Below are 72,089 nucleotides of genomic sequence, written 5' to 3'. Positions count from 1 at the left end.
AGTAATGCCCATTAATGATTAGCCTCAACATAAAATAATTGTATTTATCTCCGTTAGGTCCCGGAGATCTGTTGAGATGCGTCCAGGCCCTATTTGCATGCATACTGGAATTTTCTTATCGCCGATATACCTGCTAGAATGGCTCTTCCAATACAGAGTTTTTCTGAGAATCCAGTCCGTAGCTATGTGGAAGAGCGTGTTGGGCGACGCGATACAACCTTGCTTGACGGCAGATGAGATTGTGACCGGTTGGGACACTTGGCCGCATATTTAACTTTTTTGGATCCCCTGTTGTAGAGAGCTTGAAGCACCTCGGTCGGTCATGTGGGGTATTCTACACCTTGAGGGCACACCAAGCAGATTCTTGGTTTACACTGTCAAAGGCACGTTTAGTTAGCAAAAAAGTTATTTCTCTGGTTGTAGATGTGATTCATGTATTCGCCTGATGGCGAAAGTCTGGTGACTGCATCCTCTACTGGGCTTGTTTCTGCAGTTACTCTCGTGTGGTTTAATAGCCGTGTGTGTGTGTGGTTGATGTTTATAATTTGCTGGTATACTTTTGCCTCTGTGGTTATTCCATTTTGTAGGGTCATCTGCTTTTTGGTGGGGAATGATCGTGTCTCTGAAGTCTTCTGTCACACAGGATTTATTACAGACCATTGCATGTGTCTCGAATACCCCTTTCACATTGCAAACATAACCCTGGTCCTCGGGCCTCTGAGCAGTGTGAAAGGGACTTTTTGAGCTTCTCTGGTCCAGCAACCCAACATTCTGAATGGGTTAAAAGAAGTCAATCTTGGGTCGGACCCGGGTTGCTGTGCAGTGTAATGGATACTGCATTCGAGAGACCCGGGTCCCGTTCATACTATGTAGTAGTACAGCATTAGCTCCAAGCACTGCCTTCTCCCCCCGATAACCCGAAGCCCCATCCACGTCTGAAGTCAGTGACCGGGCTTATTGCCGGATCGCTGCTGGGAGCAAAACCTTGCAAATGCCAGGTTGCTCCTGGGATGGACATGTGTCCCAATCCTGGTGTAACCCATCATTTGCAATCTAAAACGGGTAGAAGTTGGTTTTATATTACCTCTCCTCCTGCTTTTAAAGCTCTGGATATCACACTAGTGGTTAGAGGCCTTAAGCAAAGACCATGATCATTTAGTTAACCACATCCATATAGGCCTAGTGTTTCCCACCTCAGCCTGTTGTGGCCTGTTTGTGTAATCAGATGGCTACATATGTACTATGGTTATGATTTCCATATTGGTACCGGTTACATCGTACAAAATGTCTAGGTCCTTGCTTTGGTTCTGTTGGTGCATAGACTCCAATTAAGGTCATGGTCTCAGTTGCAGAGAGTTCCAAAACAGGTGACAAACCTCTCATTAGTTTGGAATGTAGCATACAATTATTTCCACCTGAACAGTACATGTCAAAGCTTGTTGTGCATTTGGAATTGTGAACAGCTCATTCACCTTGACAAAGAACGCTAGCTTATGTTACTGTGGCCACATCTGTTGTATTTCTCAAGTACATTGGCTCAAAGGTTCATTTGTCTGTAAAGCCCTCTACATACTACTCGATCCCTGCCGACATTGATATTGGCGGTGGCGGGGGAAGGCAACGGCATCAAGGAGTGCGTACATACTTGCCGGGGATGTAAGGGAGTTGCAGCATGAGCGCCATTAATGAGGACTCCCTCCACTGAACATGTTTGGATGAGGTGGGGTTCGTCAACGGCGTGGGAGTGTGCATCCTTAACTATATGTTGTATACACACTAGGCGATATTGTAAACCATTTTCGCTCGGTGTGTATGGGGCTTAACACATTGATTTTGCCAAATGCAATAGTTTTTGCTGCACTTTTTAAGAGTTGTCCTGCCATTGGTAACGTAGCTGGGTGTTGCTATTCCTTCAGCACTGGAACCACCCCTCCTCATTTATTCGGGCTTGGAATTGGCTGAGATTCACATGGGTACATAAAAAGTAAGCCCACAAAATTATTTGTTTGTCTGGTACAAATTTGTAGCCCGTTTTATTTTGAGTAATTGACACACATCTGTATGTGATGATTCTTTTCCAGTACTTCCCCAAACCCTGGAGTTTTGGTGACCAGTGAGCTTATAGAAGAGGTGTAACCCAGACTGCAGTGAGTGTCTGAGAGATTCCCTACTATAATTGATCATTAATATGAGCTTTGATATAGGACATCTAAGTTTGGGCAGAACGGGGTTGGAGCTGACGTCACACTCCTTCCCCTCAAACGCCTGGGCACGCCTGGGGGGGGGGGGGGGGGTAGGATTTTATCACAGGATGGCCTCATGCATACTTAAGGCCGCACCCAGGCACAGATTACTGATAGAATGCGATCAGGTCTATATTAGGGCCAATGTTGCTGACTCTGTGCGCTACCGTGTATCATCAATGATATACTCCTCCGCTATCTGAGGCTTTTGCAGCATGGCCCCCGTTCTCCCATCACTCACTGACACTGGGCCTGTCTCTCCTGATGACGTGCTGGGTACGCATTGTTCAGGTTTTAAAAGATATCCAGGCTTGTGCACAGTTGGTAAAATCAAACATACTTATCTAGTTATCTGTGCTTAAGCATGGATGTTCTAAGATCCTGGAGTGTTAAGGTGCCCATACACGCACCGATTTTGTGGGCTGTGCTTTTTGTACTTCAAGCTGCCATGCGATTTTGGCACTTGAAATGGCTGCGATGCGATGTACTGTACTTTGTGATGTGATTTTAGCCACTTTTCTTTCTTTTAAAATTAATAGAATGGACATCGCATGTACTCCTGTACTGATGCGATGCAATAAAGCACAAAAAGTACTGCCTGCAGATACTTTTTGGGCTTTACAATATTGTACCTGCGGGGGAATTAAAAGTACAAAACATGCGATATTCGCAGCGTGTATGGGTACCTTTATTAAGCTGCATCTTCTTGGCTAAATGCTGGGCCTAATAGCACTTAGCAGTAGGGATAGCCATCGTCCATTGATTATCACAAACCAATGGTTCTCCAGTAATCAAATCATATTTTTTGTTTTTTTATTGTCTCTACAACATTAAAAGAAATGCATAAGTGAAATTGAAATTCCATATTCATTCTAGCACCCTGCAAACTTTAAAACCTATGCAGTTCCTTTCTTCTGCCTAATACACCTTTCACAAGAGAAAAGGCAGGGACTTGCCTGGGAATACGGTCCCCGGATCATGCAGGGCCCATTTCACACCAGCCTAGTCCCTGCATTCTCTGGTGTGAGGGGGGGGGGGGGGGGCTCCGTGTCCCCACAGTGATGGGCGGGGGCACCCAGCAGCTCCATGTCCCCATAGCGGTGTGTGGGTGGCACCTGGCAGCTCCGTGTCCCTGAGGCGGGGGGCGACACCTGGGAGCTCTGTGGCCCCGGGTGGAGGCACGGCAGCAGCAGGTGCCCGTCCAGGACTGGGAAGCCGGGCAAGTACATTTTCACACCGGCCTGTATCCCAGGGTTGAAATCCCGGGACATTGGTTCGGGAACCTTTCACACCTGCGCTAGTCAAGGGTTGTTCCCGAACCCAACCCGGGAATTCAGGCTGGTGTGAAAGTGTTACAACTCTGCTCCCTGAAGCTAGACAAGCCCCACCCCCAGGCTCTCATTGGCTGGCAACTTAGTAATTCATATAGCCGGGATGACCATTGGTGGGTGATGAAAACATCAATGGTTTCCTGTGAATTGTTTTATACAACTGATCGTACAAGGTGACTGGACCCAGGTGGGGCCATTTCCCCTGACCAAGAAATCCCATGTGGTTTGTGCATTTATGTGCAATAACCCAGATTTTCCAGTCAGTGGAAAAGGGGTCTAAAGGTGCGTACACACGGGGGCGATTTTGTCCAAAATCGCGGGAAATATGGTCGCTGAGCGACCATATTGCCCGCAATGGGAGTGTGCACCGGCGATATATCGCCGGGTGCGCGCTCCCGTTTTTGCCCCTGTGGTGATCGCTGGTCGCAGGAACATGCTCCTGCGACCAGCTGATTACCACTGCTGGGCTCCCCCGAGCAGTTTCATTTTCATCAGCGACCATCTCTGGTCGCTGATGAACAGGAGAAACTGAGCCATATATTGCTCAGCAATATATGGCTGAGCAATATATCTCCCCCGTGTGTACACAGCATTAGTTACCGTTTTTGATTTTCTTACATGCTAGAAATAGCTAATGTTCTGTGCTGCCCATTGTATTTTGTTTTATAAATACACCTCCAAGTCACTTGTAAATATTTTACCTTTTTAACATGATCATTTAAATTTGTAACTTTTATAGAAACCATGATCAAACATATTGATTTTCCTGTGGTTTATGTAAAGTACACATTTAAAGTGACCGGTTTATTTTGAAAATAAACTTCCCTTTTAAAAAAACAGACAGGATATTCCCACACGTGTGTCTGGAGATAAACATTACACCCCCTCCTTTACGGCTAAGGTAATTGCAGCAGCTGGGGAAGTGAGTAAGGGCATAATTGGTGTGACTGTAGATAGCACTGACTATACAAATATCAATTACAGAAACACCAAAGGACCGTTGAGGTTGCTGTGTACTCTATTTATTTTCTCTTTCCCAGTTGTAAAGAAATGAGTGTGAGTGTACGTGGGGTATTGGTCTGACGTCTATGTATGTACCAAGGTGGCAGACTTATCACCTGTTGCTTTGGCACCTTGCTGTGTTTCGTGATTTGCTAATCATAGCTACAGTGTTTGTTTAAATATCCGTTGGATATATAATTACAGATGCTTCATTGATTAGACTTCTTAATGAGCAGCCCTTTGCAATACTAAAGGGCTGTATACCGCGGCCCCTGAAGTGTTATTGGCTGCCTACAACTGATGTACGAAATGCTATGACGAAAATGTTTATGAAGCTAAATAAATCCAAGAAATGTTATTGAAATCTTAGATATAGCATGAGGCTGTGTTGTGTACAAAGCCGCTGTTTTCTTGGTTACCAATTCGTATATGCACATTGGAATGCAAATGATTATACACAAGCCGTGTTATCATTCCTGGCGTTTTGTAACTGTGCCACCGGATATTTTTATTTTTTTAGGTTTCCTGATGACTAATGAGACATTGGAGGTGAACGGGTTAGCATTACTGCCTCACAGTGCTGAGGTCATGGGTGCCATTCCCATCATCAAACTGCAGAGTTTGTGTAGGTTGATTGGCTCCCACAAAATTGATGAGAGAGAGAGAGAGTGTGTGTGTTTTATACTCTTCTTGGAAACTTGCATCCTATTTAGGAGTGTGGTTTATGTTACATTTTGATAAATACCGAATGCGCTTGCAGACATTTTCCAGCACCTGTAGCTGTCCGTCTGAGTAATGATGACTATTTATAGATGAACGGAAAGTATTCACGTACCGTGCTAAACCAAATTCTATAGATCCCAGCATTTGATTCAGATGAGCGCATGAAATGAGCACATGTTGAATTATTTTATCTGTAAACAAGAAGCCATTTGTAGGAGGCTGATTTGTGTATAGGAATTGCTGAAGGATGTTCACATCTCGGCATGTTGCCCTCAGGCAGGAGGCAGGATGTGATTTGTACAGGCATGTATATATCCACTTGCTGAGCCTCATTCCATTCTGTCTGTGTCCTACCTTCCTAGAAACACACATATACACACACACACAATGCGTGTTGAGAAGTGGTGAGATCAGGAAGGAGTTAATGTAAACATTTACCCACCTGTGACAGCACCCTGCGAATTCGCACCCTTTCGAGTCATGCAAGGTGTGCGCATCAATGTTTTACATAGACATCCATGCACATGCCAGTGGGAACCTCCCCCATCTTTCGATGTCACCGACCGTCAAATGATGCTGTAGGCGCATGCATATGTAATACATGTGTGTAGAATCCTTCCCCCCCCCCCCCCGGCATGCAGCAGACCATTAGGATGTGTTCGCCCATCGTTTTCTTGGGAATACCCATCAAATGCTGGGCGTTCACATATGCTAATGGTCCACCTGCCCGGCACCCCACGCTCCACCGCCCGCTCGAAGGCAGGGAGTGTGCACTCGGCAAACAGAGTTTGCATGCTCCCAGTGTATGCACATGAGCAGAAATGCTGGTGTGCGTATGCAAAACATTGGTTCCGGTGCAAATTCGCACCCGACTGAGTCAATTAGAATTAGGGCCATAGTGTACGAGGTACTTAGGGTTAGTGTTTTGGTGCTAAACTGGGCTGCATGGCGTGATTTGAGAATACAAACGCTATTCAGTTAAATAGCCTTTTTCATGCGCATAAAAATTGGGATTACGCATTCCACATAAACTAGGTTTTCCCTGCACAAGAGCCCAGGATTTTTTCAGTTTTCTCTCGGATTTGAACTCCCAGCTCATGAAACTGTGAGGTTTAGGTAAACATCGATGATTGATTGAATGGCTGTGTTGTGGCATTCCCATACTGGTGAGCAAAAATGTGTTAAACGACGTGACCCATTGTCTACCTATACGGTGCTTTTTGTATCCTGCCCAGCACTTTGGTAAGGTTTAGCCGTTTATGCGGCTAAACCCAACACTCATTTGCGCAGATATGTTAGACAGTATATCCGGTGCACACAAACAATTGAATTGCTCCCTTTTTATGTCTGGTAAATTGCTAAATGTTTTCTTATTTGTGACTGTTCAAAGTAGTGGCAGTATAATAATCTATTTATTCAGTCAGTTGAGGGATTTTCTTTGTTTCTCTGAGTGATCTTGGTGGTAGGACTAAAAATTTCCTTTAAAATGACGCCTTCACATTCTAATGTGTCCTCATACGGCATGAGACCCTTTGCGCAACTGAGCCGCTCCAAGCGGCGTAGCTTAGCAACTTTCTTTGAATTTTGCATCTTATCTGCACCACAGATGCAGAAATACACCACACAGTCTGTACCAGCGACACATAACTGCTTTAGACATTTGTTTCAAATGTGTAGAAAGTTCACCATTGAACTTGGCGCGAGCCATGACTGCAGCAACACTGCGGATATAGTCAGATGTACTAATGTTGCACATTGGGGATTTATGTGCAATCTAGTAAGGTGGTTTTGTCACTTCTAGTTGTGGTTATGTATAAATTAGTTGCACTTTTTGAACTAGTAAGTCGCTCTATGTGGCCAACTCACACGGGACCTGGTGTGCCAAGAGGGACTATTTGGTGCAATTCTAGCGTTAGTATATGTGGGCGCTGTAGGTGATTGTTCAGTAAAGCATTATTTGCTTACTAAAGAATTGACCTGAATTGATTCTCTTCCTTCTTTTTTTCCCCAGGTTTGCAGACAAGAGGGAGAGATTAAATCGCCTCAGGGAAACACAGCTAGATTTTCAAAAACAGTAAGTGCCACTTCACATAAAACCTTGTTCTTCAAATAATGGCAGAACATTTTGACACCGGAATTATTGCTGGGGGGAGGGTTGAGCACACAATGGGCTGATCAGTCATGATAAATTCTTGGGAATAAGATGTCAAGAACACCGTATAAGTGCACTGCATCCCCTCACATGGCCCGACATGCTTCGGGCACGATATTCTCACTGCCATAGACTATGAAGAAGATTCAACACGGGTCTTCCGCCAGGAAATCTTTGTTTTTGTTCTCGCCCCATAATCGTGTTGGTGAAAATGCGATTGCTTGTCCTACTGCAATACCTGGACAGTGTTGTACTTCTGTTTGCCCAAATGGAATTGAAAATCAATGGGGGTGGGGAACTCAATGCAATGTAGACTGTGGTCATGTGAGTGAGAAGTAGGGAGAATAGATGCGATGGGCGACCTACACAGAAAGGTGGAAGTGGAGTAGCAAAAATTTTAAAATTGAAACTGAGGATCACACAAGAGGCGACCAACAGAGGGGAGAGCTTGTGTTTCACATAGGGTATGTAAGACATGCCAAGAACGCTAAGTTCTATCACCTCGGAAATCAATATTTAAAGAGCATGTTTTGGCAGGAAATCATTGGTGCACATTAACCTGTTGTCGCTTTGTCACTCACTAGAGGAGAAGGGGGCAGGACAGCACAGCCACAAAGTAGTGCAGCCTGTATGAATGGCTGTATTCTGTAAGGCGAACAGGCAGTGTATTGCTCAGTCTGCACCTCTGAGAGAGTACAGAGGTTAACCATTTTGGGAACTACGGCTTTAAGGGCTTCAAGCTATGTATGTGCAATGTACACCCTGCTATTCACTATACATTTTGTTGTTTATAACTGCTTACAGTAATCTCTCTCTTTTTAGGGTTGCAAATGTAATTGAGGGCAAGCTTGCTGCAGATAAGCTGGTGAGTTTTATTTGGGATCTTACGGCCTTATTTCCATTAAACTATGGTCGATAATACTAACTTAAATGTGCACTGTAGAATATAGATGCATTTAGACTAGGGTGTACCTATGTTCTTGTAGGGCTGCCTGGGGTGGCGCGCTCTGCCGTGGTTTGTAGCACAGGCTGGTCTGTTTCTCAGCACTGATATACAGACCACACTGTGCTAGAGAACCACAGCAGAGCGCCAAAACCCAGGCAGGAAAAAACTGCACCGGTTTTGAAAGGTGCAGAGTGCTAGAATGAACACTAAAATGGTCTTTTTAGTGGGTGTGACCAGTATCGGCAGACCGCACGCTCGCTTTTGTTAATCAAGTAACAAAAAGAAAACAAAATTGTACATCAACAATATAAAATGGGTCTTATTTTTTAGCTCTGCATTGACCCTTCTAATGAGTCATGTCTAAATATGCCTACAGGCACCTATGGATGAATAGAAACTGGTTAATTAAAAACTGTACTTTTAACGTAAAACCTTGCTATAGGTGGGATAGACCTCTTTTTACCTGTTCTTTGACTTTTTTAAAACCTCTTCTAGAAATGGAAAATCATGTCCTGCAAGATGAGGATTGAACAACTGAAGCAGAGCATATTTAATGGAAATGAGGAGATCGCCAAGAGTAAGTAAAGGTTTAACTGTGCTGGGAAACAATATGATTCTAGTTACCATATCATTTGGAAAATGGGTGCATTTTTCCAATACAAGGAGCAATAACCTTGTTGGGGTTTTCTTCCTACTTGAATTGTGTGTACACACTGTAGGATTTACCATTCAATTTTGACTATATAGTCAAGATCGAATCGGTATCGCATAAACATCGAATGGAGATCAAACATGGTTTTAAGATTTCGATGCCTATGCCCTTTCAGCTGAAATAGAGAAGCCAAATAGACACTGCAGCAATAACTATATAGTGCAAATTGAAGGTAGATCGTATGAATTGAGTGTAAATAGCACATGAGTTAGCAAACATTGCATAGCAATCGAATCTTTGCCGACTAGCAAAGGAATCTCAGTGTGTACACACCAGAAGTTCAAGCTATCTAGCACCAGTGACATCGGCAGTAGCTTAACAGACTGCAGTCTCTGGCTTCTGAGCTGGATCATGTATCCATAGGACACTGTATCTACAGCTGTCTCTAATGGCGTGGGATTGTAACTCTTTACTTTATAACAGAGCTGTAGAAGAATATTCAATATAAAAACTTCAGTATGGCCATGATCCTCTAAGGGGCACAGGTTGCCTGTCACTGTTTGCTGATCTCTTTGTGTTATTTGTAGATTCCGATCTCATCTCCAAGTCTAAAAAATACAACCAGGAACTATATGTCCGCAGTCAAAGGCACCAGGAGAAGAAAGAGAAGATCCAGAGGCGGAATCATAAGCTCTTCGTGGTGCTGGAGAAGAGGAACAAGGACTTGAAGAGTCGGCATGCAGAGTTGGCCAGTCTGCGGCGGTCCCATATCCTCGAGCTAACTTCCGTTATATTTCCCATAGGCGAAGTGAGAAACGTAACCAGGTATTCTTCCTTCTGCACATGTTAGGCTGCTGTACAATATCAAAGTAATTACATAGAGAATGCATGACTAAATTGTTCGTTTATAATTTGTTTGACCCTGTTTGTTCGCCTGTCTTAGGGATCCGGCGGATGTCTCATTTGAGAGCGACAACGTGATGACCTCCAGCACTGTGAGCAAGCTGGCCGAAGCTAGGAGGACCACTTACCTTTCTGGAAGATGGGTGTGTGATGATCACAACGGAGATACCAGCATTAGTATTGCTGGACCCTGGATTACACTTCCAAACAATGGCGATTACTCTGCCTATTACAACTGGGTAGAGGAGAAGAAGACCACACAGGGACCAGGTAATGACCGTCGCTGCTTTTGGGTACAGCATAAGAAGTGTTATGACTGGTCCATGTTTTTATTAAGTGTGAGGGATATATCTTTAAAGCTTGGAAGGGCCAGACCTTACTAATTTCTTATTTGGAAAATCTGTGTTTTACATTGGTGTGTTTTTTTTGGAGGCAGGATTGACTGCTCCGCAGTTCTACAGTCTGCCTCTCCCTTATTGGTAAGCCCTGTGTTGGGTTCCTGTTAATCACCAGGCCTGCTACAATCTAGAAACAAGTTACTAAAATGCTGACGGACTGACTTCTTGACCGCTACACCTCTCTGGGGGTTCACTATATTGCAGGAGCTTGAGTCTATGCCTGGTGGAAATACCTGGGGAGGGGCTGTAGGGTCTGTCTCCTCTCTATGGGAGTGGTGTGTTTTTGGGGTTTTTTTTTGTTGTCTAAAATGCAAACTTCTATAAATATCTGATCAGACGTACTACGCTTACTGGATTTCTAGATATCTTGCCTACAGGATTCCTCTTGTCTATCACTTGTGTCTACATTTCCAACATATATATCTTGAAATATTGCATAAAACTTCCCGTACCCCTGACCACATTTGTAAAATTGGGGGAAGAGCATTAATATAGTAGCACCTTGTGGTCCTGTACTACGGTAGGTGATTTCTGGGCCAGGGTCATAAGGGCACATATCTTCCACCAGTGTGTCTACTCCCAGATTTATTTATTTTATAAAAAATATCCACCATGATAACCTAAATCTATAAGTCCACACAAGGATTTCAGTCAATAAAATATAGTAAAAATGTTAACTTCAAATTAGATTTATAGCATTGATAAAACACTGCCTTCTATAAAAGCATACAGCTTTGAAACGGTATACTTTATTTAAATAAAATTCCTTTTAATTTGAAATAACGATGTGTATGAACAGGCTGATTGTATTCTTCTATAGACGCCTGCTATGTTTTGTGAGTCTGAGATAATATTGTGTCATTTTTGCAGAAATGGAACACAACAACCCTGCGTACACAATCGGCGCTGCGTTGTGCTACGCCACTCAGCTGGTGAACACCTTGTCCCACATTCTAAATGTCAACCTTCCTAGAAAGCTCTATAATAGGTAAGTCTACGCATTGCATGTTGGCTGCGTTTTATTGTACATGTAACTTTGTTCCGCCCAGCTGCGACGTGTGCATTCCTTTCTGCTCCATCACTACAAATGTTTCATTTTTTTTAATTGGTTTGTTTTTAGAATTACTCACCCAGCAGATAGATCAATAGATATTAGTATTATCTGTGATGTGTGGTAAGATCATTAGCTCGGGAGATGACAAGAGGATGGGAAGTCAGAAGATTATTCCTCTATGTAACCATCTATATCCAGATCTCTAATTTTTAATAGCAGCTGAAAAAGTCCTTGTTCAGTCTGACATTAAGCAGCAGCCTATGTGGCCAATGTATATATGTCCATGTACCGCTTGTGCTTTTGCATTTTAAATGCAGGGAGAAACCACTGTAAAACGCATTGTGTTTGATGCAAAATGAATACAACAGGTTGTAATCTTCATGGCAAGAATGGATAGAACTTCTAAAAGTCCTTGAAACTCCAATGGGGTTTTAAGTGGAAGTAATTTAATTCACAGGGAACCTATATTCTAATTAAGGATATGTGTGATGGTCTGCAAGCTGCAGGCACCTAATGTAACGTGCGCGGGTGTAAGCAAGCAGTGGTGGTGGGCAGAGCCCTCAGCCGGGACCGCTGTTTAGAACGGCCACGGCAAAACCCTACTCTCACTCTATTGGCCGTCCTGGGCTGGTGACTGTAGGCTGCGAGGTGCTAGGCTTCTTTAGTCGCCGCGTTCGAAGGAGCGAGTTAAGCCCGCTCCGACCCCGATGCAACCAGGTTTTAGGATGGGACAAACCTACGGCGACAGTCAGGGACAGGACCAAGAGGACGATCTAACTAACAGGGCCTATCTGGACTGAACACCCTGGCTAACGGCACCGGGCCAAGGACTGGGAGTGTGTCCGAGTCACAGGCACAGGAACCAGAAATACCGGGGTGCCACCAAATAAACAACACGCCAACACAAAATGGTACACTAATAATACCGGTACCCCAAAACAGGCGTGAACCCACAGTCGTGGGCCTCTCCGAAACACTGAGAGCTGGACCTGGACAATAATAATACAAACTTACGATAAAGGGCAGCTTGCCCGCAGAAATAAAGAGATAAGGGGCCATGCTCTACTGGAGCACTTACGTGACCGGACCGAACCCACCGGCAGCACTGGATGGGAGCATGCACACCGGGAGCGACTTGGCAGTGCAGGGTGGAAATAGCACTGACCAAGATGGAGCCAGATGCGAACTGGACCATGACTGGAACGTGACTGGACAAAAACAGGACTGAGACCGGGGCAGGGCAGGACACAGACAGTAACAAGATGACAGCTGATACTGACTGGACAACGACTGCAGACGGACTGGACTTCCACTGGACAGGACACAAGGAGACCGGGAAAGCAGAGTGTAGAATACACTCTGTATGAAACAATATCACCAGCGGGGCTGAGCTGGGCTAGATCCCTTAAAAGGGATGTGCTGGCCAATCAGCCGCCGCCAGACCAGCCCCTGCAATTCACTTATTACAAACAGCTGTCCGGGCGTGCGCCGCCCGGCGTCCGCTGGTTGCTAGGCCGCGTCCCCCGGCCGGACGGACCTGTCAATCAAACCATCCTTCTAAGGGCGCCGGGACGCTGCTGCGGTGATGCCGCAGCAGCAACATTGTCAACGCTGCTGACACCTAATATCCCTTTCACACCAGAAAATTTAGGGACTTACCTGGGAAAATTGTCTCTGGATCAAACAGCAGGGACATTCCTGGGTTGGCCCCTTTCACATCACCCTAGTCCCTGCATTTTCTGGTGTGAGGGGGGTGGGGGTCTGGGAAGTGCTGCTGGATTTGAAAACATATTGAAAAGACTGGCCGGACGTTGATTGACTGAAAGCGCCTGGCCAATCTTTTCGATATGTTTTCAAATCCAGCAGCGCTTCATACCCAGCAAATAGCGCTACAAGCACCCAGCCGCCGCTGCCCGGATCCCTGCAGTCCGGGGGAGTTCCTTTCACACTAGCCAGTAACCCGGGATGGTCGCGGAAGCAACCCTGCTAGCTAGCAGGGTTAAAATCACACAAATTTTCCCAGAATTTAGCCTGGAACCTTGCACACCAGCGCTAGTCGTGGGTTGTTTCTGGGACTAACCCAGGAATTTTGGCTGGTGTGAAAGAGGTATAAGAGTTCTTTGCAATTGGACACACAATTTTTAAAAGTGTGCTTTGTTCAGTTTTGTGTTTGATTTTAAATTCATAAATGGACTATCATATAATTGCCAACTTGTTGGTACAATGTCTTTCCTGAGCCTAGAGTTGTTGTTGTATTTTTATTTATAAGGTGCCACAAGTGGTACGCAACACCGTACATTAGAACAGTACAGGGTACACAGAACTAGACTTAACAGTGACAGAAGATCAAAAACCGAGCACAATTAACAGCACAAATCTTAGTACACAATACAGCTGAGCTATAAGGAAGTGAATGAGAATAGATGCGGGTATAGATGGTAGGTAAGAGAGCTGTAATTGAAATGCTAGAAGGATGCTGTGAGAACGGGAGGGAGGAGGGCCCTGCTCTAAGGCGCTTACAATCTAGAAGGAGTGGGGAGACAGACAGGGGACATGAGGTGCAGGTAAGGAGACCTGAGGCAAGAAGTGAGCATGGCAGGGCGGGTCAGGACATGAGGCAGCAGGTAGAGCGAATGGACCAAAGTCCTCTCCACCTGCACCCTTGACCCTCAAGAGCCCTGCACTGTGGCCCATGCCACAACACACCCTGCTAGGGGGCAGAAAGCATGCAGAGTGAATAGGTATAGCACAGGATTGAGGAACCATGGCTCTGGTACAACAGTGTAGTTCAGAAAGATTGTGTCAAAATAGAGAAAATAAAATAAGTACAGAGTTAGGGAAGGTAGTGTGAGAAGCAGGTGTGGTGGGACATATACAATGCACAGAGAACTGATATGGAATCTGGCACACAGAAATGTACTTGCTGTATTGTGACTGAGCGAGCAATTACATATATTTTACTATAATTATTCTGGATTCTTGCAGTGAATTTTGCGGAGAGAATTTGAGCCGCTATAAGTTTAACCGTGCGGTGAACAAGCTGAACTCCAACATCCTGTATCTGTGCTTCTCTCAGGTGTGTATCCGTGTCATTCACTTGTACAATGCTAACCGAGATCAGGACAGTAATGCACAACAGACGCCAGGCTTTTCCCACAGATGGCAGTATCAACTCAGGCCTGAGTACATTTGTTAGTACCCTCTAGGAAAAAAAATTGGATTTAAGTGATAGTTACAACAGTTCCCCATTCTCTAACTGGTGTATCTTTCCTTTCTGCCAGCATGTGGATTTGGACCTATTGCACCAGTTACATACACTCAGGAATCTCATGTACTTGGTTAGTGCAGACACTGAAAACCTGGGCAGGTGAGATATATATTCTGCTTTGTTTTTGTCGGTTAGCATGGGAACAGTTTCCGTTGTATTGCACGTTGTACTTCCTGTCCCTATGGTGTTCATCTTTCTGATATGGTGACATGGAAACTATAGCGATCAGTCGTTAGAATGTGTACTTTTAACCTTATTAACCTATTTTTTAAAAGTTGTAATTCCATGTGTATCGTGTTGACTTTCTGGAGCAAGTAAAAACTTTGACAGTTGTTATTTCTGTTCCTTAGGTCTGGGCCTTTTGAAATAAGTGCTGATCTTGAAGACTCCATGGAGTTTGTAGATCCCAGTGGGGCTGGCGAGAGCGACGAGAGTGGAGACGAACACATAAGCGACGAAGAGACTGATCTGGGCACGGACTGGGAGAATCTGCCAAGTCCCAAGTTCTGCGACATCCCGTCTCAACCACTGGAAATGTTGGAGAGCCAGAGTACAATGATGTCCCAGCCTATAGCGAGCAGCAGCGCTGGGGGCATGATTTCCTCTGCAGCCGCTTCCGTCACCTCTTGGTTCAAAGCGTACACTGGTCATCGTTAACGGGACTGGAAGAGACTCACATTACCCTCTCCCCTAAGTAACTTTTTACACAATTTAAAGAAGGTAGCTTGACTTGCAGACAGCAAAACTTTTATATAGGCGACTGGGTTTATTTTTATTTTTTCTCTTTTCGGTTGGCACGGAAAATCTGTAACTTTCTAATAGTTTTAAGATTTGTTTTAAAAATCCGTGGTAAAGGCTCCGTTCTGGGCTATGGGTTCCAAATTGTGCTAAATGTGTCAAGATTGCTTTCCTTAAGACGTGACTTTCAGTTTTGCACTAATATAATGTACAGTAGTGTTGCAATTTTTCCTTCTTCTAAAGTGTGTCTTTTTCCTGTTTTGATCACTTTATCCCTATCCCTATTTTATTTTTTTCCTTCTCACCCAATGGAGTCCCATATTTTGGTACTGGCAATTCTTAACCCAAACTACATGGGTTTAATAGGAAACATGGCGTTTTCTGGGTGTGTTTGTGAAAACGCAGGCGGGCCAAGGAGTTTTTGGGTCTCTAACATCAGCGATGATCACTTACTGTCTTGAACAGATTAGTTCTCGTCCGAGATTGGTGCAGATGGTCGAAAAAAAAACCTGTTCGATACCGTGTTTGCAAATGGATCTGCAAATACGTCGCTATTTGTGATGCAGTCACAAACTTGCAATCGGCGGCTTTCTGCTCACAATGCCACTGCGTATTCCTACATTAGTGACCCATGCTGAATTAGGCCCAGTGTTTGGCAGTGGTTACCTGCATCTGGCAGGTAAATGTAGCACATGACTACTGATATAAGCTTCTGTGACCTATGGCCTGGAGTGTAATTAGTCACTGACTAAACCCACATAGTACCGTTTTGGAACCTGAATTTTTTTTTTTTGTGTGTGTACAGGTCCGCATTCTGATAATTGGGGAACATGATCCTCTACATTTTAATAAGTAAAATTCTACACAAACCAGTTACCAGCCCGTCAAAATAACAGTATTGTCAGCTCCGGTAGCTGTGTGCGCACTTGAATTGTTCCAACGAGCCCCATCTAGTGGCTTCTGGTGTGCACCACACCTGAATCCACTCCATAGAAGTGAGGAGAAACGTCTCTTAAATAAAAATAAAATCTATATCCTTTTTTTTTTTTTTTTTTTTATTATAACCCCACGGCAGAGAACCTACTTCAGTCTGAATTTAAACTTTAAAAAAGGGATATGTGGGCTTAATTCCGGTTTCCAAGAAGTAAATAAATGGGCAAAACCGTGTTTCACTGCAGGTGCGTCAGATGTAACGCGCAAAGATATTTGATATTTTTAGTGTGTTTTTATGGTTTCTGTGCAGGGTAAATATCGGCTGCTTTTACGTGTAGTCAACAAATGTTGGACTACTTTTATTCTTACACTACTGTTTAAATTCCACTTTCTCTGACATGCAGCAGGGACCACTGGAATCACATCGGGTATTAGAGCTGGGAATGCTGGGAGCTAGGCACTTCTTAATATTAATTAGGGGATACTGGCTCCTCCCCTCTAAGACCCACAATCCCCCAGTGAGAAAATTGTGCCAGGGAGTTAGGTCACAGTTTTTCTGCTCCTGCAATTTTTTCAAGCTTTGCTATATATATATATATTTTTTCTTTTTTTTTTTTTTTTTTTAACAAGTACTTTTTACTTGGTACTAGTGTGAATCCCTTCCCCACCTATTGAAAGGTGTGGGTCCGGGTATTCAGCGCCCCTGGAATCCAGGTCGTCAGTCAGGACCTCGCTAAAGGTGCCTGCCTGCACGAGTTCCGTGCTCCTGCCGCCCCTCCAGTAAAGGGGACGCCAGTCACGACGTGGAAGCCTCCGGTGGTGAGTAGGCGCTGAGCGCTCTTTCCACACGCCGTCCCCTGCTCCCCGTCTGCCGCGCTGTACGCGGTTCCCTACAGCGCTGTGAGGCGCCGCCATCTTGGAAGGGCGCGTCCTCGTGTACAGCTTCACGCGGCAGATCTAAGTGCCGGTACCGTTACACGGAGGAGCGCTATCAAGCGGGTGGCTCTGGGCGCTGTCAGACTGCACACGCTGGCTAGGTAAGGGGGAGAGGGGACACGCTTGAGGCGGGCATGGCGCGGCCATTACGCAGATACACAGTAAGCTGACTCTTTCCTGTTCTCAGGTGACTGCAGCTTAGAAGGCTCTGAAAGATTATCACTGACACAGCGTTTTGCGCTGTATTGGTATTGGTGTAACAGGGCTCATTCTCCTCGGAACCCTGAGGTTTTTGGCTTGTGAGAGGTGTATCTGTACTCAGTGTGTGTGTGTGTGTAAGATTCTGTATCGCACGCTGTATTGGACCGGGCGAGCAGGGATCATGACGGGCAGGTCCAAAGCCTCTCAGAAGGTTTTCGCTTGTACTGTTTGCACTGCAAAGTTTTCTCAATACACAGCTGAGGGTAATGCCACTGTTTGTCAGTCTTGTTCAGGTGCTGAATCTGCATCACTGGCGGGGTCTCAGGCGCCCCAGTGGGCCTCAACCTTAGTGGGAACTATGTCAAAACTCACTTCTGAGTTGGCGCTGGCTCGCAGAGCTGAGCCTTCATGGGCTACAGCCCTTGCAAGGTCTGTGGAGGGGTTAGCTAGCTCCATGAACAGACCAGAGAGGCCTTCCACATCCAGCAATAAGCGACCTTATCAGGCTATTATTGTGGAGGATGATTTAGAGGAGGAACAGGATCCATTTCACGAAATGGAGGATGGTGAATGGGAAGAGGTTCAGGATGCCATTCCTGAGGGAGAACCTACTCCTTTAGGGATAGAGGCTCTTATTATGGCGGTAAAGGAGGTTCTTCGTTTACCGGAAGATCCCAGACCAGAGCCACAGGAATTTGATCTGTTTGGTGGGGTTCAGAAGGCATCAGTAGTCTTTCCATGCCCAAGTCAGGATCAGCTTGTGGCAGCATGGAAGAACCCGGACAAAAGGTTCCAGATTCCCAGACGTTTTATTTCTCTGTATCCCTTTGAGCCAGCCGCCCTAGGCAAATGGGAGACTCCGCCTCCGGTGGACACCTCAGTTTCTCGGCTGTCCAAAAAGACGACTCTGCCAGTCCCAGGGGCTTCGGCCTTGAAGGATCCCTCTGATAGAAAGATGGAGGCCACTCTCAAGGCCATTTATGTAGCAGCAGGGACTCAGCTCAGACCGGCAATAGTTTCAGCCTGGGTCAATAGGGCAAATGTCAAATGGGCGGAGTTAATCATCGAGGGATTGGAGGCAGGTATGCCTGTGGATGAGATACGCTGCTTAGCAGAACACATCAGGGAGTCTGCTATGTTTTTAGGAGAGGCGGCTAAGGATGTATCCTTGATCTCTTCTAGAATCTCAGCTAGCGCCATTTCTGCGCGGCGAGCCCTCTGGCTTCGCTCTTGGCAGGCGGACGCGGAATCTAAGAGGGCTGTGGAGGGTCTTCCCTTCTCTGGGGACATCCTCTTCGGTCCTGAATTAGATAAATGGATCTCACAAGCGACGGGGGGGAAGTCGGCTTTCCTACCGTCTGCAGCTCCTCCCCCTCCTAGACGACAGTTCGCAGGTCCGTCTTTTCAGTCCTTTCGGACTCAGCGCCCCTTCCGGGGCAGAGGAAGAGGCTTCCAATCATCCAGAGGTTCCAGAGCCAGAGCCCGTCCTCAGGCTGCTCCAAGAGTCCAGGAACCTAAGCCCCAGCAGAAGCCGGTGGCATGACGGTTTACCAGCTTCCGTCAGCAGTTTACCGGTAGGTGCCCGTCTGTTGGCCTTCGGAACCCAATGGTTCTCCCTTTCGGAGGATCCTTGGGTTCGCAGGGTAGTTTCAGAGGGGTACCGTATTCAGTTCGAGGCCACTCCTCCGGTACGGCTCTTCACAACGGCTCTACCATCATCTCAGGAAAGGAGAACGAGTCTGCTACAGGCCATTCGGATCTTGCTGGAGGCTCAGGTCATCATGCCAGTCCCAGCAGCTCAGAGGAACACAGGGTACTACTCAACCCTCTTTGTAGTTCCCAAGCCGGATGGGTCAGTCAGGCCCATTCTCAATCTAAAGCCTTTGAACCTGTTAGTCTCATATCAACCATTCAAAATGGAATCAATCCACTCAGTGATTGCGTCTTTGGAACCAGGGGAGTACATGATATCTTTGGATATCAAGGATGCTTACCTACACATCCCGATTTGGATCTCTCACCAGGCTTTTCTCCGTTTTGCCATAGGTCGGGATCATTTTCAGTTCAGGGCTCTGCCCTTCGGATTATCGTCAGCTCCCAGAGTATTCACAAAGACTCTATCAGTAGCCATTGCATACCTCAGATGTCAGGGGGTGACAATCATTCCCTATTTGGACGATCTCCTAATCAAGGCTCCAACGAGGGAGCTACTGGAGAGTCATGCAAGGTTAACTACTCAGACGCTCACCAGCCTGGGGTGGATAATGAATTTCAAGAAATCTTCTCTAGTCCCATCCAGGAGGATCTTGTTTCTAGGTCTCTGGCTAGACACAGAGGCTCTGAGGGTCTTCCTGCCGGAAGACAAGGTCCAGGCGATCTTGCTCCTAGTTCAGAGGATCCTACTTCCACAGAAGATCAGCCTCCATCTGTGCACGCAACTTCTGGGGAAGATGGTGGCAGCCTTCCCAGCTCTGACGTGGGGACGGTTCCACTCAAGACCGTTTCAGTGGGATCTTCTCAGAAACAGTGCGGGCTCGCACCTGAATCTTCACAGAAGGATCCACTTGTCGGCCGAAGCGAGACATTCTCTACTGTGGTGGCGACAGAGAAGGAACTTGATAGAGGGTCGTCGGTTTGCAGTCCAGGACTGGATTGTCTTGACGACGGACGCAAGCCTCCGCGGCTGGGGTGCCGTAGTGCTTCACCTCTGTCTCCAGGGCAGGTGGGACCTGCAGGAGAGTCGCTTGCCCATCAATGTGTTGGAGATCAGAGCCATATACAATGCTCTGCTGGAGGCTCAGGAGTTTCTTCAGGGTCAACACATAAAAATAAGGTCGGACAATGCCACGGCAGTCGCCTATGTGAACAGGCAGGGCGGCACGAGAAGCAGCATGGCCATGAAGGAAGTAAGGAAGATTCTTCAGTGGGCGGAACGGTCAGGTGTAATTCTGCTGGCGGTATTCCTGCCAGGCCGGGAAAATCTAGAGGCCGATTTCCTCAGCAGGGAGGACCTGCACCCAGGCGAATGGTCTCTCAACCCCGAGGTGTTTCGGGAGCTCACCGACAGGTGGGGAGTTCCCGAGGTGGACCTGATGGCGTCTCAAAAGAACCACCAGCTACCAGTATACGTGGCACGTACAAGAGACCCTCAGGCCATTGCGGCAGACGCCCTGTCAACTCCGTGGGAGTTCAGTTTCGTCTACCTGTTCCCTCCTCTTCCACTTCTGGGCCAGGTACTGAAGAGGCTCAAGAGGGAACCAGTGCAGGCTATTCTCATAGCGCCCTGGTGGCCTCGCAGAACGTGGTTCTCAGACATCCAGAGGTTACTGGCAGACGAGCCAGTTCGATTGCCCCTCAGACCGGATCTGCTCCTTCAAGGACCCTTCTTTCATCAGAATCTGCCACAGCTACATTTGACGGCGTGGCTGTTGAGACCGAGGTCTTGCGGGAGAGGGGAATTCCAAGAGCAGTAATCCCAACGATGTTAAGGGCCCGAAAACCGGCCTCAGCAGCGCATTATCACAGAATATGGCGCTCATATGCGGGCTGGTGCGAGTCTAAGGGCTGGCCATTCCGAGTCTTCAAATTGTCCCGCCTTCTATTGTTCTTACAGAGAGGGTTGGACGGGGGTCTGAGACTGGGTTCTCTTAAGGTCCAGGTCTCAGCCTTATCTGTCCTTTTTCAGAAGAGATTAGCCCTCATGCCTGAGCTACAGACATTCTTTCAGGGGGTTCTTCGAATCCAGCCACCCTTCGTACCTCCCACATCTCCTTGGGATCTGGATCTGGTACTAGCCTTCTTGAGGTCTGAGACCTTTGAGCCACTGAACAGAGTGGAACTGAAGTTCTTGTGCTGGAAAACAGTAGTTTTGCTAGCCCTTGCCTCAGCTCGCCGGGTTTCGGAGCTGAGTGCTCTGTCCTGTAAGCCTCCTTATTTAATTTTCCACGAGGACAGAGCAGAACTGCGTACTCAGGCCGGGTTCCTTCCAAAGGTGGTATCCTCATACCACATTAACCAGCCTATTGTGGTTCCGGCCTTCCAGGGAGATTCTCCGGAAGAATCCTCTTTGGATGTGGTCAGGGCTCTTCGGATTTACGTCAAAAGAACCAGGTCTATACGCAAATCGGATTCCTTATTTGTACTTTATGACGCCTTCCGCAGGGGGTGGCCTGCGTCAAAACAGACGATTGCACGATGGATCAAGTGGACGATCCGTAGTGCTTATCTTCATGCGGGACAGGTGCCTCCTGTCTCCGTGACGGCGCACTCTACCAGATCAGTGAGTACGTCGTGGGCCGCTGAGAGAGGGGCCTCTATCTCTCAGCTTTGCAGAGCGGCCACTTGGTCGTCTCAGAACACATTTGTAAGATTTTACCAGTTCGATACCTTTGCAGCTTCGGCTTCAACTTTTGGTCGTCTGGTTCTACAGAATCCTCAGCACTCTCCCTCCCGGGGCTTGGTCTTTGGAACCTCCCCGATGTGATTCCAGTGGTCCCTGCTGCATGTCAGAGAAAAGAGGATTTTGGTACTTACCGGTAAATCCATTTCTCTGAGATCAGCAGGGACCACTGGACACCCGCCCGGCTGTTGGATTCTGCCTGTTGTGGTTGCTGTTGCGGCTCGGTCCGGTACCCGCGTGTTGTATGTATGGTTATGTTGTTTATGGTTTTCTGTAACCCTTTCCTCTGGTGGGCCAATTTCCTCACTGGGGGATTGTGGGTCTTAGAGGGGAGGAGCCAGTATCCCCTAATTAATATTAAGAAGTGCCTAGCTCCCAGCATTCCCAGCTCTAATACCCGATGTGATTCCAGTGGTCCCTGCTGATCTCAGAGAAATGGATTTACCGGTAAGTACCAAAATCCTCTTTTTGAACCACCGTCACTCAAATAATACTCTGCGTCATGCCCCACTTGCAATGCAATCTGATTTTGCAGTTGTGATTTGTTTTTTGTTTATTTGCTATGCTTGCAACACGGCATATCCATCCCCATAGCCAAAAAGCTCCCCCCCCCCCCCCCCCTTTTTTTTATATTTGTAAAGCTTGCTTGTTCTATATTTGTTTTATTTCCAGTTCACTTTACAAATGTACTGTATTAAAGTATTCTAAATTTGCAACAGTCAATAAACCATGTCGATTCAGCCAGTAATGGCATGAACGCAGTGCAGAGGTTTCAAATCCTTAAGTAATATCAATTTCATTTGAGGAGTGTGCCTCCTTACGTTTCCTATCGGTGCTGACAATTGTAAAAATGTATTTTAATTTAACTTCAGAATCCAATAGCAGTTGTGAATAATAACATTTGTTTTCAGTTTCATGTCCGCTGTTACTTTTAATATGTAGCATTCAATTCATAGGGCAGATGTACTAGGCCTTTGTAGAGTGAGTGGCGAGTTAAGGTACCCATACACTAGTAAGATTTATCTTCAGATGTGGTTGGTTGGAACAAAACATGGTTATGGATGAGTGACAGTTCCAGCATTTCCAAGCAAATGGTCAACTGTCATTTGCGCTCATCCATAACCATGTTTTTGTTCCAACCAGCCAGATCTGAAGATAAATCTGCATGTGTATGACCACCTTTAGAAGGTACCAACCAATCAATCAGCTTTTTTTTTTCAAACCCAGCCTGTAACATGACAGTTAGGAGCTGATTGGCTGGTACTTTCTCTCTCCACTCCAGCACATCTCTCTCATAATAAGTCATGAGCTTTCAATGGTCATACTGTAGATATTAGAATGCCCTTTACTTTGAATTCATCTATGAGGGCAGAGTGCTAGACTGCACTTTGTCCAGTCTTCTGCATATGGTACTGGCACTCAGGTGTGTAGGAGTAACTAAATAACCTCCAGGTGTCCCTCAGCTGCTGGGGTGGGAAACATGATGCTCTGGAACAGGGTCTTGATGATCCCGCAGTTTGTTTGCATAGCATTATGGGAAGCGGTGCTACATTACAGCTGAAGTGATGAGGTATGATTATTCCTACATTAATCAGGCTTCTAGGTGCTATATAAAGGCTAGTACAGTATGTGATGGTCACATTGGCTGTTGTGATGACACTGTGTGATAATGGGCACGTTATTGATAATGCCTTTGCTTGTTCAACTTAAAAATAAAGTATTTATTTCTGTGATAAACTGACTGTCATGAGTGTGCACATCAGTTATATGCTTTGTGTATGGGCTCTTACAGTTAGTCTGAATTCTGTAGTGTTATTATACTGAACTATACACGATGGGAGCAGTTGGTTTGTGAGCGGAGTCTGTAACCTTGGGACTGAAGCTATCCTGTCACCAAGGACGAATGCTGGGCATAGGACGTAAGGCTTACAAGGATCCCTCCTGCATTCGGTGTGTTCTGCCATAAGCTCCTATGTTGTGAGCGGTTATCTTACGGACCCAATCAGCTTCTACGCTGACATCTGCAACTGCTTGTTCCAGCAAGCTCTTTGACGGTATCTAAAATCACCTTGCCGAAACTCCTACCATCTGGAACTGCTTACGCTTGTGTATGTGTCCCTTCTGCTGCAACACCTAGTCGTCCGGGGGAAGAAAAAACAAACAAAAAAACTTAAATAGGAAGTTACACACTGCATATAGACCTTCTTTAGAAGATGAATCCACACCACGGCAGTGAAGATGAGGATCCTTGCAGGGTTGCATCAGACGTTATATGGCAATATTGGACTAACATCCAAGCCTCTTCACATGGTCAACAAATCGGATAACCAAAATGAAATGTAACTTAAATTTCACAGAAGCATGTCAACTCTTCAGTCTTTCATAGACCTACCACTTAACTCATGCTAGAGAGACTGAAATCTCTCTATTTATTAGCGCATCTTGGGTTGTGTACAAAATACCAACAGTAATGATGCTGATGATCAGGATCATGACATCCCAACAGTCAAAATCCAGTTCTTGAAGTATTTTAACCTTACCCCTAACTACAGCCTAACCCTATCCCTGCCCCTGGTGCCTAACCCCTCTACTTACCTTCTGAATTCTGTTGAGCTTCTGAAGGCATCTTCCTATACCACCGCGATGATCTCTTCTGTTATGACTCCGGCTGAATATGAACTGACTTTCAACACCCGGAACTTTAATACAAGTATCATATTTACACCATATTGGAGTAAATAGTTTGGGGTGTACAGTTATACTATTGATTTATGTATTAGTGTCCTGTGTTTATGAAAATGTGGCTTACATTTTACATTTAAACTGCTATATAGAAAAGGTACTCTTTACTTAGTTGGGCGCCCGTCGCGGTCATCGCGGGTACATTTATGTCTGGCCGCGACGCGATGCCCGCGATTTCCCATTGAAACCCATGTTAAACATGGAAATCGTGTCGGTCGCGTCGCGGCCGGCCATAAATGTACCCGCGATGCCCGCGACGCGATGCTCCCGATTTACCATAGGAATCAATGTTAAAAGGCACGATGGACCCGATTTTACTGTTAAATGGCTCAATGGACCCGATTTGGCCATAGGAATCAATGTTAAATGGGCCACAGAGCCCATTAACCCTTAAATGTCCCCCCAAATTTTTAACGCCACCCCACGATCCACGCCAACCCGAAGCGTGGCGAGCGCAGCGGTACGCGTCCTCCGACCTTTTCATGCCCTACTATCCACTAGGGCGTGGAGTGAGAATAGAATAGTGTGGCGAGCCCCGCGAGGGGACACGGATACCTTCACAGTTATACGCGTCCCCTCGCGGGCTTCACAGGTGTCCGTGGCGACGCGGACACCTGTGAAGCCCGCGAGGGGACGCGTCTACCTGTGAAGGTATCCGCGTCCCCTCGCGGGGCTCGCTGCGCTCGCCACGCTTCGGGCTCGGTGGCTCGCTGCGCTCGCCACACTATTCTATTCTCACTCCACGCCCTAGTGGATAGTAGGGCATGAAAAGGTCGGAGGACATGTACCGCCGCCCCTCGCGGGCTCGCTGCGCTCGCCACGCTTCGGGTTGGCGTGGATCGTGGGGTGGCGTTAAAAATTGGGGGGGACATTTAAGGGGTAATTGGCCCTATTTGGGCTCTGTGGCCCATTTAACATTGATTCCTATGGCCAAATCGGGTCCATTGAGGCATTTAACAGTAAAATCGCGGTCAATCAGCCTTTTTAACATTGTTCCCTATGGGAAAATCGCGGTCATCCCGATTTACCCGCGATGACCGTGATTTTTACCCCCGACGCCCGCGATTTCAATCGCTGGCGCCCTTCTAGGTAAAGAGTACCATAGAAAATCTCCTTCATCTTCCACCATTGAAAGTTGCAAAACCTAGTGCCAGCTCAGTGAAGTTTTACAGAACATTACATATACACACACACTCTTGTTTAACATTAGGGGGGGGGTTATTCAATTCGCAATGATTTTTCTGACATTCGAAAAACCCACACTTTTCCTTGATTGTGATTCAAATTTACATTCAATCCATGTGCTGATTTGTCAACTGTCGGAAAAATTGGCACAGTTAGAAAACACATGGATCGGCAAATTATTTGCTGCCCAGTTGAAAATGCGGCCTTTTTTGACTCTCTTCCACTGATTTGTAGATTCAACTTTCTAACCAAGTAGAATCTGTGTTGGTAGAAATACCGTGTGAAACTGGCCATATTGATCCAGGTTTTTCAGCTAGCCAAAATAAAAAAATCTGACTGTTGAATACCCCCAATGTTGTATATTTGTTACTCTTAGCTTCGTCATGAAACATATCTTCGGTTCCTCTTTCTATTTCAGTTGACCTGAAGTATATATTTATCTTCTCTTCTCCATTCTTGTAAATTATTTTCTAATTTGTATACTTAACATTGCTTGGAACTAAATGTCTTCTTAATAAATTATACTTTTTATACATATAATTAGTAAGCCATTCGAAGCAAAAGCTTCGAAAGCTAGTCTACTACCTTCTGTGTTTGGCCATGTTTGAGAGAGAGATGTAGTTTCACTCTCTACCAGCAGATGGCAATGTTTTGGAGACTCTCAGATAGAGAGAGATAGATATATATATATATAATTTTTTTTTTTTATTATTTAAATACATTTTAAAAAAGTATTGAGGATGAATCTGGGTAAGTATGAATTTAATGGATTGATTTTATGGACAGGGCACGACGGTGGCTAAAATGCTGTATGTAGAAGGCTTTGCATTAGGGTTGTGCCATGACATAGTAGGGAAGGGATTTAATGTTTCCATGTATAAATGATAGTTATCAAATTCTATTCATTTCTGTGTGTCTGTGCAGAAGTTAGTCATTTATTATGTTGTGTTTTAGCTAGTCATACTAGTCCCCCAGATCTACCAACATGTTTTCCAGGCCACCTGTGGTTCTGTAGAACGTAACTGTTAGTAATTTATGCAAAATGTTTAAAAATGTGACAGTTCGTAATGACTACACCAGCTAGGTGGTCTGGAAAATATGACTAATGACTGCACCACCTAGGTCAGGGGTGGCCAAACCTGTCCTCAGGATCTACCAACAGTGCATGTTTTCCAGGCAACCTGTGGATCTATAGTAGGAATGAATGCAGCAGGTTTTAAAATGTGACAGTTAGGAATGACTGCAGCTGTGCACCTCTCATTATTGCTGGGATTGCCAGAATCTGTCTGCTGGCGATCGCCGGCGGAGAGGTGCCCCATCTGACCGAGACTCGTGTGTGTCTCAGTTTCCCGTCGACGGGGGGACGGTAACCCTGTCCGTCTCCGCTTCAGGGAGACGGACAGGGTTAGGGGGGGATGCGGCGGGGACCCGGGGGGAGCCCCGTTGTAAAGGGACGCGCGCGCATCCCCTGGCGGGGGATGGCGACTCTTCCCTGCAAAGCGGGGACCCGCTCTATCTGTAGGTGATCTGGAAAACGTGGACCGTTGGTAGATCTCGAGGACCGGTTTGGCCACCCCTGACCTAGGTGGTCTGGAATATGTGACAGTTGGTAATGACTGCACTGGTGCACGAGCTAGGTGGTCAGGTGTAAATGGAAGATAATAGATAAAAAGCAATATTATATCCAACAGATTAACAGATAAAATCAGGCCAAATCAGAGGTATTTGATATTGGATCGGATTTTGTAGATCATACATATGATCGATCGGGATCGGATTATCAGAGGCACATTGTGGGTTCTTTATAGCAGCTCTCTACAGAACCTGTGTAAATCATAGCTTGCCTGAATTAAAAGGATATTTGGGCATGCCTACCTGTATGTTCCTTGGCACATGCAGTCAATACATGGATTTTCGCAGGAGGAGCATAGACCATTGTTACACACGATGGTCCCTGAGCTGCGGTGTTAATGGAGTGGGAAACCTCCTTTGTGTTATTCCAGAATAGCCAATAGACTCTTACTTTGCTTCAGAACTGGTGGGAAAGATGTGCCTTGTCATCAACCAGACTGCTAGCTGGGGTTCTAGCTAACATGAAATATGACACAGGGGGAGATTCTCTAAGAATCTCCGCCCCCCTTCGCATATTTAATTATCGCATATGCTGTAACATATGCGTTAATTAAGGCAAAGGACAGCTCTTGCGTTAAGAGCTGTCCTTTGCGGTGAGAGTCGCCGGGTCCCAGCAGGTCCCGGCGGCTCTCCCCTCCCTCCCACACCCGGCGCTGCTGCTGCTGCTGTGCCGGGCTCTCCTCCTCCCTGCACCCGGAAGAGGATCAGTGCAGGGAGGAGGTCACAGGTCCGGACAGCACTGCGCTGTGCTGCCCGGACACAGGTGAGGGGGCGGGGCGGCAGGGGGTTGCGATAGAAGCCCATTGGCTTCTATGGGGCATCGCCAGATTTTATGGCGATGCCCCCCGCCGCGATAACCCGGCAGGGGATGCTTACAGCATCCCAAAATGCGGTAAAAACCCCGATAACGGGGGTTTTACCGCCTTTTTAGCTTAGAGAATCTCCCCCATAGCCTGAAATGCAGGTAACATAAGGGGTGATTCAGGTCTGTTTGCAAAAGCATACTTCTTTGAAGGATAAAACCATGGTGTACTGCAGGTGGGGCAGAGAGTTACATTTGGGTGGGGTGGGGGGGGTGATCAAACTGATATCTATATTGCAGTGTAAAAACAAAGCAGCCAGTGTTTCAGGGTTGCCTACCTGACCCTCTCCACAATGCTCTGTTCCTGGACTTCCCTGGTCATGTATGATTGCCATCACCTGTGGTGAAACACCGGTACTTGTTTAGTTTCACGGCGTCGATATATCGGATGTGATATCAGCCTATATATCGTCTGATCCGATGCGATTATTTACCTGTTCATAACCCCACTATCCACTACGCATGGATTTGATTTTATATAGTGTGGAGAGCGCAGTAATCCGCGTCCCCTCACGGGGCTCGCTGCGCTTGCCACACTATATAAAATCAACTTCATGCCCCTAGTGGATAGTGGGGTTATGAACAGGTAAAAAATTGCATCGGATCCTCCGATATATAGGCCGCCGTGAAACTAAACAAGTACAGTAACACCTTTCTTATCAATTACCTAGCTCCCCACAGGTGATGGCAATCCTACATGACCAGGCAAGTGCAGGAACAGAGCATTTTCTCCCTGAAGGAGAGGGTCAGGTAGGCTCTGCACAGAAACAAAATAACTCACCCAACTGTAACTCTGTGCACTTTACATCTGCCCCACCTGCAGTGCAGCATGGGTTTGTCCGTTAAAGAAGTTTAGGGGTGATTTAGGTTGGTTTGCAAAAGCCTAGTTTGATGGAAATGTGTTGTACATAATTCCATCTGTTCTTTTGGCTCAGTAACATATAGTAATGACAGTCTCTATTTTACCATTATTCTTAGAGTATTGAAACATGAATGCTTCTCTTTTCACGGAACATTCACATGAATCAAATAACTACATCTCAATAAAACCCTCATTTCTATTAAATACAAAACAAAATTAAGCTGTGATGCCATCAATCAATAGCAGTAAGACATTGGAAGAGAGGATTTGTGTCCAGAGACTGGATTGGCAGGAGCTATATCTTGGAATCTGTTAGTTGCTTGAGTAACTCAAGCCTGGAGCTGAAACATTTATAGGCTTTCACCAGCGTGATTATCCATGCTCTTGTCTGGAAGGCTGAGTGCTCTGTTCTGCCCTGAATGGAGACTGCAAGAAGATGTACGCTGAACAAGTGACTAGTAACACACCTGGTGAATTATAGATGGAAATACTAGAGTTCGGAGTTCTTCTGCTAAATAATTAACCAGTTAATATTTGGAACACAAAGGGGGAGGGGGATTTAACCGTGCGTTTGAATGTGTGTAATGATAAAATATAAGCTGTGTTGTTCCTACCAAAGAATAGACATGGTTTTGTGGATGAGCTGAGACATAGGGGATGATGGTTGCCAAATTACAAACCATTAATCAGGTGCATAATATGCCTGCATGAAAATACGCAAACCCGCAGGACGTGGGCAACTGTGCGGCTTTAGGCAAAATAAGGGAAAACATTTTTTTATTGCTGGGAAATATATATATATATATATATACAGTATATATATATATATATATTTCACACACATACATACAACACAAATGTATTCAAGTTTTATGTTGTTGAAGCAAAAGAAAGCCTTGTTAACTGTGCCCAGAAGGAATAACTTCAATACAAACAGACAGCACAACCAGTGAATCCAAAATGTGTGCCTAAACACCCTGGAGTGCTGCGAGGCTCTTGCAGGGGTGCCTCAAGTCTTCGATCGAGGACCAAATCAAAATATTTATGGCCAAGTGATTGGCAGCCACTCCCACTGGTTTTGCTTATCATAACACATGTGGGCAATCAGACGCACTACCACATAACAGATCAAGGAAGACAGGAGCACAACTGTACACCACCACGTAGATGAACCCAATGTGGTGTACGCGGTTCGATTTGGTCTATTTTTCTAGTCTATTTTGCTTATACAGGTATAAGGAAAATCAAATTGAAATCGAACAGTTTTCAACCGCATTGGTTCCTTATGCGCAGCACCAAATTCGAATAGAAAAATAGACTGTGCCGGCAAGACTATGTACTACAGATCTGTACTATATAGTCTAAAGTGAATGTGTACACTGCGCCATTCGATCTCGATCGATACGCTCGATACGCAAGGCAAAATTCTGTAAGTAAATATGTAGCTGTATGAACATTAGCAGGTCATGAACAAAATTTGGGGAATAGCGTCATTAGGTTCACCCTATTTAAGTCGACATGCATTGGGTCTACCACTGATGGTCGACACCTGAAATAGGTTGACATGGTCGACGAGTTTTTTTTCATGTTTTTTTGAGCTGACACATGCCGACACGCGCTATTTCATGCTCTACCATCCACTACAGCGTGGTGGAAGAATAAAATAGTGTGCCCAGCTCAGCGAGGCTCCGTGCGCAAAGCATGGCAAGTGGACATGGTACTCTTAGACAATGGCCACTTTGTCGACATGGGGGACAAAAACCTTGTGTCGACCTTTTGACTGTCAACCTTCCCATTGTCGACCTGTTTGTGTTGCTTTTCCAACCCTGTCAACCCAATGACCCATACCTAAATTTGGAGGGTGGGATGGACATGCTGAATGTGCTACATAGCCTGATACTGAGGCCATGTCACAGCTGTCTGCTGCAGCAAACCTGGGATATAGTTACAGCAATAGCAGGGCAGGGTACCGGCTGTGCTATCGGATATCAATATAAGCAGGGACTGTATTATGCGCACAGACCTGTAACCCAGTGTTGTTCCCTAGCTATTGTGCTAGTATAACACCCAGCAGTGGGAACAAGCAGGCACTTCTCTAGCTGGTCATTCCCTGTACAGAGCCAGATTAAGGTATAAATGGGCCTGGAGCTGAAAATTATCAAGGGCCTATTATGCGCAATAATAGGGGTTGTGGCCAGCACCTAATAATGTGGGTGGTGTGACCAGTGTTTTGGTTGGGTGGTCTGCTCATGGGTGTGTCTGTATTTGTGTAAATACTAATTATATATGCCTGGAAAAGGCAGGGGGCTGGCATAAGAAAAGTGCAGGGAGATATATTGCAAGGTGCACCCACAGAACGCCAATGTCCTAAGATACTTGCGGGGTGAGGCGGCACTCCAGTCATAAAAAAATACTGAAAGCGACAACCTTTCAGCACCTTTTATGTGGTCACCTAAGTTTACCACAACATATACCCCTTATACAAATCATGCAACACAATCGTAACCCCCTTATACTGTACTTGCCTCTTACACATTATGCCACATGGAATGAGACAAAATTCACACCGATTAAGCAAAAATTCACACTATGGCACACGGATTAAGGCAAAATTCACATTTTGACACATGGATTGAGCCAAAATACACACCATACCAGGCATGTCCAAACAGTGGCCCCCCAGCTGTTGTGAAACTACACGTCCCTGCATGCCTTGACATAGTTTTATCATTCCCTAATTGCAAAACTGTGGCAATGCATGATGGGACTTGTAGTTTCACAGCTGGAGGGCCATCGTTTGGACATGCCTGCACTATACCAAACAGATTGAGCAATAATGCACAATATGCTTCATAAATAGGGGCATTGCGCGCCAAAGGCGCACATTAAAAATTTACACCATAATGCCCATTACATGTTAAGCCTCACACCATAATCTCCATTACGTATTATGCCAAACACCATAATGCCTATTAAAAAGTATGCTACATAAGTGTTGCTTACCTACATGTTCATTGCCAGGGGTTCCATGCTCATTGCCAGGGGTTCTATGTTCGTTGCCATGTGGGATTACATGCTCATTGCCAAGGGGGAATACATGCTCGCGGTAACTGGGGGACAGTCGTCGCCGGGCAGAAATGACAGCCATTAACAGCCGGGCGGAGAGCAGGGGGCTGCCCGGCTGTATTCAGAGCACTGCATGTCCCGGCTATTTGAAATAATACCCCTTTCATACCAGAAAATGCAGGGAATATGGTCCCAGGATCATGCAGGGACATTCTCAGACTGGCCCCTTTTACACCAGCCTAGTCCCTGCATTTTCTGGTGTGAGGGGGATACCTGCAATATCTCTAGAACCAATGAACCCATATGGACCAGGTATCAGATTGAAGGCCCAGCGATTTGGGTTCGACTGAGATCAACCTCGAGTTTCTGTGATGCTGTAGGGGGAACTGGCAGCCGTTGGAACTGGGTGGAGGTCGGAATTAGCGGGTCCCATGTTATCCTATGGGAAAACGTTCCAGGTTTGCTTGGCGGTATCTCCGGTTCCCGGGGGGGCTAGCAACGCGGAGCTGGTCTCGTTGGAAAGCCCTGGCCCTATTTGGAGAGTGGGCCTGGAGCTATATCTCCATCAGGCCCATTGTTAATCCGGCCCTATCCCTGTATACTTTGATAATGAAGCAGAATATTTGCCGCAATACCACAAATGTAACCACATTTCTGTGCCCATAATGTTGTGTTTTCTGTAATCTGGAGATAACGTATGACATTACTAAAGCCGTTGTTAAAATGGAAGGGATATTGTTCCCACAAGTAATGCAATCCGGCGTGAGGAATAATTAGTGACCGGGCCGAAGGGTCAAATTTAAAGACTTAAATTTGTGTTTAGCATCTTCCTAAAGTGCACCCACAGCAGATGGTTGTTACATCACCCAATATTCCTGGGAATGCAGCCTGTCTGTTCAGTAATGCTGTGGGAACAGTCTTGAAACTTCAGGCGTATAGAGTAAAGGTCCATACACACGCTGGGGGGGGGGGGTAGATTTATTATAGCATCGCTGATCACATACTCCTATACAGCCACCTCCCCATAGTACTATGGTTTCCATGGCATGCTCATGTGACCGATGGCGAAGGAGTCCAATATTTCCCAAATTTTTCCCATACTGACCCACTCCAATTTAGCCGGAATGAGACTCCCTCTATCTAACTGCTGAGTTTATTAAATACCCATGCGAGTCTCATACTGTACTTGTTGTTCTTGTTTTGTTTTACATTTCAATGTTACTGCAACTTTTTCCATAGGATTACTGTTTGTCACTTGTTGCCCACATGTACTTTATCATATGTGATTTAATAGTATTTTGTTCACGTGACTTGCCCTATGTTATTGTGTCTTATGCCAAAATCTGGATACCATGACTATTTGGTTAAAATTGTATAAGCACCCTAATGGGGGCTTACAATGTTAAATGCATCCCCCCCCCCACTATGAACGTGAACCCGAAGCGTGGCGAGCCCGCAAGGGGCGGCAGTACATATACTACAACCTTTTCATACCCCCACTATCCACGTTGGCGTGGAGTTTATCTTATATAGTGTGGCAAGCGGATACGGAATACATGTAAAGTAATACGCGTCCGCTCGCCACACTATATAAAATCAACTCCACGCCGACGTGGATAGTGTGGGTATGAAAAGGTCGTAGGACGCGTACCACTGCCGCTGCTCGCCATGCTTCGGGTTCATGTTCATAGTGGGGGTGCATTTAACATTATAAGCCCCCATTAGGGTGCTTATACAATTAAACATCGTAAAGGGGGCTTATACAATTTAGCATCGCAGTGCATCGGGTGTATGCCATGCAATGCGATTATATGTCATGCGACCAAATATCGTGGGCGATGTGCTAGTACCAAAAAAAATCATTGATGCTTAGTATGCAGTGGTAAATAACTAAAGGTGGATCAGGGAATGGCAATTAGTGAACCAGTCAGAGAATCATTGGCGTCCAAGGCTTATTGAGGCTTCTGGGGAGCGATGGCTAGCAAGTCTGGTCCCACTGAGAGAAGTGAATGCTGCCCATGATCTAGAAGTATCAGATCATCCATAGATGCAGACCAGTCAGTGGCCTTGCTGACTTCTGTCCACTGCTGAAGGTAATTACAATGGGCATGTGAGCTTCAGAACTGGTCCATAGAGCGATGGAAGTAGGAGGCCTGGTACAATGAACTACATCTTATACAGTATGTGGACAACCAGGTGCATCTTATACCTGGGGAAGAGATAGCACCGGGGAAGAGGACAATCAGACAGACGCAGCATGATGCTCTAACCCAGGGCTGGGCAATTGCAGCCCTCCAGATGTTGAGGAACTACACATCCCAGGATGCTTTGCATTAGTTTTGCTCTGTGGCCATGCTGAAACTGATGCAAGGCATGCTGGGATGTGTAGTTCCTCAACATCTGGAGGGCCGCAATTGCCCAGCCCTGCTCTAACCAATGTTCTGCTGGGGAAAACTTGTATTCTAGCATTCATGTGGATGTTACTATGGGTATACGGGCTTATGATAGATTGACTCTAGTTAGAGGTCTAGTTATAAGGTCAACCACTATTGGTCGTCAGTCAAAAGGTTGACATGGTCAAAAGGTAAATATGGAAAGAGGTCAACATGCGTTTTTTTAACAAAATTATGAGCCGACTAGCGGTATTTCATTCCCTACCGTCCACTACGGTGTGGAGGGAAAATATAAGTGTGCAGAGCGCAGCAAGCCGGAAGCATGGCGAGCGTAGCCATGGCAGTGTCCATGTCGAACTATACATGAAAAACGCATGTCAACCTTTGGACCCTGTTGACCTTTTGACTGTCGACCATATGACTGTAGACCTAGACATTGTAGATCTAATATAAAATAACCTTACTATGACACCTTACCAAAACTTGCTGCTCTTACAGGCATTAACGTGTCTTCTACTGCCGTTGTGATATTACTGGACACCTTCAGAGGTCTTGTGAAGCAGGTGGCTCGAGGGGCAAAGATTTTTCTGACGGGGCAACGGGGACCCACACAGTTTTAGGCAGATGCCTAGATAGCACTCTTTCTCCGATAGGATTCAAGGCACTTACCAGATAGAAGGAATGTAATACAGTACATGAACAGTGGAGTACAGAAAATCTTTTCTTAAACTATACTTAAAGGAATTCCGGAAATGCTTGAGTAAACAGGAAAGTCTTGAGTCAACAGGAAAGTCTTGAGTCTGTTTGAAGGATTCTAGAGTGAAGGTTTCTTAAACTGTGCATGGAAGTGAGAATCAGAGCCACATGGCTGAAAGCTCGACCCCCAGATGAATTACGGGAGATTCTAGGTACTGCTAAAAGACCATCACCTACAGATCGCAGTAATCAGATGGGACAGTAGGGAACCAGAAGCTGCTCTATCACTTTGTGTCCCCAACATGTCATCTCCCATTCTACTCCTAACTAATCTGGAAAGTAAAAGCCACCTGCTAGTACACTTATCCGTACTGTTGGGTATTTGACTTTTCCACACTATTGGGTATTTGCTGCACCAAACTCAAGACTATAAAGAAAGAAAAAGTTCCATCACACCCAAGGCGCAGGACTAAAGCCCTGTACACACACATCGATTTGCGTTCGATTCAATGTTCGATTTGATCTGGCATTAGATCTGTACTTTTGCATTAGATATCGAATTCTTAATACATTCCCGGTACATTGTACACATTCGATTTACTAGATCGAATTCGCTATTTCCTTGGCTGCACAGTAGATTTTTCTGTTCGATTTTTTGAAAACGGGAGTGCGCATCAAATCGAATGTAGATCAAAAGTGACACAAAAACCATATGATTTCATTCGGAAAATCAGGTGGGGGGGGGGGGGGGGGGGGGGAAATCGATGCATGTGTACAGGGCTTAAGAGAGAAATAAAATGAATACCAAACCAAGCAGCTAATGTGATACCAAAGATTAACAGCACTACATTCAGTGTAGAATAATTAGATACAAAATACCAGATAATGCTAAAATTATAAAAAAGATATTTAATAATAGCAATGTATTGGTTATTGCAACAACTAATTCCACAGATATTAGTACCAGTAAAACCTAAAGGAATGTTAAAATATAGATGTAAAAGCTGCAGTAATGTACCTGTATATTATATTTTGCAATGAATGATGAAATTAAAATATTAAAAAAGGACCCTCCTAAAAATAACCCACCGTGAAATAAACTTCTGCCCAAGGCTGTTAGGAGTCAGTGAATTATTATAACTCAATTGCTTCCCAATCCGATTGGCAGTTTGTAGTTCATATGATCACATGCAGGTCTTAAAGTGGTACTGGAGAAGTGGTAAAACAAATTTTAATGCATGCTTTGACTGCAGCACTGGTCCGGGAACCATCTTAGTGGTTGAACAGAGCCATGTAATCAGGATATCCTTGAAAGGTTCCGCAGCCGGCAGCAAGAAGCCAAGTCACAATGTTTGTCCAAGAGCTTAGTTGTCACACGGTGACAACCTCCAGCCTAGGGCACAATAGTTGTGGCTTGGGTTCTTGCTGCCAGCTGCAGGCTTTCCGGATTACATGGCTCTGTTCAGATGGTCAGACCAATAGTGGTTTGAGGTACCAGTGCTGCAGGTAAAGCACAGGTCTGGGGTAGCCAACCCTAGTCCTCGAGAGCTACCAACAGTGCATGTTTTGCAGGTCTCCTCACAGAATCACAAGTGAGCTAATTAGCTCCATTTGTGGATCTTTTAAAATATATCAGTAATTAATGAGTGCAGCAGCTAGGTTGTCTGGAAAATGTGAACTGTTGGTAGCTCTCGAGGGCTAGGGTTGGCTACCACTGGCATATATTATTCAACTCTTGGGTCTAGTGCACAGGTTCTTAAAGTCAGTCCTCAGGACCCCACACAGTGCACGTTTTCCAAGTCTCCTCACAGAATCACAGGTGAAATAATTAGCTCCACCTGTGGATCTTTTAAAATGTGTCAGTGAGTAACGAGTGCACCTGTCGGGTGACCTGGAAAACGTGAACTGAGGACAGAGTTTGAGAACCAACTACTGTATCACACAGCTCCAGGTGCAATAATTGGCAGGTCAGGTTTTTTCATGTGGGGAGCCCTATAATACGCATCACTTACCAGCTCCACAATGATTATATGCCTAGAATAATGGACTTTTAATGCTACTAATTTGATAGTGAAACGATTGCAACAATTCACCGATTCATAGATGTTTGGATATAACATTACACTGTGGCTTATTTGCAGGAGGGTCATATTCTTATTTCTTTCTGTGGATAAACCATTTAAACCAATTTGTATGACTAGCTATGGTCTGTTTTTAGTCCCACCAGACATATTGGTCATATAAAGCTTTAGGTGTGTCCTCACTTTATAGAGGTATAATGAATGATATTGTTCTTACTATTGCCCAGTGTGTACGCATTGAATGACGAACGATGCATACTGCCAGCAGTCCAGAACAGCATGTGTACATACCTTCAGTGTGCATAAAGAACCATGGCTGGGCATGCCTGTATTAGACTACTAGTCACCTTTTTGCTTTTGAAGAACAAAAATAAATAAAAGCAGAAATTTAATAATTTATTCACACAAAAAAAAAAAAATCCACACATGAAAAAAAAAAAAAAATATTGATGATCTAGCAATGGATGTTGGTGCAGTAACCACAAGAACTTCCGTGTCATGTGCAGATATCATTCCCAACACCTGTGATCAGCCAGTGGGCGTTTTCTCACGGATGTCACTTGCAGGCTTATCATAGATCTGTTTTACTAAGCAATAAACCACACAAGGGCTGTTTTTGTTTCTATAAATGCAGCACTGCAATGTTATAAAGCAGCAGTCCTCAACCTTTTTTTTTTTTTCTCTTCCGTACCCCTTGATCGGGCTTTTCATTTATGAGTACCCCTGCTCTCAATTTAAAATATCCACAGCGCTTACGAACGCTTCGTCCACGAACGACATAGGTCTAAACCACAGTCCTAAAGAAACAGAGGAGAACCTGGGAGGCTTATATGAAGGTAGAGGCAGAATCTCTCTGGTTGCAGAGTCTTGAAACTTCCTGTAATCCCATCCCATTCATATCTCCATCACATTGTTATGCAGACTACAAATAATACAATCTGGGCATCTCTGCTCCTATTAAGGTTCTGCAGTTGGTAAGAACATAAAGTATGCAGCCCTCTGTACCCTTACAAGGGATGTCACCAGCTCATTTCAACACATGAAATGTAATATGTACAGCCTTAATTCCAATTTAAATAACCTAAAGCCACACTAGATGGCAATTTAATAACAAGTCGTTAGGACAAAACATTTAATTAATCCTAACGTATATTCCCTAGCAATGTGCACTCCCGTCCTTACACAGCTGACATCGACAAGTGCATATGCACTACAAGTGCCAGCTCTCCCTTCACCCGGGATGTCGTGCTGGGTACACACTGTGACCCCCAGCATGTAAGTGCTATCTTTATTAGGATGTAACCATGTAATATGCAAACGCAGAAATTCTTCCTATACCGCTCGTATTAATTACAGTTAGGGAGTTTCACCACAAAGACATATTGCATCTGATCATTACTAGAAGTTCCCACCAAATCCTACAGAAGTGTGAAATGCAGATGTGAGGCCTACAAACAAGCCCGTGTCAGATATCTGCACGTATGGTCTATTGGGCTTCAGGCTACACACCATATGTGATGGAATAAGAGCATACAATCTGTTCCTTTAGGATCACATGTACAGAGAAATATGCAGAATACATAGCTCAGGGCAACACTAACCTGAGGAGACTTCAGACAGCAGAAGGAATATTTATACACTATATAGAGTTTTCTCATACTGTATATACTCGAGTATAAGTCGACCCGAGTATAAGCCGAGGCACCCAATTTTACAACAAAAAACTGGGAAAAAAACTTATTGACTTAAGTGGGACCCTCACCCGAGTATAAGCCGAGGGGGGCTTTTTTAGCATAAAAAAATGTTCTGAAAAAGTAGGCTTATACTCGAGTATATATGGTATATCCAGATTCTCACGTAGTTGGCTGGGGGTGTGCTGCATAGTGGCATGCCCAGCAGAGTACCTTCCCTGTATAGTGGGGTGCTGTTGCTCAAGAAAAAAAAAACCTGCATCTATGCATCAGACGTTAGCGCAGGCATGTCCAAACCGTGGCCCTCCAGCTCTTGTGAAACTACACATTCCAGCATGCTTTGCCACAGTTTTAGCATTTAGAAAAAAATTGGATATTCCCTCCACTGGCATTAAGATGTTTAAATAATACGTCACTATATACCGGGATACGGTCCTCTTCTCCAAATATTAGAAAACAAATGGTATATATAATGAAAACCATACATTCCTAGTCAGAGCAGAACGTTCCTCTTCTCCGCCCTTACCACACACTGGAATCCCAAATGGGGTCCCCCACATCAGCACTCTAATCTTCTGTCGCCTTCAGCGCAGGTGGATGGTTGGTTACGGTGGGCCTGGATATTGTTGGAGCTCCCTCCCCAAGCAGATAGACAGCTAAGAAGGCTGGTGATATGCAGTTATTACCCTGGTGGATGGAGGGGTATAGAATACGGCCTGCCGGCACTAGTCGCTTTATAAAAAAAAAAGAGAAGTGAAAAACCTATGTCAACCTTCCCATTATTGACCTAATACTTGTGTCCACCTTCCAACCCTGTCCACCTTAGCCATGTCAACCTCTTTGACCTAAATAGGGTCAACCTAGTGTCCCCATCCCTTTGAAGGTACCCACACGTGGTGCGATTTAAACTTTAAAGGCCCCATAGCACCGTAAAAACCTGATGCACGCTCCCGCAGGCATCACATCGCACAGTACAAAAAGTATGTGCAGCACATATTTTTGTACTGCCCACAGATCGCATGCAAAACGCATGTGTTGCTATGCAGCCCATAACGGGTACGATCATTGCACCATGTATGGGCACCTTTAGTTCAAATCGCATTGTGTCTAGTTTAAATCGCACAGTGTATATTTCGCCTTGGGATATATTGCGCACTCCCGCGTAGTCCACATCGCAAGGCAAAAAAGGATGTGCAGGTAGGGATTTTTTAACTAGATCACTTGTACCCTGTAATAGGCTAGAGTAGTGGAAAATAAAATAAAAAAACATTAAAAAAAATAAAAAAATCGCACCCAGTGTACAGTCCAAATTGTATGGCTCAAATGGCACCATAATATCCCTTTTTATTAGGGACACATGAACTATACAACAGATAGCAATACCCCATGCCTGGCCTGAGCCCCAGCTACCGCGCCTTACAGCAGCTCCTCCCCATTTATGTTGTGTAAGAAAAGCGTATAACAGAGCTGGCAGAGCAGCACCCAGGGCTCCGACTCTGCGTCTGCAAGTCTATGACCACCTCTAGTACAGGTGAAGGTGCCTTATGTTTACATGCAATACCAAATGCTGCGGGATGTATACTATGAATACAGGAGATTTCTATAGGTCCCCAAGTGGAAGGTGATAACACCAGCCAATTTGAAAAATGACAGTTATGAGCCGATTGGCTGCTGCATCACCTTCTTCCACTATATCTGGTTTAATAAATCTGCCCCGCCGTTACATCTACTGGATAACCCATCGACTTCCGTCCCATTTCAAACAAAACTCATATTACCATTTGTGTCTGAAAGAAGTTCCGTGAGAATAAATCTGCGCCTTTATACGGACACAGTATTCCATGACGCGACGTATTCATACACCTTCCAGCAGTTGATGAGCTAGATTGCTAGAAGGAATAATGCACTGTATTTTCTGTAGCAATTCATTCGGTCGAGCACTGTTGAGCCACACCAGGCTTTTTCCATGTGGTTTTATTGAGTATTTCACAAACCAGAGATCAGACATCATAAGCCTACGGTCATTAACAAAAAAAGGACATTTAAATAAAAAAATTCACAATTTGCAAAAAGCATAATCTCACTTGAATCCAAAAAATAAAAAACCCACAAAAACACGCACCAATTTATATTTGTTAACTACTATAAAGACATCTGTGACAGATTTACCCAACATGGTTATTGCAGTAAAAAAGGTGATCAGTAATCGATTAATCAGAAGATCTGCCGGTAATAAAGGGCTTTAAATCTATAAAATGCATGTCTAATAAAGGCTAACTGAAAAAAACAGTTCAAGAGAAGATTACGGCTAGTTACAAACGTCCTAAATCAGTGTCACCCTTCAGCAGATTAAAGTTTATAGTAAAGAAAAAAACGAACAAAAAAACCCAAAACACCATTAAACAAACTTCAAGTCCAATGCAGTTAGCGGGATTTAGGATGCACATTTTTATTGAAGTAAAGCCAGACAATTTCCTCCTTATACTTTTTTGCTATACAATAAACCACCTCATTTACTCACTTGTCACATTATTCCAGACACTTGTGCCGGTCTGATTGCAAATCAAACCAATAATAAAACACTTTAAATGCTTTAAGCCCCTACATATGAAGTTTCTGTTTAGAAACGAAATACAGGAATACAGACGTACAAGACATAAAAAAAAACGAAAAAGAAAAAAAAAAAAAACGGGAAAAAAAACAAACACAAACAAACCACAACACGCGCACACGTATTCACACACACGCGCACAGACACGGAAATACTCACTCGCACACCTATAGCCATTGAACGTCCATAGCTGCATTGTAAAGATTAGGTGGCGTCAGCTAGCAATAGATTTTATATGTACATTGATCAGAAGTTATTTACATAAAAAGAGCGAATATTCCAGTTGAAGAAACTAAGTAAAGGCTCTTTGTTGTGTTCTTATGTGCAGTTTCGCGACCCCATGAAAACCTCATGATTATGTACAATGTAAACAGCATGGGGCATGAAAGTTCCTCTCCGGGACCATTATGGGATACCCACGTTGCTAGTCATCCTCGAACTCTGATTCTTTTGACTTCTTGCAAACTGTTCGGTTAAAGCTGTGAAAAGCAGGCACCCAGCGATTGTCGTGAAGCCCCACCCTACAGCCGCGACTCTCTTTTTGAGACATGTGGCAGCACATCCAAAAACCAGGGCCGTAAGGTAAGGCTTGGCAGTAAGGTTTGGGGTGCCAGAGGCATAACGATACGTCGCCTTTTGCATACTTTCTTTTGCACTGCTTGCAAGGGTCATCTTTGTAGCGTGGATCCTGGACCCACAGCGAATCGCACGGTCGAATGTCGTAATGTTCGATGATGACTTTGAAATAGCACGATGTGCATTTTAGGGCTGCTAGCGTTCGGGTGGGAAGATATCGAAATATCTTCACCAGAATGAGATGCGGCAGAAAGGACATATATTGTTGAGGTTCCAGGAGCTGCTGGATTTTAAATCTGGTCTCGAGAAAATCGTGAGACACGGGTTTCTTTACCGAAGATGTGTCAAGTACCTGAGTGACATTTCCAAGTGAAGTTAACGAGACAGAATACTGTGTAAGCACGGAGCTAGTCTGCATACACAGAGTATTGTCAAAGGCGTGTTCTCCCAGTAGGTTGGCCTGTGACTTTACTTCGGGGCCGATTCGTACATGTGCATGGTATGGACTCTTTTGCTCTTTTTGAAAGAATATCTTCCCTGGGGAGGGATCCCCTAAAACTTTGTCCTGTGTGTGTCCTACTTTTTGTTGCGGCGGTGTACATACATTTGTAGCCTTAAAGGAATCTGCGATCCTATCTGAGCTTGCCACATTTTCACCAGCTGCACCGTCTTTCACCGACTGACTCTCAAAAGCATCACGGACACATTCAACCGCTTTTATACAGACAGAAATAGAAAATTTACAAGGATCCACAGTTATCGCAAAATCACCCCTACATTTCATTTTCAAATAGGTCTCTCTTACAAGTTCAAGGTCTACATTGGCCACATAAAAGTCTTCCATGGGTGGTGAAGAGTCTTGAGGCATGGCAATAGCACAGTTTTCCCATGATGCCGCAGAGGGATTTTCCTTAATTTGTGGACTTGAGTTATCCACGGCAGAAGCAGCTAAATGTTTTTCAGGATCGAGAGCGATGGAAGGCTCATTTTGAGAAGGACTGTCTTCTTGCTGCGAGCCATTGGCAAGCAACATCCGGCCAACATTCCTCCTGAAGCTGTTGCTCCTCGAAAGTCCTCCCGACTCCCGTTCATTCTGGCGTCGCAAACATTCAGACTCTAGTTTAGCAACCATCTCTAAGACACACACGGACTCCAGCTCGGCCTTCTCACAGTTGTCTTTATCAGAAGGATCCTCATTGGCTCCAAGTGCCATCAAGGATACAGGTGGGAGAGTACATTTAGACGTTCCAGTGGGTTTTGAAGAGTGGAGGAAAGGTTTCGCATTATCTGAAAGTAACTCGCTCGCTCTTTGCTCCAGGAAAGTGACCATCTCTATCACAGAAAGGGGTCTACCGGGAAGAATCCCATCGTTATCGGCAACATATTTAATAGAGCAGTTTTCAACACCGCTTGGGAAAGCTTCTGAGAGGAGGCACTTTTTATGAGATTCCTGCACCTTCTCCAAGTGGCTCTTCACACGTTTAAGATCCACCGATTTTTTGCGCCTTTTGGCGGCTCTTCCGCTCATGTCCCCAGTGTTTTTAATCTTCATTGAGCCATTTCGATTGTGGCTGCAATGGTGCGATGCGAAAAATGCAATCTTTTCCTTTGTATTCCCAGGCTTGATGAGGGCACAACTATCAGCCAGGCCTTCTCCTTCGTCGCCCTGGTGAATGGTTGCAGGTGGAACATTCTTTGCTTTGACCTCAAAACTATTAGCAGGGCTCACGGAGGCTATATTGCACTTATTCTGAGATAGCGTTCCCAGTGGTCTTCGGGATTGACTATCATTACAGGGCGAGCATTTCCTGGTGGCGCCATTACACTTTTCATCTTTAGCAGAGCTTTGGTTGTTCAGATGCATGCCTTTGTTTGATCGAAGTTCTAGGGCAGATTCTTTTCTCTGTTGCTTGTGATATGGCTTCAAATGCATTCCAGAAGCCCTGCAATAAATACATAATACACAATGAGTTTCACGTCACTGCATGTGCAAAGTAGCAAAACAGAAAAACAAGTCGCGCATAAAAAAAAAAAAAAAAAGGAACTTGCAATCCTTTTGGCCCAAACTATGGAGCAGATCTAATATGCATGGTGACGTGATAAAGTTGAAGGGGATAATGGGGCAGCCAATCAGCTCCTGTCATTTTTCAAACCCAGCCAGTAAGGAGCTGATTAGCCAGTGGTCATGCAGCAGCCACTATTACTTCAAAAGGCCCAACAAATCTGCCCCTATATTACCTTGGGTCAAGTACCTACTTAACCAACTGACACACACACACACACACCACTGCTACCAACAAGGACATCTTTCAGGTGATCTATTTGGATAGATGGCACACGTATAGAAGAGGACCAAGATGTTGCACAGTGTGCGAGTTTTCACCATCTCCTGGTTGAAGACAGCTTTACACCCAAAGGGCACAAGAAAGATGGCGTTGCTGGATGAGTGGAAAGGGCAGCACCAAATGGGCAGCAACAGTGATAAATTGGACAGTCCTGTGTGCAGGGCATGCAGTGGTTGGGAGGGGACGGAGGGTTGTCCACTTCACACGACAGATTCACCACTGCAACGTGATCAGATGCACTTCAAGCAGCTATTGCTGGGCATACTGGCTTACCGCTTAACATGCTGACACAATGAGTAGACTTTCAGTGGATCCCTGTGGAGGCCGGCTCGGCAGGAACTCATCCTAGCTGCCTGCACACAAGGCGTATTGTCACAGCCAATCCATGTCGCCTCGCGGGGTGTGTACCATGCGTCACGATCCAACTGCGGCTAACTATGGAGAAAAGAAAACAAATACAAAACTGTAAAAAGGGCTGCTTAGTAAAAGGCAGGATTAACACTAAACGCCTTAAAATACTTGTGTGGATTAACATGTAAATATAATAGTTTGGAACAAAACCGTACTCTTCAGTTGTGAGTATATGTTACAGTACAAATACATGTATAATGCAAACAGGTGTTCTGTCCAGTGCTGGTAATAATGAAACAACTTAAGTTATATAAAATGTGCTCCATATTGTATCCGGACCCCCTTCAGACCTTAGCTGGTGCTCTACCCCGCAACCTCCCATGATGCTTTAGTACCTGCTGCGACCATCACTCATTACTCTACACTCGTTACGTACTGCCTGGCCTGGCTGTAGAGGCTGGTCAGTGTACATTGGCTGGGGTGAAGAGGGGACCACCACTAACGGCTACAGGACAGAGAGAGAATGGCTGTATTTATATTATTATAGATTTGAATTTATAGTGACAAAAGGATCATAACTTCTATTCAAGAATATCTGAAATAGAACCGATTTACTGGCTTTAGTCCAGCTGTACGGTGACTGTCAATGGTTTACATCCAAGTTCTATGCTGGGCACAAAACAGGTCTCAAAATAGCCCCAGTATCCCTTTTCACAGTTCCCCATTATACAAAGCATTGTGCTTATAATTAGCAGAGGGGCTAAAAATACGTCCGTGTAGGCACAAATACAATGGCCAAGCTGTAGCGTATTCCCGAAAAAGCAGAACAGATCTAAGTGACCGAGACGTGGAACAAAACCCAGATGCAAAAGTTGTAGAGGTCAGGGCTATGGATTGCCAAGCACAGAGGTTTATACAGGGACATCATTCAGAGACACAGAAGGTTGTAGCAGTGGGTTGGGTACTTGTGTATTATAGCGGCGCCCCCGATGTACATCGCGCAATGTTTTTATCGCATCGCATGCCATGCACCCGATGGCATGCGACGCGATTTTGGTCCCCTATGCGATGAAACATTGTATAAGCACCCTAAAGGGGAACCCAAAGCGTGGCGAGCGCAGCGAGCCCGCGAGGGGCGGCGGTACGCGTCCTCTGACCTGTTCATACCCCCACTATCCACGTCGGCGTGGAGTTGAGAATAGAAAGTGCCGAGCCCGAAGCGTGGGGACGCGGATACCTGTGAAGCCCGAGAGGGGATGCCGATACCTGTGAAGGTATCGGCGTCCGCTCGCCACACTTCGGGCTCGGTGGCTCGCTGCGCCCGCCACACTTTCTATTCTCAACTCCACGCCGACGTGGATAGTGGGGGTATGATAAGGTCGGAGGACGCGTACCGCCGCCGCTCGCCACGCTTCGGGTTCACGTTTATAGTGGGGGGGGGGTGGCGTGGGGGTGCATTTAACATTGTAAGCACCCATTAGGGTGCTTATACAATTTTTAATCGCATCGCATTGTATCGCATTGTATGCCATACACAATGTCATACAATTTTAAAATTGTATGACATTGTACAATATCGCGCGATATCGCATACCATCACGTCTTATGGTATGCGATGGGCACCGCTATAATACACAAGTACCGTGGGTTGTGCATGTTGTGTGTTCCTGAGGGTATGTATTGGTCATAGGATAATGAAAAGTTTACGGAATACATACGAATGACCAGCAGTCTGAATATAGACACCAGCCGGACTAAGCTCCGCACCCTGCTGCATAATCCTACCCCCCCTCCCTTAATCTACCCCAAACCCCCCTCTCCATGACCCCACCACACACACACACACACACACACACACAAGAATTCCCCAGTTACTTGCCGTTCGGCAGCTCAGCAGTGGGGTTTCTTAGGCCCCTACCCGCTAGTTAAAATCTATGAATGTATATGGGGACACACATGTGCTATGCAACGTGGCCTCTAGACGCTGACTGCTCAATTTACTTGTATTCGCCACAAGCAATGGGGGGAGTCTCCATTGATGTACCCTCCCCTCCCCCCCCCCAAAAAAAAGGATCGGATCAGCATATCACAGATCACAATGTTGGCACATATATATCATTGCTGTAATGTAGGTAGATAACCTCTTGATAAATGGAGAAAAAAAAAAGCTAACATGCCCACAATGTGGTTAGGTTGTCACCACCAGGTCAGGGTTATGCTTGTTTTAGCAACCACTGGAAAAGCCGCATTGCTTATTGTCAACATCGCTATCATGTCAACATTTCATCAGTGTCGAATGCCGGCATTTTAAAAGGTCATCGTTCTTAACGTCGATAAAGCAAACCGAACCCCTGAAATGTGTCGACTATTACACATAAATCCCAACTGGTATGGTCTGAATGCATACTTGCCCTACGGGGAGCGATACCGAGCCAGGGGGCTGCTAAGCGAGAGGTCTTATCTATTCCGAGAGAAAACGTACGCACAGAAACAAGCAGCAAATAACCTGACCGATGAGGAGGAAGAAGTTATATGGCCAAGTGCCATAAGCAATCAGGATCATCTGTGGGTCAAACACGTACTTCTGCTGCACTCTGATACGGAAAGCCTTGCCTGGGTGCCAGCTCTGCTCAGGGTAGCATGCTTTATAGCTGGGTGTTGGCAGTTTTAAACACTCACTTCCCCAGTCAAATTGCTCAAAAAGGACAAACAGCCAAGAGAGGCGAGTCCTTAACTTCAACTGCAGCAACTGCTCTGTGGCAAACAGAAGTAAGACTATAGGAGTGTTTATGGTGAGCAGAGGAACAGGTCAGCAAGAAACAGTAAGAGGAAGATGTGCCAAGTGTGCTGGCATCAGGCTAGAACATCAACGCTGTAATCTGCAGATGATGCTGGTGGTTTATAAATGAGGGGTGTTCCAAAAGGACAAAAAAAAAATAAACTATTGTCATGACGGGTTCCAGAGGAGATTAAACAATACACTGTGGTAATCAGACTATTTGTTGCAGAGTCAGACGGGGTCAGTGCTTTGTGTAAATGGGGTAAAAATAAAACCACACACACCCGGGTCCTGTTACCCAGCAATTCAACGCAGGAAATGTTCAGGAATGAACACTGGTGAGACCCGGGTTAAGGGGCAGTGCAAATGGGTAACCCGGGACCCCTGTTTCTACCAATAGGGGAACCCAGGCATCCCAACCACAGCATCCTGCAAAAGGGGGGGGGGGGGGGAGCTTAATGTATGTCTGTGTGCGGCATCCATTCATCTCACGGAAGGAGGCTGGGGGCAGCCCAGCAGCTTAGCTTGAGTGCTGGGCTTGCATCCATTGTGTCAGATGACGTTGCAGGGGTCCTGGCTGGCAGATCGTAGATCGCCCAGTGCTTGGAGATGAGGGTATTATGCCAGGGGGGGCTCTGGTGTAAAAGGGGACAAACACCTGGTCGCTAGAGCAGAGTGTGCCAGAATTTACAACACACACACACTTGTTGTAGTGGTGGTACTGCATTTACAGTCAGTGTGGCAAGCCAGGGTCCCTGGTCCAGCAGATATGATACTCACCACAGGGCTGGTGACACTAAAGCTGGCCATACGCTACAGCGATGTATCGTAGCAGTGTATGGCCATCGGATCCTCCGCGTCCCAGGCGGTCCTTTCACAGGTGATGTTTAGCGTGCGACCCCTGTTTCCCACCGCCGGGAGGGAGGTTGCGACCTCCGACTCCGGTCCGATGCACACGGGACCACGCATTGGACCTGATGGTATATCATGCACATCCGGTTTGGGACGATTTGTTGGCCCGATCCTTTGGAAATGGGTGACATCGGCCCAAATCACTGTAGTGTATGGGGGCCTTTATACTCCTAGAGAAACACAAATGACAGCAGCCTGGAAAGTTCTGTTCCAGGGATTTTCGTAGACTGGAGCGCATCACTGCAGTCATTCTCACCAGCTTCTCAAAGGCAGATTTAAAGTCCATAAATCCATAACCACCACCTTGTATAATACCTCCGGGAGTCCCTACCGCTTCCTCCCAGCGCAGCCGTGTTACCGCTGCCAGCACCACACCTTTCCAGATAAATACTGTAAGATTGCAGGCTTGGGAAAAAGCAGTTATTACATAAATAGCAAATGCTGCACGTTACACCCACTGAAAGTGGACAAATATTAACTAAGTGTTCACCAACAGAACATGTTCATGGATGCGAGATTTCAGAGGACTTTTAGGGAGTCACCCTGCATCCATTAGTTACACATTTCCAAAGCATCTCAAGCCATGTAACTAGCAGAGCCTGAATACCTACAGTATACCAGCCGAATCAATCATTTACTGGGACAAGTTACCACGGACCCTTGTTCTAATAGGTTTGCACTTTGATCAGCAGGCAGAGCGACAAGGCTCAACTAGTAGTTAGAACATAGCACAGAGACTGGGGCACAGGTACCCAGACTGTCGCACGGGGTCTATGACCAGGGATACAACCACACAATGGGTCCTACAAGACCATGTACAAACCACCTGGCGTCACACTTACTGCAGCCACATCTTTATCAGACTTGTATCAAACGTCTGAACCGCTAGATTATTGTAGTACCCAGAGAGTTTGTATATTCTCCCCGTACTTGCGTGGGTTTCCTCCGGGTACTCCGGTTTCCTCCCACAATCCAAAAATATACTGCTAGGCTAATTTGGCTCCCAACAAAATTAACCCTAGAATGTCTGTGTGTGCGTGTACATGTGGTAGGGAATATAGATTGTAAGCTCCACTGGGGCAGGGACTGATGTGAATGGTCAAATATTCTCTGTAAAGCGCTGCGGAATCTGTGTGCGCTATATAAGAAACTGATAATAAATAAATAAATAAATAAGGAGGCAACAGGCAAACCGCACAGAAACCAAATATATAAACCACCTTGGGTTATGCAAACGGCTTTACGGTGGCAGATTAAGGATTTAAAAACACATGATACCATCATGGCATTCGCAAACAGACTTAACTCGGACACTATTGCCTATAATCGAAATTTTAAAATAAAGGTGGCCATACATGTTACAATTGTTGCATGCGTTTTAGACTACATGGCATCGCATGTGATTTCCGTGCGATGCGAAGCTAGGTCATGAAGTACGTGCAGCACGTACTTTTTGAACTGTGCGATGGCATGTGCGCAGGAGCACACATAGCACCCACAAAACGCACTGTGTATGGGCAACTTAAGTTGCAAATAACTGCCTTGCCTCTGGTGACAAAAGGTGACACAGCAGGTGCGCTCATTACTCGCCCAGATTAAAAGATCTACAGGTGGAGATAATGATGTCACCTGTGAGGAGACCTGGAAACAGTGGATTGTTGGGGGTCCTTAAACCTTTAAAGGCCCCCATACACTATGCGATTTTGGTCCGATTTCATCCGATTTCGGCACTTTGTGCCGATAATCGGATGAAATCGGCCCAAAATCGTATGTGTGTGATATCTGATCCGATGCGCGGTCCCGTGCGCATCGGACCGGATCAGGGAGGTCGGACAGTCTGTACATAGGATCACGTCCGACCTCCCTGTATGCATATGCCTGCCACCTGACAGGCATATGCATGCAGACACCGGGCGGGCAGCGGCGGCGGCCAGCGGTGGTGGGGGCGGGCGGCGGGTGCGGTGAGCGCTGCTGACCTGGCCGGGCAGTGTACTTACTTACACATAGCAGCAGCGGGGACGGGCAGCGTAGTGGCGGCTATTATATTTTTAAAATACTTGTCAAATGACCAGCCGCTCTCTGATTGGCTGAGAGCTCTCCGGCCAATCAGAGAGCGGCCGGTCATTTGACAAGTATTTTAAAAATCTAATAGCCGCCACTACGCTGCCCGTCCCCGCTGCTGCTATGTGTAAGTAAGTACACTGCCCGGCCAGGTCAGCAGCGCTCACCGCACCCGCCGCCCGCCCCCACCACCGCTGGCCGCCCGCCCCCACCACCGATGGCCGCCCACCACCGCTGGCCGCCCGCCCCCACCACCGCTGGCCGCCCACCACCACCGCAGCCGCCGCTGCCGCCCCCACTACTCCTCACCGCCCTGCAGCTCCCCGGGGTTTTTTTTAACATGGGATAAATCGCATGCGATTTATCCCATGTAAAAAATGGCACATCAAGTGCCAAATTGTATGTGAGCCTCCCGGGGAGCTGCCGGGCGGCTCGCAGGTAAATTGGGTCCGACTTGTCCCTAGGACAAGTCGGCCTAATGTATGGGGGCCTTAAGTGCCAACATCTCTATGACAGGATGTGCAAAATAGTTGCTATAAATGCTTGCGTCACTAAAATTTGTTATATAAATTCAAATAAAAAAAATGTTATGTAAAAATTCATTATATTTCCTATATAAAAAAGGAATGCATTACAGGTCATTATGACAAATACAAAATATTAATTGGCAATTTTCACACCTAATTTGACAAATTAATTTGGCATTCAAAGGGTTGAGGATGGAGTTTGTAAACCACTGCATTGCATTCTATAAATGTTAATAAAATATAATAATGTAAAGTTCACTATAGAAGGTGCGAGATGATGCAGTGCCAGTTATGTACTTTTAGAAAGGTAGTATGTTTATCGCTAATATCAAATACACTAACTTGCTAATGCCGGCTGTCAGAATACAGACACAAGAGTTCATTTGGTACTTGTGAGTTATCTGGGCGTCCGATTTGGGTACTTACGATTTGCATGCGATATCGCATACGATATCGCATGCGATTTACGATTTGCATGCGATTTAGCATGCGATTTGCATAAGATTTGCTATTCATTTCATTACCCCACTATCCCCAAAGTGTGTCTATCAACGTGAACCCGAAGCGTGGCGAGCGCAGCGAGCCCGCGAGGGGCGGCGGTACGCGTCCTCCGACCTTTTCATGCCCTACTATCCACTAGGGCGTGGAGTGAGAATAGAATAGTGTGGCGAGCGCAGCGAGCCACCGAGCCCGAAGCGTGGCGAGCGCAGCGAGCCCCGCGAGGGGACGCGGACACCTGTGAAGCCCGCAAGGGCACGCGGATACCTGTGAAGGTGTCCGCTGCGCTCGCCACGCTTCGGGCTCGGTGGCTCGCTGCGCTCGCCACACTATTCTATTCTTACTCCACGCCCTAGTGGATAGTAGGGCATGAAAAGGTCGGAGGACACGTACCGCCGCCCCTCGCGGGCTCGCTGCGCTCGCCACGCTTCGGGTTCATGTTGATAGACACACTTTGGGGATAGTGGGGTAATGAAATTAATAGCAAATCTTATGCAAATCGCATGCTAAATCGCATGCAAATCGCATGCGATATCGCATGCGATATCGTATGCGATCTAGTACCAAAATCGGACGCCCAGATAACTCACAAGTACCGTTCATTTTTATGAGAAGACAATTAACTAGTATCCATCGATTAAATCTTCTCCCACAACCATGGGGAGATCATACACAACCCATACGGTTATGGGGCCTATCCACATAGCGATGTGTGCGCTGAGCGATCTGTCAGGGCCAGTGTTCCCCAGTGAGCACACTGGCCTTACTGATTAATAACCAGCGTGCTGGTTATTAATCGTTGGGAGATATCAACGTGAGGTTCCGCACATCGCTATGGCCCCTGCACACACACACAGCGATGTTGGGGCATTTTCTGTGCGATTTAGTTAAATTCAGCACCATTGCTCAGAAAACACCTGTATATATCGCTACATATGTAGGGCTCATTAGGGCCTTGAATGAAAGACCTCAGTGTTGTGAATCAGTATTGATACCCACTACTGCCATCCATGCTGCCCATGTACAAAACCATATTGTCTACATTTAACTTAAAAGTAATTTTATCCAACCCAGCAATAGAAGAAATGGTTACCGGATTACAGAAATGATGAATGAAACCTCACGATACCATGTCCCTTGCTTACTACACAGTGCTAGACGCTAAAACAGCGCAATTTGCCTTTCCGGCTCAGCCCAAAAGGCAGCAACATCACTGGTTTTTCTGGCCTGCACCATAGGAGGCGCGCAGGTGAACCGCAGGCAGTGGCATAACTACTGTAAAGCAGCCCCAGCTGCCACTTGGGGGAGCAAGCCACAGTGGGGACTGTGTGGGCGCCAGCACCCGCTCCACGCACTGACATGCTGCTGCCTGCCGCTCTCCAATGGCTGAGCACCGGAGGAGAGTCATGGCAGAGACGACAAATCCCCCCCACTGATTCAATGGGCTGTACACAGAGCCGGCTATTGGCTACTGTGTACAGGATGGGCAGGCAGATGGGAGTGCTAGGGCGGCCTGGGATGCGTCAGAGCCAAGGAAAGCAGCAGTGTCTGTTGGTCTCTCTTGTCCTGCTTCAGCTTCTCCGTTACGCCTGTGACTTCCTTACGCCACAGGCTGGGGAGGAGAGGAGCCTGGGGGGGGATTTATCAAAGCATTAGTTCATTCTCAAAGCTTCCCTTCAGTGTAGTGTACTATGTACCAAACGCAATTAATGCCAGTGTATACAAGGCTTAAACCATTCACATTTAAAAGGTCACCCAGTCTAGACAGAGTTAGTAACTATGTCCTATTTCCATCACTATATAGTATGTACCGTAATTAGCAGCGACACAAGTCCTTACCTGGTGCCCGACACAGGGGGGAGACAGGACTGCGGCACCTTCTTACCCAAATCTGCCTAGACATCTACTTCATTACTGGCTGCACTTACAGCTCAATATTTAGTAATGTGACCAAATGCAAAACCAGGAATCATGCTACAACCAGATGGCCAGAAAAGTGAATTTAATAACTATGCTAATTGTATGTCCTGGCAATAACAACTGCGAGAGTTCAACACTGAACAAGCCAACACATGTTACGTAATGAAGAATAATTGCAGATTAATAACTAATGTACCAGCCTCACAGCCTCAAGTGCAATCAATAGAGGATTTAAATTAAAACACCCAGTGAATACATACATCTGTATACAGTAAATATACTTAAAAGAAGGTCAAACTGGAAGAGTGATATGGAGAGATTTTTCTAAAGTTCTGTAACCATAACAAGACTTATTATAAAGGGGAATACACAGTATAGATAACTGTTAGGATGGTCATACGGCTATCTCTACAATAAGACCACGATCTATGACAAGAGTTGGCAGAGAAGGATGCAGAATTCTCATACTAAACACATTTAAAAAAAATTAAAATAATCAGTAGACTTGATAATTACCCAACCCATAATCCCAACTCCGAGCATTCTGGAGCGCACCTCACCAGCATTAACCTGAATCAGAAGACTAAACAAATGTAATATCCCGAGAGGTGCAGGTAAGATTTCACTGAGGCTTGCCCAAGATTTCAAAGCCGGGAGCTTTTTTTTTTTTTTGTATTGAAATAATTTGGACTTTTAAATCTCAGCCAATCATCCCCATAATCTCGCAGGCTACTATTTGGGCCAAGTATTTTCTTTTTTATCCCTCGTTACCCATAGGAGGTAACCATGTTTGTGCCTTAGGAAGGGACACACACACACACACACCATAATTGCCTACCTGACCCTCTCCATGAGGGAGAAAATGCTCTGTTCCTGGGCTTCCCCGGTAATGTAGGACTGCCAGCACCTGTGGTGAAATACCTTTCTTATCAATTACCCACTGTAGCTCCCCACAGGGGGATGCGGTACTTATGTAGTATCTGGGCGTCCGATTTTGTGATTGTATGCCTTACCTTAAGGCATACAATCAGATGCGATGCGATTTTGCATAGGATTCAATGTTAAGAAGGTCCTGTTCATTTCCCCAATATCCAAGTGGGCATAGAGTTGATTTTATATAGCGTGGCGAGCGTAGCGAACCACCGAGTCCGAAGCGTGGCGAGCGAACGCATATTTCTTAAAAAGTATTCTGTGTCCGCTCGCCACGCTTCGGGCTCGGTGGCTCGCTACAGGTTTATATCCAACTCCATGCCCACTTGGATAGTGGGGAAAGGAAAAGGACCCCTTTTTCCCATTGAATTCTATGTTAAAATGGACTCAGACCATTTTAACATTGAATCCTATGGAAAAATCTTGACCATCGCATACGATTTGGTCGCATGCGATGCAATCCGATTTCTAAATCGGACGCCCAGATACTACATAAGTACCGGGGATGCAGTCAAAATCCCGAATGGGTCAAAATACAGACAAGGACAAAATCCTGACATTTTAAATCCCGACAAGGTCAAAATCCCGACATATAGAATGTACAGGTGAAACAGTCAACATGGGTTTTTTCACTGTTTTTTGACCCAACATGTGCCGACAGGCGGTATTTCATGCCCTACCATCCACTAGAACGTGGTGGGAGAATAAAATAGTGTGCCCGAAGCATTGCGAGCGAAGCGAGCGATGCGATGGGCTGCGGTTCACTTCCAACTGTGTCCCATGTCAACTGTGTCGACATTCGGGTAAAAAAAACACAGTGAAAAAACCCATGTCGACCGAAAGTCATGTTGACCGTTTCACCTGTACATTCTATATGTCGGTATTTTGACCCTGTCGGGATTTCATACCGAATCCCCCACAGGTGATGGCAATCCTACATTACTAGGGAAGCATTTTATCCCTCATGGAGGTAGGAAAGTATGATATATACAAGTAGCTTGAGTCTAACTACAAGCTTTTTGTGTATAAGAGCAAATGGCCAATGTTTATGGAGGGAAAACACAGGAGAACCAGAACAAGTTAGAATGTACCATGCAAATAAACCCGCTTACAGCTAGGAATGCCAAAGGTCTCTGCAATTTATAGGACAACAATTATACAGGTTTTGGTGGCTTTATGGACAGCTGTACTGTATTGGCAGAATACATATACTGACTCATAGGGTAAAGATACAGGGCTGTCTTCACAAAGCAGGACAGTACTGGTACACCGGCCAAGCACCTGTACCACGGATCAGCTTCAGGTCTCTTTCGGGCATGCTAACCATTTGCCCTTTGCAGATATCAATGACATTGCTGCAGTAACATCAGCAATATATTTATGACCAGTTTCTGATATAGCGCACCCACATTCTGCAGCACTTTACAGGGAATTTATTCCCTATCACATGCGCACACACACACACACACACATTCAAGGGTTAATTTTACTGAGAGCCAATTAGCCTACCAGAATATTTTTGGATTGTGGGAGGAAACCGGAGTACCCAGAGGAAACCCACGCAAGTACGGGGAGAATACACAAACTGTGTCCTCATCCATACTGCCCCAATGAGGAATCATAAATAATACCCCGTACACGTTTCCATTTGGTATATTATTTTTCTATTCTATTTTGCTTATAAGCAAAATTAAATCGAATGGACATCGACTGGTTTTCAGCAGCATTTGATCCCAATGTGCGGTTCCGCAGATAGAATAGACTGCGCAGACAAGACTATATTGCACAGATGCATTTTGCTGGCTGTTCCAGTTGATCCCAATCGAACTGCAAACAAAATCGTACTGTGTGAACACACCTCAAGGCATACCTCCCAACTTTATCATATGTAGAATAGGGGCACTCGTGCGGCAAAGCCCTCATTTTCCATGGGAGGGACACGGGAACGTCCCCAAAAACTGGGACGTTCCAGGGTTTAGCGGGACAGTTGGGAGGTATGCTCAAGGGGTGTACACTCGCTTCAACGATAATTCCATATTGATGGCCGCGGGGACGCGACATCGATGAGGAGGCAGGGAGGGATGGACGGCATGTGGGGGGGGGGGTGGCATTAAGCAGCATTGAACTGCCTTTGATCGAAGCAGAAATTGACTTGATCGAATCTGCGTCGAAGGCCGCTAACACTGTTCAATTCAGTGTCATTTTTTATTCTATTTGGACCATACAGTCCAATTCGAATTAAAAATGAGGCTGCATTGAACCGTGTGTATCAACATTAAACTTCATGGCTCTGCTTCATTGAACAAATGGAGACTCCTTTCAATGATACGTGAAAGTATAAAAAGATCCCAAACACATATAATACTTCTTCAGTGCACACAGTAGTAAAAGGGAATGTACTCCTTGCGAATTTCACTGCCAAATAAATTTTAAATAGGTCATTAACAGGATAATTAATGATACACAAACCATAAACACGGTCTGTTCGTGTAACGATTTACTGTCGCATAGTGCAGACCCCTCATTGGCTCTCACCTGCCCTCCCGTTACAGTAAGTGACCCACAAACACAGTACTAACATGTATAATCTGCAGCAGACAATGTCCATGTTATATTATCACTTACAGGCTCTGCCAAAGAACATACACACTGTGAGGAGAACAATCGGATTTATTTTCATGGCGGTGGAACATTCGGCCAAATAAAATGGGTGTATACTACATTAAACAATCTTGGAATCTGCTAATAGGATATAGGAAAAAATGACTAATGGATGTTAAACTATATATGTGTGTAAAAAAGTCTTTCAGGTTTTATTATTATAAATGTGCAAGGTTGCCTGAAAAGTGTTTACATGCCTGTAGACTGCAGCGCACGTATGTTTACGCGTGTTATTCATTTACATAGAACGCAGACTATGTGAGGCAGGATATAAATGCACCCACCTTGTTATGGAGTAGGAATACAGTCACCAAATGACAGCTGAATGGAATGTTTACGTGGGATGTAACCATTAGGCTAACATTCAGAAAGTCAACATCGCAATGTTGACAGTTATGCTGACATTGTTAATACGTGACTTTCGGGTCACCGGAATGCTGGAGTATTGGGATACGGTCACAAGGTCTACAAGCATTAGGTCAACACTACTAGGTCAATATGCAGGAAGGTCGACATGGTTATTAGATCAATAGTGTTCCCGCTAGGCTGTTTTAGCGGGGCGCTGCGCCCTGCCCAATTTTTAAAGGGCAAAATGCGCCCTGCCCGTCTCGCAGCGCCCCGCTAAAACAGCCTCACGGGGAAGCCCAGCGTCGCCGTTGACGGCGATGCCTGGCGCTTCCCCGGCAGCACAGTGTATTCGGAGGGGCCGGGCCCGCCCCTTTGATGACTGTGGCGCCGGGCCCGCCCCCTTTAATGACAATGGCGGCCCAAGCACTTTCATGACGTTGTGGCCCGGGCACGCCCCCAGCTGTGACGTCGGTGTGCCCGGTCCGCCCCCCAGCGCCCTGCCCGGTGTCACTCCAAGAGTGAACACTAGATCAACACAAGCATTAGGTCGACATGGGGTTTTTCAAGTTTTTTTTGTGGAACCGACATGTGCCGGCAGGCGGTATTTCATGCCCGCCATCCACTAGGGCGTGGTGGGAGAATAAAATAGTGTGCAGAGCGCAGCGAGTAATGCAAGGGGACGTGGCGCTGCATCTCAGCGTCGACATTTGGGACAGAAAAATGTAAAACAAAATGTCGACCTTCCCCATGTCAACCTAATGCTTATGTCGACGTTCATGCGTGTTGACCTAGATAGTATTCCCGCTAGGCTGTTTTAGCAGGGCGCTGCACCTTGCCTCTCTCGCTGCGCCCGCAAAAAGAGCCTGCCTCGGACCCCGCCGGTGTCACCGGGAAAGCCCAGCGCCTCCGTAGATGGCGATGCCCGGAACTTCAGAGCCTCTGGAGGGGCCAGGTCCGCGCCCCTTTTCATGACAGCGGCTGCCGTGCCCACCACTTTTCCTGATGGTTCGCCCTTTTTGTGATACCGTGGCCCGGGACCACCCACAACAGTGATGTCGGCGGGCCCGGTCTGCCCCCTTACAGCGGCGCCCTGACCACCCTGGCTCCTCGAAGGAACACTACTAGTGGTGTCGACCTGATCCTTGTAAACCTAGTTGCGGTCTATCCAATGATCCCATTCCGGAGGACCGGAATTTTGATCAACATCTAATGGTAATGTGACCGCCAGGACGCAGAAGCCGCTGCAGCCACCAGCCTAATATATAGACATTTCATCTGTCACTACATGATAAATGTCAACATGGCCAATGCGGACACATCCTCCCACGTCTACTTATGTAGGTTATTAAGTATAGCTATGCTAGGGGTGACCTCTGTCCCCAGCACTAGTGTTTCCCTGTGCATCCCACTGGCATTTGGTGTATCTGGGATGCCTGTAAAAGGACAGATCACAGAGTTATGTAGGGCATGTGCTGAACATCTCCACTGACACTTATCCCAAAGTCACTCAGGTCACCTACAAAGCGCTTACTCTGAGCACACAATACAATGAATCAGATGTTATATATTTATTTTTTATGATATTGTAAATCTAAATAAACACATGAAGGCCAATAGATCTAATACAATCACATGTACATGGAAAACACATAGAAGATTTAATGGTGTATTCCTTAAGGCAACAGTGCAGGATTTACAGATACCCATTGATCAGAACGTAGAGTTAAATCAAATGGATTGTAGTACTAATTAACCCTTTGAGCACCAAGTGAATTTGTCAAAATAGGTGTGAACATTTTCACCAGAATAACCTGTAATGTTTAACTTTTATAGGAAATATAAGTTATAATTTTTTTTCACATTTTTTTTTATATTAATTTGTAGAACACACGTGGGCGATGCTGGCACTCAAAATGGTTAAGTTGCCAAGCATGAATATGCAGTAAGCCTGGGCCATTTATACACAACTGTGGTAAAACTTCTAGTACTTTCAGGGCTGTTTCACACAGTACGGTTCCTGCCGCACGGTGAAATCCCGTACGGCCAGGGAGCCGTGCCGCACTCAGCAGTTGTGAATGGACACTATTGTGTCCATTCACACGGGACGGCCACGGCCCGGCCGCACGGCTGCAGCCGGATCCCCCCACTGGAAGGGACGGCTGCCGGGCTGTGGCCATCCCTGCCATTATAAAATTCTGAGTGCGGCGCGGCTCCCTGACCGTACGGGATTTCACCGTGCGGCAGGAACCGTACTGTGTGAAACAGCCCTAAGGCTCAGCTGCAGCAGACAGTGGGGAAGACAGTGCAGCCATAGAACAGAGTGTTGTCATGGAGATGGCATGGGAATTGCAGAGTTGCAGCCACTGCAGCTGCATCTCAGAAGAGATTGCTGGATTAAAAGGGGGGAGGGGGGGCACAGTACCCCTGGGCCCCCTCTGTCTAGGACCCCCCTGTGGGAGTGGGGTAGTGCTGCAGCTTCACCTATCTGCCACTGTGACAATGATTAATGGTGCTGAGCATCGGGAGCCAAGGCACACTGACTGCACAAGTGTACAGTGCATTACTGGGAGCAGACAGTCCCATGACACTTTGCGCAAGAGGTCAGAGGCTGAGAGGCTTGTGCTGAGCTCTGCTTGGTGGAGCTAATCATATGCTTCTCAGGCCCATGGAGTATAGCAGCAGCAGCAGCCTTGTCATGGGAGGGTTATTAATCCCCCCCCCCTTCCCTCTGCAGTTACCCATTGACCAAGTTTATACTGCCTTTACTCTGTTTCGACAGTGTAATATTCTCCCATGCAGTTTGCGGCCAGTAATGACAAGTGGGAGGGGGGCCCCCCTGTCTAAAGTGCCCCAGGCCCCCCAAAAGGCTTAATCCAGCCCTGATGGGCACCCCCGCTGCTATGGTACAATACATCCCAGCACATGCTGCCACGGTTTTGCTGTTTGGGCATGCTGGGATGTGTAGCTCCACAGCAGCTGGAGTGCCGGACGTTGCCTAAACCTTAAGTCTATAATGGTCAGAGACCGTGTATAAAACGGTTGTTGTCAAGGTCAACTATGTTAACATTGTGTACAAAAACAGGAAAAACCCATGTTGACCTTTTGACTGTTGACCTTCCAATTGTTGACCTTTCAGAACCTGTCGACCATCATTGAGTCAACACCAATGACCCATACCCCTCACCTGCGCTATGCTAAAAGCATGCACGCCCGTAACAGTAAATTGCGCAAGAGAGCAGATGTGTGGCTAGGTTGTACATAGGGAATAACGCAGCAGGAACGTGGCCCGTCCAATCAGCGGTTACAAACACTGCACACCCACATCTGCCAGAAAGCATTCAGTCTACCGCAAGACAACTCTCTCCCTACTGCTAAGGAACTGAAAACACATAATACACATCACACACACACACACACACAGTAATGTCAGGGAGAGATGCCCAGTTTCCAGCTCTCTCATTGGCTACAGCCCTGTACGGCCTGGTTAATAACACAAAGCGCCCTTCGCAGGCTGCAGCCCAGGTAAAACACTGAGTGTTTAGGTCATTATAACCAGACGTGTATTGGAGCTGTATTCTGTTCACGCCATCACGTTCCCTGTCCAACGCCAGTCTCAATTAGAAGTGCAGGGGAGCATAGAGTTGGAAATACTAGTATAACAATGAGGCAGGAGGGTGTGGTGGCAATACTTGCTATCTGTAACCAGAGCCACAGACGTGTGAGCAGGAATGAGATGAATGTACATTGTGTAATGGGATTTAGGTGTGGCAAGCAGTGCATCAGAACCATAGGAACATCTGACCCTATGCATAAACCAGCATCAAGTTATACGATCTGTACTAAAACCAGCAATGTAATACACATTACTCAATGCATTATAACACAGCATGGGAGCACAAAGCAGCGTTATAGCAGCGGCGGGTGCCCTGGGTTGTCCTAGGACAATGCACACGTGGAACAGGGCTACCTGGGCTGGGGCAAGGAGACTGTATACAGACAATACAGGACCGGTGGAACGCGAGACCAAAGTAAGGGACACTCATTCTATTTTCTAGGACAATGCCCGCGTGGCACAGGGCTACCTGGGCTGGGGCAAGGAGACTGTATACAGACAATACAGGACCGGTGGAATGAGAGACCAAAGTAAGGGACACTCATTCTATTTCCTAGGACAATGCCCACGTGGCACAGGGCTACCTGTGAAATCCATTCGTAATCACTCACCATAGAAGGGATCTCCCCATGTAAGCAGCTGCCGAGAGTAAGTCTAGGCTCTCGGTGCTGCGAACACCGCGGGGAGGAGGCCGCTGCTGGCGCCGGCGTCATCCCTCCCAACAGCCGGGGACCGCCTGCGTTCCGTCCCTATATGACTGGTGCATGTCAATCAACTTGTGCACAGGTAACCATTGCTGGCTTCATTCATAGGGGGACCCCACGCATGCGCAGTCGTTCAATGAATGGGTCTGAATCACGGACAATATGCCACTATGAAGGTCTGTGCCACTTAACCATTCATAGAATGGGAGCTCACTCCACCACTGAGGGCTCTGACCGTATTCAGACGTGCCTGTTGGGGTGCCGGACGGGGTCCCAACAGTCGCTCCAACCTAAACATTAAAGAAACTTAAACCTTTGAGATTGCTCGAGAGATGTTAAATATTGCACCCAAAAACAGAACTGTCGCTGTGAGCGGCGCCGGCATTTTTATTTTGCACATCTCTCACACTCAAATTGTTAATGATCCTTTCACACATGCAGCTATATTCAGGGATTTTCCATGTGGACGAGCATCAACCCCAGATTTCTGTGTGTGAAAGGATACAACCCAGGACTAATGGGCCCTACGCACAGAGCGATACTCAGCCACTTTGAGCGATTTTGCATAAATCGCTCAGAAAATAGCTATCGCTGTGTGTGTGTGTAGCCCACACAGCGACAGGCATGTGTGGCACCGTGTTACAGAACAGCCCTGCTTGTTATTGTAGCTCCGAAGGCTCACACATCTCCGTGTGTGGGGGCCTTCTGAGCGATCAGTCACCGGAAGCCGCCCCTGGAGATGCTGGAGCCGCTTCATTCTGCGCTGCTGCTGGAGTGGAGAAGGACGTGCCGCTGAAGACTCCAGACTATCGGCAAGTATTTTTTATTTTTGTTAATCCTGCTGTGCCACCAATGCTTGCATTTGGGGGGTGACCCCAACTATACCACCAATGTTAATATGTTTGGGAGTAGGATCTCTGGCACAAATCTCTCTGTGTGTAGGGCCCTTAAGCTCTGCTCCTGACCAGTGTCACGGAATGGCAATCTGGAAAACTGCCGGGATCACTAGACCTGGCTAAAAGCGGCATAAGTGAACGACTGGTGACCCAGATCTCTGCTTCAGTGTGAAATCAAGATAAAAGCTTTAATTTATTTATGTGCAATGCTACCACTGCCCTGTGCCATCACTCTTTATGCCAGCACTCCGAACAAGTTATGAACTCTATTAAAGCACTACACTCTTCTATATGGTATAAACATTAGATATAAACCAGCAAACGACAGGAGCCAGTGACGCAGTCACGATTTCTGCATTGTTCCCGGTGGCAAGGAATTGCACGTCATTGTTTAATGTTGGGAAATACTTATTGACATTTAATCTGAAGGCTGACCCTCCTAGTGACTGTAACGTTCCACTCCCCGTCTATTAGTATGCGTCTGGGCACTTTGAACTCATAACACCTGGACGGCTGAGAAAAACAAGGTGGCCACTTTACCTGCCAATCAGATTAAAGCGGGAGTGTCCAAACTACAGCCCTCCAGGTGTTGTGAAACTATAAGTCCCATCATGCCTTGCCACAGTTTTGCCATTAGAGAATGTTAAAGCTATGACAAGGCATGCTGGGATTTGTAGTTTCACAACAGCTGGAGGGCCAACGTTTGGTCATGCCTGGATTAAGTAATCCATGCTTTCTGGAGACAGCAACATAAAAAGGAACAAAGTCAAGCTCAGGTATTAAATATACAGTTCTAGAAAACCTTTTTAGTTATCATAACAATCTGGGAAAATACATAGAGTCGTCTGTGATTTTAAGCAAACTATACACCCAGTAGAGACAGAGGGACACAAAGTATATCGTTTGTTAAATAGAGTAAACACGTCCGGTCAAAGAGTCAGTTACAATAAGAACAAATACATTTATACAGTCTGCAACTCTAAAAACACAGACCCGATACTTTCCACTCCTATTATTCTGTAATTCCAGTGTTGACAGGAAGACTAAATCGTGATGCAGGATAAGAATGGTGTGTTTATACATTTTCTTATATGACTCTTATTTCTAGAACTGTCTGAGACCTTAATAAGAGCGATGACCCTGCTGCCAATATGGTTTTGGAAGCTCTCCACAGTAGAACCTTCCCTACACTTGCCTCTGTATTATGAATGTTCTTTCTCATCCCTTTGCCTGGTGCTGCAAGGAACCGTTGGCTGGAATTATTGCTAATCACAAATCATTTTTATTGAATATCCCAGCCCTGTTTTGGTGCTTCTAGCACTGTATGGTCTGTATTTCAGCACCACAGCAGAGTGTGACACCCCAGGCAGGTCACAAGAACTGCACAGGTTTTTGAAGATGCAGGGTGGTAGAATGAACACTACAGTACATTATTGTGGCAGAAGCGCAACACATCAAACTGTGTCACCACACCTAAACCACACTCATTTTCCTGCCTGTTACCCACTCTCAACGAGCCCAGAAGACGACGATGAATTAGTGGAAGGGTGCGAGGTTTTGCTCTTTAATGGGATTCGATTTACTCCAGGGACGGAGGGCACTGTAGAGCAGCAGAGGTGATACATGTGCAGTAAACACAAAGCCAATATTTACGTCCTGATCTACAGTACGCACAACTAGCAGACACACTGTATAAACATAGTGCCAAAATAGCAGCTTGATAAATCATCTGCCAATGCCGGTGTTCTCATCAGTATATAGGGACTTATTTTCAGGCAGATCAACTGAATAAAAGGTCTCTTTAGTAACAGAACAGCTATTGCATTGCCTTACAAGAGGAACTGACAAGACTTCATTACCCAGGACATTAAACTGGAGTCTAATATTTGACCATGCAAAATGATGTCACGTTATAAGTCAAACAACAGAAATAGGATTACTGCAGCCCACGGAGAGCTACAAGTGATCTGAAGGAAATGTTGGGTTTGTCTGCCGAATAGAAGAATTATAGAACTACAAGGTATTTTAGAGCAATATTTGGGATTGGATGCAGTTATAATCCCAGTGGTCAAGATGATGGCTGCCGGAATAAAGTTTGCCTTGAGAACATAAGTAGCAGAACGTTGACATTGGTCGGATGTGGACACCTGAATCCCAGATAGCTGGCATCCTGGACATAAGTATGCCGGGATGGGTTAGGGTCAGGCCAGGAAATCAGGTTTAGGCACTAGGAGGGACTTCCGTTATGCTGCGAGCCAGGGAGTTTGGTGACGAGGTTGTGTTAGGCCAGGGGTGGGGAACCTCAGGCCCACACAGTGGATACCAGGGTCGTCTTTTGACTACAGTCACCCCAACCGTGGGAATATCATAGTTGATCAATAATTGGCCTGAATCAGGACTGACTAACCCCCTTTATTCAGCTACTACGTGGTTGCGCACCTCTGCCATGAGCAGATATGAGTTATTGTGCCAGACTTGCAAGCAAAACCAAAATGACCAGATACTGTACTTAGGGCTGTATACGATTATTTCAGAAGCTTTCATAGTTCTACTTTAGGTCTTCCTTTGGCCTTCTTATTTAGGACCCACCTATCTATATACATACCACTTCTCAGCCACTACACAGTGTAACACAGCAAAACCAGCAGTACATGCACGCGCGTGTGTGTGTGTGTGTGTGTGTGTGTGTACGTGTGTGTGTACTCCATGTGTTGAGCCAGACTAAACCAAGTCATGGACAAACGTAAATGTAGTGACATAGGTCGATTGTGAGAACAAAATATAAAAGAATAAGCCAAGAAAGATTAAAAAACAGCAGCAGGAGACAATTATATGTAAGGACACTGAGGGTAGATGTATTAAACTCTGTGAAGTGATACAGTGTCTGTTTTTTTTTATCACCGGCCAATCAGTTCCTACCTGTCATTTTTCAAACCAAGCCTGTAACTTCAAGGTTAAGAGCTGATTGGCTGGTGATAAAAAAAAAAAGACAGTTTATCACTTCACCAAGCTTAATAAATCTGCCCCTGAATCCCAAACTGGGTGCCAGTTTTGGTGTCCCTGGACCAAATCCATATGGTCCATGATATAATATTTGGCATCACGGATGGTGTAATATTTAGCATTACTGCCTCTCAGCACTGAGGTCATGGGTTTGATTTCCGCCATGACCCTAACTGTGTGGAGTTTGTATATTCTCCCTGTACTTGCGTGGGTTTCCTCCGGGTACTCCGGTTTCCTCCCACACTCCAAAAATATACTGGTAGGTCAATTGGCGTCCCAACAAAAATTAACCCTAGAATGTCTGTGTGCGTGTACATGTGGTAGGGAATATAGATTGTAAGCTCCGCTGGAGCAGGGACTGATGTGAATGTTCAACAATACTCTGTAAAGCGCTGCGGAATATGTGTGCGCTATATAAGAAACTGTTAAGAAATAAAATAAATAAATGATCGGAGAACCGGTGCTGGTGGCTGCAAACCATAAAGTCTGTGCAACATAGAACCACCGCCATATCCAGCACCACCCCCCATAATGGACCCCAGGAATCGGTTTCCCCTCACAACCCACAAATATACTGGTTGGCCAATTGGCACCCAACAAAATGACCCTAGAACATCTGTGCGTGCATGTACACGTGGTAGGGAATATAAAGATGGAGCACCTGTCAGCCACCCTGAAGAATCGCCAGATCTCCTGAGCTGGTGGACAGGCGCCCCATCTGGCAGGGAGCGGATACCCTACCCGTCTCCGCTTCAGTGACACTGGCAGGGCGAGTGGGGGCTGCGGGGGAGACGGCAGTGGGCTCTAAAATAACAGGGCACACGAGCGTCTCGTGTCCCCTTCTGATGGATGGCACACAGTGGCGATTGTCAATTATATCGCCAGGAGCAGCTCCATCTGTAGATTGTAAGCTTTACTGGGGCAGGGACTGATGTGAATATTCATATATTCTGTGGAAAGCGCTGCGGAATATGGGGCTTATTCTGATTCACTCGGAAAGGCACAAATCACTCTCTAATGGACAAAACCATTTGCACTGCAGGTGGGGCAGATGTAACATGTGCAGAGAGATAGATTTGGGTGTTTTATTGTTTCTGTGCAGAGTAAATACTGGCTGCTTTATTTTTACACTGCCATATAGATGTCAATTTGAAGAACACCTCCCCCCCCCCCCCTCCAATGTAACGCTGCACGTTACATCAGCCCCACCTGCAGTGCAAATGGTTTTGTCCATTAGAGAGTGATTGTGCCTGTCCGAGTGAATCAGAATAACCCCCTATGTGTGCACTATATAAGAAACTGTAAATAGTTTCCCGTTTTGCTTTTATGTTTACGTACTCTGTAGTTGTAACAATAATAAAAACTGACAAACATTTAAATCAGGGTTTCCAAGTGTATTACAGATAAGACACCTTTACGCTACTCATAACAAAATAAAAAAAATAGTCTATATATATATATATATATATATATATATATATATATATATATATATATATATATATATATATATATATATATATATATATATATATATACACACACACTAATGTGCAGACGGAATCACACACACACACACACACACACACACACACTCTACAAAATCTATTTTTGGCCAATGACAACTGATAAACCAACCCACCACACAGATGCCCTTCCACACTCACCAGTTTAGCCACCACAACAGTATTTCAGTTCCGGAACAAACACCACACTTGTATTACCTATGAAGCAAGCCTAGATCATCCTGCACACGTAAGAGGCTGCCACATATTTATGAGAAGTTAATTTCTCAGGAGACGTGTCAGAGCAGGAAATAAAACCACGGCGGTCAGAGGGTACAGGTTACATAACCTATTTTCAGGGGAATGTAGTTAAATTGTATACAGTTGTACAAGATACACTTTAGAAGCCAAATGATCACATGCGCGGACATGTTGAGATGTATTCAACAGAATCCGCGGCCTGAACAGTCTCTCGCAGACACCCCTTGTGCCTGGGTTATACAATACAAAAACCCTGCCATGCATGCTTTATTAAGAGTACAGTGCTCACCCTAAAAACAAGCCATTCCCATGGTACTGCCTCATTATATACAGTAGTACCAAAGATTTTTTTTCTAAGATAAAAGTTCCACTTATCGAATAGAAACACTACATTGAAAAATCAACAGTATAGGTAGTTATTTTTATGTGCCTTGTACATTTAAATATATAATAAAGTGGTAATTTCCTTTTAAGTAAGTTGACGTAACCGTGCATAAAGCCCATATAGATAATGGCTTGAGCCATTTTTAACTCCTCACTGAAGGTCAAAGATCAAGTGGCTGCTGGGGAGGCAATGTGACAGGCCTAGCAAAGACAGAGACCCTGCTTTACATTCCAGACCTGCCCTGTTTACCCAGCGTTACAGTCAGGAGAAAGGGAACAAACAGGGATGAAAGTATGACCCAATCGGCTCTTAAGCACACACAAAACAATAATATTGCATGTGTATTTTTATGTATAGAAGAAAAAAAAAAATCCACCTCTGCACAGCAAACAGAAGAGCTAGTACCGCAAACAAGGTGGTACATAGAACACACTTATTACATTTCTCGGTGTTCAGCTTTTTCTGCCATAGGTAACCACTCCCACCAAATACGCAATGGCGTAGTATTGGCAGACCTAAATAATCTATAATAATAATCATAACTTAAAATAATCCCATCAGGAAATACGCAATAAAGAATCTTAGCGTACCAAGGGCCGGATTTAGACAGATCACGACTGCAAATAGATAGCCGCCATCCAGACAGGGGAAAAAAACCCAGTAAACCTGCAAATGAACTGCAAAATTATTGCACATCGCTATCCACTTACAAATCCATGCGCAGATCACTCACCATCAAATCATTATTCCAGTGTGTACAAATATAAATATGACCCTATTGATCATCTGTGACAGATCGACTGATCAAGGCCGGCGCTGACATCACAGGAGACATCTGGGACACCTGAAGACATCTGGGCACGCCTGCTGCAAAACTACCAGTTACCACCCCCAAATGCCAGTTTCAACCTCCTGCAGCATTGCGTGTACGATCCATTTGCACTTTTTTTCGCTTTTCACCTTTGTGAATGTGCACTACGATCCGTATGTACGCAGTCATTTGATCACTCAATCTGCAAATTCGCTAATCAGCTCTGAATCAGGCCCAAGCTTGTTTTGCTGCAGATAGTATACACAAGTATAAACACTTTTAATGGCCCAGACAATAGCTTTGCTCCAATAGATATTGTGGTGCTTTTGGTGTGACCCTTACTATTACCGGGGAGCAGCATGGGCTTGGCACAGACACCCCTATATCTGCAGGTTAAAGACTGTGATAGTGCCCTTCTACCCCAGAGCTCAGCACCCCCTATGCAGGGTAAGAACACAGTGACAGCACCCTGCTATCTCTGGGTACAGACCACCCTAGGCAGGGTAATAACACAGTAGCAGTACATGGATACCCCTATGCAGGGTTATAGCACAGTGACAGCGCCCTGTTAATCCTGGGCACAGACCCTCCTATGTAGGATAATAACGCAGTGGCAGTGCACAGGTACAGCACCCTTATGCAGGGTAATAACACAGTGACAGCAACCTGCTACCAAAGGGCACAGCACCCTATTCAGGATGGCAGCACCCTGCTAATCCATGACACAGACCCTCCTATGCAGGATAACAACACAGTGCCAGCGCCCAGGTACAGCACCCCTATGCAGGGTAATAACAGTGGCAGCGCCCGGACAGAGCACCCCTGTGCAGGGTAACAACACAGTGGCAGCAGCCTGCTACACCTGGGCACAGACCCCCAAGCCCCTATGCAGGGTAATAACACAGTGGCAGCTGCCTGCTACACCTGGGTACAGACACCCCCTATGCAGGGTAATGCAACAGAGGCAGTGCCTGGGTACCCCTGGGCACCGTAGCCTGTAACAACACATGTTGCATGGTGATCTGCTGGCCAGGATGCAGCATTATATGTGAGCAGGAGACATCACGATCATGAATTGCTAGGACATGAGGGAGCAGCAGACATAATTAGGATTACTATGGGCAGGGGTGTAGGTGCAGCCTGTGCTAGAATCATCAACCATGTCAAGCGCCCCAGCCTCCGGCTTGTAGACCAGGAAACTCCCAGGCTGCGGCCTATTGTCGCCACAAGCAATGAGCGATACGAGTGACGGCACTGCTCCCCTGGCGGCTCTCACCTTGTCTGGCGGCGGCGGCGGCCCGGGCTGGGCGGGAGGGAGGAGATCGGGAGCAGCGCGGCCCCGCACACGTTATAGACGCTGTCCTATGCCCGGTGTGGCCGGGAGACTCCTCGTTTCACGCAACCGACTAAGAGACAGCAAACGTATGTAACACCGGCCCAACCGCACCGAAACCGGAGGAGCTAGGCGGGGCGGAGATAAGCGCTACGTCACCAGCAGAGACCAGGCAACTGCGTCTCATTGGGCAGTGAACGCTGTCATTCAAATATTACCACGCCCCTCTCCAGCGTCTTCCTGACTGGAGCGTACCTGTGCGATGGTTGCGCGCATGACTTCCATAGCTATACACATACACGGCGCGGGGGCGCGCTCAGCGCTGCCATAGCTATACACATACAAGGCGCGGGGGCGCGCTCAGCGCTGCCATCGCTCTACAAATATAGGGCGCGGGGACGCGCTCAGCCATAGCTGACAGCTGTACACATACACGGCGCAGGGATATTGGGTCGACCCACCAAAGTTCCACATGGCTTAGGTGGACACCTCAAGTAGGTCGACATGCGTAAGATCGACACAAGCTTTATTCGACATAGGTTTTTAATTTTTTTTGTCCCGAATGTCGATATAATCGTCATGAACACTGTATCGGTGCACTTCGTCCCCTCCTTTGGCTATCTGCGCTTGGCACACTATTTTAGGGTATGGGTGAAAACCGGACCAACACAAAACCTCCGGACCGCCGGACCGGACATCAAACTCTGCATTTTGTAGCTTGTAGCCTCCGGTCCGGGGGGTGTCCTGTCCGGGGGGGCTGCCTGTCACACCTGTCACCAGGTAGAGGAGGGGGGGTAGAATAAAGCCTCCCTGTATGGTCCGGGCATGTAGCAAAAACTGGACGGTCCGGACCACCCGGGGAGGCTGTAATCTCCCCTCCCCCATGTACCTGGTGATAGCTATCACAGGGACCCCTCCGGACAAGACACCCCTGGACAGGACACCCCCCAGACCGGACCCTACAAGCTCCGGACTGCAGATTTTGATGTCCTGTCCGGCAGTCCGGGGTTTAGTCCGGTCCGGTTTTTACATAGTCCCACTATTTTATTCTCCCTACATGCCCTAGTGGATGGTAGGGCATGAAATACCGCCTGTAGGCACATGTTGGCTAAAAAAGAAAAAAGTGAAGAACCCATGTTGACCTTTTGACTGACGACCTAGATACTGTCGACCTAATGCTTGTGTCAACCTTCCAACCATGTTGACCTTAAGTACGTTGACCTATTTTTGGTGTCGACCTAAGCCATGTCCACCTTCAGTGGTCGACCCAATGCATGTCAACATTTTGTTTGTCGACCCAACGACCGTATATCCGACGTAGGGAGAGTGAGAGAAGAAGTGGAGGAGGTAAGGTTAATGCATACCGCCCTAATGTACTACTTTTCGCGGGACCGTCCTAGTTGGTTTGGGATGGTCCCGTATCCCGCCCGGTGCATGCAGTGTTGCGCGGTGGGGATGCAGTTGCCCTGCCCAGCGAGGAATAGATGCTGGGGGCATAGACAGTTTCCTACACAGCACTAGCCATGCCCCCGTAGTGATGTAAAATGGGCGCATGGCCTGCAGCCGCAGCATCCATGTGAGGCCACACCCCCTATGACACAGGCCATGCCCCCTATTTGGGGCTACGTCGCACAAGCGCTCCGAAATCTAAAGTGAAAATGTTAGGAGAAATGACAATGCCATGTAAACATGTAGAACCCATACACTACCATAGACACAGGCAGACAGCTGGATATTTTAGGGTTCAGGACTCTACAATATTGGATAACAAGGGATTCTGGGGTAGATTTATTAAACTTCGATCAGGGGAATATGCGCTATCCCCATGCGTTATGGCAGGGGATAGCGCTTCCCCTGATCTATGACACCCGCGATACGGGTGTTAAACAGGCAGCGATGCGGGGCAGGAGGGATAGCGCAGCGACGTTATTTTAAAAAGAGCGCCTGCGCCTTACCTTATGTATGATCCG

The 72,089-nt window shown here is 46.1% G+C and overlaps 2 protein-coding genes across 2 annotated transcripts in view; one reads left to right on the top strand and one right to left on the bottom strand.

The window, feature by feature from the left end:
* Positions 1-16,426, top strand: part of ATG14 (autophagy related 14) — a 19,171-nt gene extending 2,745 nt beyond the window's left edge. The window contains exons 2-10 of the mRNA XM_083167201.1: positions 7,311-7,373; positions 8,274-8,316; positions 8,893-8,974; positions 9,637-9,874; positions 9,993-10,222; positions 11,221-11,338; positions 14,390-14,480; positions 14,686-14,771; positions 15,023-16,426. Coding sequence (XP_083023327.1) covers positions 7,311-7,373; positions 8,274-8,316; positions 8,893-8,974; positions 9,637-9,874; positions 9,993-10,222; positions 11,221-11,338; positions 14,390-14,480; positions 14,686-14,771; positions 15,023-15,329 — 1,258 coding nt within the window. The 3' untranslated portion in view covers positions 15,330-16,426. The remainder of the gene's footprint in view (positions 1-7,310; positions 7,374-8,273; positions 8,317-8,892; positions 8,975-9,636; positions 9,875-9,992; positions 10,223-11,220; positions 11,339-14,389; positions 14,481-14,685; positions 14,772-15,022) is intronic.
* Positions 16,427-41,517: 25,091 nt separating this feature from the next.
* On the bottom strand, positions 41,518-70,284 carry FBXO34 (F-box protein 34). Its single transcript, XM_083167802.1, has 3 exons — positions 70,063-70,284; positions 44,895-45,056; positions 41,518-44,219 (listed from the first exon to the last, which is right to left on the bottom strand). Exons 2-3 carry the CDS (start codon positions 44,963-44,965, stop codon positions 42,125-42,127), a joined length of 2,166 nt encoding a protein of 721 aa, XP_083023928.1. The 5' UTR covers positions 44,966-45,056; positions 70,063-70,284; the 3' UTR covers positions 41,518-42,124.
* Positions 70,285-72,089: the final 1,805 nt, after the last annotated feature.

The sequence above is a fragment of the Crinia signifera genome, chromosome 12 (genome assembly GCF_055691185.1).
Source record: "Crinia signifera chromosome 12, ASM5569118v1, whole genome shotgun sequence".
NCBI lineage: Eukaryota > Metazoa > Chordata > Amphibia > Anura > Myobatrachidae > Crinia > Crinia signifera.
This window is presented reverse-complemented; position numbering and strand designations above follow the sequence as displayed.

Bases quoted from the DNA above. Each gene is read 5' to 3' on its own strand.
- FBXO34 (XM_083167802.1), bottom strand. From the start codon at position 44,965: ATGAGTTCCTGCCGAGCCGGCCTCCACAGGGATCCACTGAAAGTCTAC. The intron at 44,220-44,894 runs GTAAGCCAGTAT...TATTTATTGCAG, and splicing joins TTGTGTCAGCATGTTAAGCG to GGCTTCTGGAATGCATTTGA.